Source organism: Dysidea avara, chromosome 3 (genome assembly GCF_963678975.1).
Source record: "Dysidea avara chromosome 3, odDysAvar1.4, whole genome shotgun sequence".
NCBI classification, from domain to species: Eukaryota; Metazoa; Porifera; class Demospongiae; order Dictyoceratida; family Dysideidae; genus Dysidea; species Dysidea avara.
In genome coordinates, this window is record NC_089274.1 from 33507222 (window position 1) to 33577050 (window position 69829).

The 69829-nt window shown below is 38.7% G+C and overlaps 4 protein-coding genes across 7 annotated transcripts; 3 read left to right on the forward strand and 1 right to left on the reverse strand.

Moving 5' to 3' along the window:
- Nucleotides 1-695: 695 nt before the first annotated feature.
- Nucleotides 696-28011, forward strand: LOC136250785 (BAR/IMD domain-containing adapter protein 2-like). The gene is made up of 16 exons (XM_066043072.1): nucleotides 696-831; nucleotides 16773-16845; nucleotides 16896-16985; nucleotides 18452-18513; nucleotides 20307-20378; nucleotides 20644-20688; nucleotides 20895-20987; nucleotides 21042-21107; nucleotides 21207-21293; nucleotides 23569-23661; nucleotides 24111-24186; nucleotides 24760-25036; nucleotides 25091-25154; nucleotides 26386-26456; nucleotides 26505-26561; nucleotides 27810-28011. The coding sequence occupies exons 1-16, from the start codon at nucleotides 772-774 to the stop codon at nucleotides 27862-27864; spliced, it is 1341 nt and encodes a 446-aa protein (XP_065899144.1). The 5' UTR covers nucleotides 696-771; the 3' UTR covers nucleotides 27865-28011.
- Nucleotides 28012-30302: 2291 nt separating this feature from the next.
- On the reverse strand, nucleotides 30303-45585 carry LOC136250783 (uncharacterized). Of its 2 annotated transcripts, XM_066043071.1 has the most exons (15): nucleotides 45552-45585; nucleotides 45427-45513; nucleotides 35901-36042; nucleotides 35805-35854; nucleotides 35648-35752; nucleotides 35453-35565; nucleotides 34765-34941; nucleotides 33152-33292; nucleotides 32978-33100; nucleotides 32738-32858; nucleotides 32444-32566; nucleotides 31778-31827; nucleotides 31666-31726; nucleotides 30743-30835; nucleotides 30303-30506 (listed from the first exon to the last, which is right to left on the reverse strand). In XM_066043071.1, exons 2-15 carry the CDS (start codon nucleotides 45485-45487, stop codon nucleotides 30406-30408), a joined length of 1461 nt encoding a protein of 486 aa, XP_065899143.1. In that variant the 5' UTR covers nucleotides 45488-45513; nucleotides 45552-45585; the 3' UTR covers nucleotides 30303-30405. The 2 variants fall into 2 exon arrangements, with proteins under 2 accessions (XP_065899143.1, XP_065899142.1); XM_066043070.1 differs by lacking the exon at nucleotides 45552-45585 and having other exon boundaries at nucleotides 45427-45534.
- LOC136250786 (PRKCA-binding protein-like) lies at nucleotides 45562-56090 on the forward strand. The gene is made up of 14 exons (XM_066043073.1): nucleotides 45562-45659; nucleotides 45725-45965; nucleotides 46054-46117; nucleotides 46182-46271; nucleotides 47018-47071; nucleotides 47129-47191; nucleotides 50600-50687; nucleotides 51757-51802; nucleotides 52253-52285; nucleotides 52334-52393; nucleotides 55277-55327; nucleotides 55527-55576; nucleotides 55629-55723; nucleotides 55773-56090. The coding sequence occupies exons 2-14, from the start codon at nucleotides 45738-45740 to the stop codon at nucleotides 55988-55990; spliced, it is 1140 nt and encodes a 379-aa protein (XP_065899145.1). The 5' UTR covers nucleotides 45562-45659; nucleotides 45725-45737; the 3' UTR covers nucleotides 55991-56090.
- Nucleotides 56091-59728: 3638 nt separating this feature from the next.
- LOC136250787 (uncharacterized) lies at nucleotides 59729-63603 on the forward strand. 3 transcript variants are annotated; one of them, XM_066043076.1, is made up of 3 exons: nucleotides 59729-59950; nucleotides 60026-60636; nucleotides 60688-61099. In XM_066043076.1, the coding sequence occupies exons 1-3, from the start codon at nucleotides 59892-59894 to the stop codon at nucleotides 60987-60989; spliced, it is 972 nt and encodes a 323-aa protein (XP_065899148.1). In that variant the 5' UTR covers nucleotides 59729-59891; the 3' UTR covers nucleotides 60990-61099. The 3 variants fall into 3 exon arrangements, 2 of the variants coding, with proteins under 2 accessions (XP_065899148.1, XP_065899147.1); XR_010698717.1 differs by having other exon boundaries at nucleotides 59729-59874; nucleotides 60026-63603; XM_066043075.1 differs by having other exon boundaries at nucleotides 60026-61098.
- The last annotated feature ends 6226 nt before the right edge of the window (nucleotides 63604-69829 follow it).

Genomic DNA, 69829 nt, shown 5'->3' on the forward strand with positions numbered 1-69829 from the left:
AGATCAGAGCAAATTAAGATTCGTTTAAAGGATAAACAGATCTCGAGTTTACTTACTGACGTCATCGGCGCCTCCTTTGCGGCCAATGTTATTCAATTAGCGTCCCCAGTGTCTGGGGACGGCTCAGAAGTAAACAGTTATTGGAGTTGCACCAGACCCTTTTTTTCCCCAGCCAATATACGGAAAAAAGCGGTCTGGCCACGCGAGACTAGTAGTTGTAGGGAGAATACTAACTATACGTTTATCTCCTCTGCTAAAATCAAAACTAAAAACTTTTCTCTGGGATCATTTTATAACTAACTTTGAAGATAACAACAATTGCTCATTGCACTATCTCTGTCCTTGCTCAAGATGCCACCAGTCACGTCCACCCACCTCAAATCTGAACTACTTGTAGAATCTGTATGTATGTGTGTATATAAGTAAGTAAGTAGGTAAATAAGTAATGTAATGTAATGTACTTTCGCGGCTGTTGGTACATGTTACCAACAGACCTTTGGTGTGTTTACACCATAAAGCAATAAATAAAATAAATAATAATAATCTATTGTAGCTAATATCAGCCGCAAATTACAACAGACCTACGAGAAGAGCTACGCGAAGAGCACGTCGAAGATCGTGCAAAAACAATTGGCGGGGCTGAGCTACAAACATAGTGCTGGCGCGGCCGGCTGCGCCCTTACATTTTTGGTCATCACGAGATCTCACGTGCATACAAATTTAGGGCGTAGCAACGAACTGATAAACGAATAAACGACTGACCCGTACAGGATGGATGCTAGCATGGAAACGTCAGAGCAAATTCACCGACTAGCCAACACTACTTTCAGAGTAAGTCTATTGTGTTTGACGTTTTTTTTTCTTTGTGTAAACCATTTTGGCGTGACGAGGATGTGTTTACCAGGTTTCATTGTACACTGCATTATTGTTTTTTAAAAAATGTAAATGTGGTTCGATTACGCACCTATGATCAGCCCTGCCGCTACCCAAATTCGCGGGACTTCGGTCGATGCACAGTGCGGGGCTATAGCTACATGCATCTTGGTGAGTGGTAGCTATCTACGTATTTACATAATGCACGGCTTATCAATATTATCCCCCACTGATATGCGAAGTGTTATTTTTGTATTCTTTATTCGTGGTGTAGCTACTAGCTATGTGTTGTCGTGTAATTGATGTGTTGTACTATTGTTTATGTATTAACTGTATTAATTTTGTAGTTGTAAATTTTGTTTTTGTAGCTACTTACTTTATGTAGCTACACTCTTGTATGGAAGAACGGCAATGCCAAGTATTGGAGTTTAAATAAAAATCAATCAATCAATCAATCCCCCTACCAGGCAACAGTGGGGGAAAGGTGGGGATTTGATCCAAAAACCAAATTCCCCACCTGTGGGGCATGACGAGTCATAAAATCCCCATCCGGGAGACAGGTTAGTCTTGTGGTAGGTGCATAGCTGGTAAAGCAAGCAAGTGCTACAAATTTTTGAACAATCAAATGCCCCACTAATGGGGTGATTTTTTATTTAAGGTCAAATTCCCCACTATTCCCCCATGTACGCCCGGGTGGGGATAGTAGGGCTTAATATTGGCAGGTGCATAAGTTCTACGTTAAATCCACCTTTGCATGGAACAATGCTGTTAGGAATCGGGAACAATGCGTTTATGAGTTTGTCATACATGCTACCTAGTCTGGCAGTGCCCACCCCTTCACACAGAAAGGAAGGTCTGGTCACTCTAGCATTACAGAGTTGTAACAATGGAATGTAATAAACAATGATGTCACAATAATGGCAGTGAGAATGGCATATCCAACAGCCACACAAAGTAAGTAGCTCATGAAATAGATTAACAAACGGCTGCTAACATAGCCAAAAACTCTTTCCACATGTATTTTCAGCATCTTTATGAGTACAGTACATCAGTTCCACCTACAAGGCCCTTTCACTTAGGTGACTACAAACAGCCTCATTCATACTGCATCTTCACAAAGCTTTGTGACAAACTCTTCCACGCATTACATAATTCTATAGTATCTATGGTAACTCCAAACTAAACATCACAAAATTTATGCATAGTAGTTGCCAACTGATTGGTGTTACCTGTTTTCTGTATCATGCTACAAATTTTGAATGCTAGAGAAACCAGATCCTTCCTCTTTGCAAAGGGGTGGGCCAGACAACATTCTACCCAGTCAGGTCAGAACAACTCCCATCCGCTGGACTAGATGGAACACAACACTTACATCTGATTTAGCTGCATATCTTGGCATATAAAACTGAAGTGTGTAACTGCAATGTTACACAGAAGTAGGTGAGATTGCGATTGATCTAGGTCATAATGCTAATAATAGGAGAGAGGCTTTAGCTATAGTAGTTAGCTGCAGTACTATACTTGTTGATAAACTTCTGCATTTGTCGCATGTACTTGTTTATATATGTACTAGCAAATCATTGAGAATATAATTCAACATAATTTTCCTTGCATATATCGTGGTTCTTAGGTATATTTATTACACATATATATTCATTCAACAGCCAGATGTTTCATCTTTTGCAATTGACCGTAATGCATTATAATTTCCAGATGTGCATATATTACTCATCACTTTGATGTAATGCATTGTATTACTCGCTACTGCAAAAGTAGTATTATTATTAATATTATTTGTAATGCACTACCCCCAAGTGTAGGAGCTAAAAAGTTTATTGCATTATATGCAGTGTACTCTAAGCAGAGTTGGGGTAGTTACTTCAGAAATGTAACTAGTTACTAGTTACACATTACTTTTATCCCATGTAACTTAGTTACAGTTACTTTTCAAAAGGTAACTAAGTACTCTAGTTACTAGTCACTTTTGTGGTATAAATTATGACTTGTTTTTAGCATTTGTAACATGAGATATGCATCATTAAGGGATGCAATACATATGTGCACTTAAAATAACAATTCTGTGGCTTTTTCAGGTCAGTTTTAATTGTTGCTACGTCTGTTACTCAAGCTGAATCATAGAGAACAGTACACAGAATCTGTCTACTTAATGTGGCTGTAGCATATATGGTACAAAAACTGAAGTGCTCTTGCTTTTAAAGCATAATTAATCAAGACACACGGTAGTGTGTCGTGCGGCCCAAGAGGCACGCAACACCCGTGAGTATATTGACAGGAACAACGAAAACGCAATTTTCACACCTCTAGCTCTGTGCTGCCTTGATGAAACAAGACTATTTTTGCTGTGGACACGCCTGCCAACTTCAGTACTCCACATTCCAAATTTGAGCGAAATTGCTTCAAGAGTTCCCGAGATATGCGACTTCAAAAATTGGCTTAGTTTCTTAGTTTTTTATTTTCTTATTATTTTTCTTCCTCTTTTCGCACACTTACAAAAACTGCTATAAAATGCGAATGTCATATCTGATTACCTTGAAATTTGGCACACAGAAGGGGGTATAAAGGCTCATCTCGGTACCAACTTTGCCTGAAATACGATAAACAGGCAAAGAGTTATTAGCGATTATTCACCAAAAATAATACCAATATGTTGTCACACCTACAGGGTAAACCGCTTATGGGAAGAAGCTCAAAATCAGTGGGTGAATAGGTTAACTATTGAACCTCAAACCGTTTGTAGTTTGAAAGAAATCGAGCTAAAAACCAGGAAGATACAACGAAAAAACCAACAGTGTGTAACATTTATGCAATCGAGATTAGCTAATAAAAAACGACTACTTGCCAGGCCTACCAGAAAAACTGCTTGGGGTAATGCTTTGAAAATTGCTGTACAGATGTAGTAATCATCTTAGAAAGGATCTTCAATGGTGTAGAAGAATCAGACGTAAAGCCACGGAGTTATAACATGAAATCCAACTTGGTGTAGCAAGTGCGAGATCGAGATACTCTAATAGAGCAGTCATCCTAATAGAGCAGTCACCCTGAGGAGGATTCAAGAGATCAGCTAGAAACAAGTAACCTGTATAGAGATCAGCTACAAACAATTCACCCTATAGAGAGATCAGCTAGAAGAAGTTACTTTATAGAGAGTTCAGCTACAAACAATTCACCCTGTACAGAGATCAGCTAGAAGAAGTTATCTAATCCAAAACAGCCAAGCTGTAAAAAAAGGGTGTGGCCCTCAAAAAGGCTATGGCGAAAAAAGATGTGAAATCCAAGGTGGCGGCCAAGAAATGGCTGTGATGGTAGGTTAATGGTAAAAATTTTATTAACGACAATTCAGGTGAATTTTGGTGCCACTTGGTCTTGGCACAAAATTCACCTAAATAAAAGTTTATTAAAATTTTTACCATTAACCTACCATCACAGCCATTTCTTGGCCACCACCTTGGATTTCACATCCTTTTTCACCATAGCCTATTTGAGGGCCGCACCCTTTTTTTACAGCTTGGCTGTTTTGGATTAAATTTCACTTCTTTTTGTATTCGTATACCCCAAAGCCTGCCATAGGCCAGCTTTGGGGCTTTTTTAACCTATCTTTTTTTTCTTTACCACAGGAAGAAGAAAAGATGAAGCAGTGTTAAATACTTTAAATATTTCTGATTTTATTAGTTAATGTACAAATTATATATATAATATTACAGAACTCTCTACATGATTGTTTCTTTGTAACTGAACTGGCTTCTTCTAGCTGATCTCTCTACAGGGTGATTTGTTTGTAGCTGAGCTCTCCACAAGGTAATTTCTTCTAGCTGATCTCTGTACAGGGTGAATTGTTTGTAGCTGAACTCTCTACAAGGTAACTTCTTCTAGCTGATGTCTCTACAGGGTGATTTGTTTGTAGCTGAACTCTCTACAGGTGATTTGTTTGCAGCTGAAGTCTCTACATGGTGGTTTCTTTGTAACTGAACTCTCTACAAGGTGACTTCTTCTAGCCGATTTCTCTACAGGGTGATTTGTTTGTAGCTGAACTCTCCACAAGGTAATTTCTTCTAGCTGATCTCTGTACAGGGTGAATTGTTTGTAGCTGAACTCTCTACAAGGTAACTTCTTCTAGCTGATGTCTCTACAGGGTGATTTGTGTTCGTTTTCGTTTCTAGAATTTAACAACTTTCTTACACGTGTATGATCAATCACTGACTTATTATCTCACGTGAGCATAAAACAACATTAAAAGTTCCTACGAATAAATAACTCACAAAATTATCTAACACTCCCGGCGGTTGGTGCACGGAAGTGAGCCAACTCAAAATTACAATAAAAAAAAACTCTACATGATAACAGGTGTACAAGGTAACTAATTGCTAGTGTTAAGTCTTCTTTGTTTCTCTCCCCTGATAGCAGCTGCTCGTCTTCGAGATTGTGTTGAACTGGGTGTAGAACCGTGTTGCTCCTCATCAGTAGTTGATACCGAACTATCATTGACTGCATCAAGATTAGTATTCAGCTCAACTGGAATGAGATGTTTGATACTGCGACGAAGAAATTGAGTCCTGTCAGAATTAACTGTCTTGACAATTGCTGCCCTGGTTGTGTCATCTACTCCTGTTAAAAGTTCAGTCACAATGCCTAATCTCCAAAACGCCCGCTTAGTTAATTCATCACGTAGTATGACTACATCATCAACTTCCACTGACTTCACTGCTGATGATCTTGAAGCAGTTGAATGAGCTTCTCGCAAACTTAACAAGTATTGGCGTCTCCATTGATTGGTGAAGTGTCTAAGAAGTGTTTGATGGCGTTTAGCACGTCTTGACAAGCTTTCCGAAGTACTGACAATCTCAAAGTGACTAATATTTGGAATGTTGGCAACCTTCCTCCCATATATCAAATGAGATGGTGACAGTGAGTAGTTGATGCCCTCTGAATCATCAAAGACATATGTGAGGGGTCTTGAGTTGACAACTGATTCAACTTCAACCAAGAGAGTACTTAGTTCGTCATGGGTGAGGGAGGCTCGACCAATACACTTCTTCAAACTACGTTTGACTGAACGGACCATCCGTTCCCAAAAACCTCCCCACCACGGTGCTCTTTCAACTATAAATTTCCAGGTTATATGGCTGGATGCAAGGTGCTTTATCACTTCAGGGGAGCGAATCAACTTCTGAATCTCCTTAGCAGCAGTCTTGAAAGTTTTGGCATTATCAGACCATATGGTTGATGGTAATCCCCTTCTTCCAACGAAGCGTCTGAAAGCTAATAAAAACGATTCAGCCGAAAGTAGCTCTGTAAGTTCAAGGTGGACCGCTCTCGTTGAGCAACAAGTGAATAAACATACATACACCTTGGTTTGATTGGAGGACTTATCTTTGATGTAGAGCGGACCCGCAAAGTCAATACCAATGTGGGTAAAAGGAGGGTCGTCGGACACCCTCTCTGCTGGTAAGTCAGGAGTTGTAGTGACACGATAAGGTAGTCCTTCGCATTTTAAGCATGTTACACATTTGCTAATAACTTGTTTCACAATTCGCTTACCCTTCAGAATCCAATAGTTCTCCCTCAGCAGTGTCAAGGTATCATTCACCCCACTGTGCCTTGATCTCTCATGGTATTGCTGAATCAACAAGGTAACAAACGGATGATTGTGGGGCAGTAGAATTGGATTCTTGGCATTTAAAGGCAATGTTGAATTATTCAATCTTCCTCTACACCTCAATATTCCACCATCGAGAAAGAGTGCAAATTGTTTAACAAGAGGAACACATTCACTTGGGCGGTCAGTAGCAAGATGCTTGATTTCTGCTGAAAAAGAGTCTCCTTGTATAGATTTTATCCAATAAGATTCTGACTCTGTTATCTCCTCAGCAGTAGGACTCAAACAACCACTAACTCTTGAAGAAGCATTGCTGCGGATTTGATTACGTAACAGTCTTGTAAACCGAAATACATAAGCAGTAGTGTTTAGCAACTTAAGCAGACTACTAAATCTTTCACAGTCAATCACATCATGTAGCCTAAACTGTGTACTCAAAACGACGAAGGAATGTGAAATGACAGGCACCTCCTTGATTAATTCCAGGTTAGCTTCTTCAACACTGCTAAGACTTGTGCTATTTGGCCACTTGGACTGTGGCTTACACAAAAATTCAGGCCCAATCCACCAATGCTGGCTATCACAAAGTTCAGAACCTTTTAATCCTCGTGATGGCATATCTGCCGGATTGACAGACCCAGGGCAATGATTCCATTCTTCTGAAAGTGAATGACGTCTAATCTCATTCACCCGGTGACTGACATATTGCTTCCAAGGTTTGTGGTTTCTGATCCAAAATAGCACCACTGTGGAGTCGGTCCAATAGTAACAGTTTAAACTAAGCAAGGAATCAAGTGACTTCTTCACAGTCAAGACCAATTTAGTAAGCATTAGTGCTCCAAGCAATTCTAGTCGGGGGATTGTTTGGTGCTTCACTGGAGCAACACGTGTCTTAGAAGAGACCAAAGTTGATGATACACTCCCATCATCATAAACTGTTCTGAAATAAACTACAGCCCCATATGCTTGAGACGACGCGTCACTAAAACCATGCAATTCAAACAAGATTGGTACACGGGAACTGTCAAAATAACACCTTGGCACTCTTATCTGACCAAGAGACTCGAACTCCTGAATCAATGACTTCCACTTATTAAGAATCTCCCCTTCTACTGGATCATCCCAATTGACATTCTCAGAACACAAATTTCTAAACAACAGTTTCAGCTTAACAACAAATGGACTGAGTAACCCTAAAGGGTCAAATATCTTGGCACTCACCCTAAGAACTGATCGTTTGGTCATTGGAAGACTATGGGCATAGCGTACCAACTCTGACAGGTCGACTAGAAGCTCATCTGATTTACTATCCCACAAGACACCCAAGAGCTTGTTGTGTGGCTGAGATTCAGTGGGGTTCATTAACCCTGTGTGGGACTGAGTATAAGTTTGCTCTTCTTCAGATACTGATGTCAGGGTACTACCATGGTTACCAGCATGGGCCTCTTCAGCTTGTCTTATTCGTTTTAGAAGGTCTGGTGAATTTGTTGTCCATTTTCGTAAGTTAAGTCCACCTTCACTCATAATTTGTTTAGCTCTGGTATAGATCTGAAAGGCCGAAGCCACACTATCAGAACCAGTAATAAGATCATCCACATATAGCCCTTTCTTTATCCCTTCAATTAACTGAGGTTCTATGCTACTGTACTTGTCGAGGTGATGAAGAATAACTGCACCTAACAATGCAGGGGATGGCCTTAAGCCAAACACTACTCGAGTGAAATGAAATTGACGTATGGGACTATCCAGCTTATAGGGATCCTGAAACCACAGAAATCTAAGTACATCACGATCCTTAGGTGCTACGCCTATCATAAGGAAGGCCTTCTCAATGTCAGCAGTAATGGCTATAGGATGGGCTCTAAATCGAAGAAGAACATCAAATAATTTTGGAATTAAGTTGGGACCAGTTCGAAGACACTCGTTAAGAGAAGGCTCAGACTCGTTGAGTTTGGCTGAACCGTCATAAACAATTCGAATTTTAGTAGTGGCTCTCTCCCGGCGGATAACAGCATGATGAGGTAAGTAATGTACCAACTCACCTCTCTTGTTAAGTGTGTACTTCTCAAACTGACCTGGAATTGGTGCATTGACTTGCTCAATTATGCCCTTCTGGAGTTGTTCTTCTATGATACGATTATACCCTGTGAGAAGGTCCGGATTTCTTAGTAGCTTGTGTTGAAGGTGTCTTAATCGATTAAGGCTCAAAGAAAAATGATTAGGGAGGTCACAATGTCCTTTCTTCCACGGTAGCGAAACTTCATAGTAATTCTCATGAAACTGTATGTGATTCGAAAATTCATTTGTCATTTCTTGCTCTGTGTCCACTATTCCGATTGACTCAGTGTCCCAAAACTTTCGTAGCATGTCTTGGACTGGATCCTGAACTTCAGGAATACTAGTTACGTTGGATGTAGCCAAGATCAAATGTGTACAGGTATCACCGGATACTTGAGTGGGGTTGATCGAGCCAGACAAAAGCCATCCAAGTGTGCTATGTATGGCCACGGGACCAGCACTTCCACGACGTACTTCTCCAGTTACAAACTTCCAGTAGAAATCGGAGCCAATCAACAATTCTATTGCTGCGGTATCTGGTCCTCCAGAGAAATCTGCTAGCTCCAAATCTGATAAGTGTGTATACTCTCCCACAGCTGTTACTGAAGGCAAGGTGGAACAAATGGTAGGATAACCTATGGCAGTTATCGAGTGGCATTCATGAACTCCAGGTTTAGACAAATCAATTCTGTACAGCTTGCAACTTTTAGCCTTAAAGTGTTCACCACCGAATGTATTAACTTGTAGTCTTTCAGTACTAACTGGCCTCAATTTCAGCCTGGAACAGAGTTGTTCTGTAACATAAGACCGCTGGCTCCCGCTATCAAAAAGAATTCGAACTCTGGAAGGAGATCCAGTGTCATGATTGTAAGCAACAGCTCTGGCGGTCTGTAGCAAAACAGTTTTAGCGTTCTTATTGCTACTGGTATTATTAGAGGTTGCAACACTACCATCGGTTGGTAGGGAGACAGGTGGTAAGGAAGAAGGGACAAAGGGCTCTACTTGTTGTGACAAAGAGTTACAAATCGACTGATGGTGTTTTTGATGACACAGCCTACATGTCTTGGTACTCAAACATTCCCTAGTCTTGTGATTTGCCTTGAGACAGTTAAAGCAACATCCTGTCTTGATAAGAAGGTCCTTACGCTCTTTCACATCACGGACTTTATCACAGGAAGCTGAGTAATGTAGTGCATTACAGTACACACATTTGATTGGACGATTTTGAGACACAAAGGCACCTGCAGTATGATTGTGTCTGTTTTGTGAATGATTTTTGGCAGCAGTCTGTGATGCTGACTTGAGCTTAGTGGTCTCGCTAGCCTCTCTGGCATCTACCTCCGTTTGTAAAACCTTCATCAAGTCCTTGATTTGCCATACATCTTCTTGGTTTTCCCGAGCTACCTTAAGCCTAACTTCACTTGGTAGCTTAGACATAATGATTGGGATCAACAAACTGCCATATTGATCAGAATTGACTTCAAGTGCCTCAAGACCTCTGATGTGTACTGTTATATGGTCATACAATGAACGCAAGCTATGTGGTCGATCATTATTACAGTCAGACAATTTGACAAGTTCCTCCATGTGGGCACAAATGATTTGTTGCTTCTTCCCAAATCTCTGTTTAAGCAAGTCTAAGGCCGTGTTATAATTATCTTCACTCAATTGCAAGCCCTTTACACATCGTAATGCGTTACCTTCTAAAAGACTATTCAAATAATTAAACTTGTCAATAGGAGCAAGTTGAGGGTTTTCATCAATGGCTGACTTAAAGGAGTCCCAAAAGGTAGTCCATTTAGTAACATCTCCATTGAACTTGGGCAAAGTGAGCTTCGGCAATCGAGGTTTTGAATGGGTCAATGGGTTAACGGGTGAAGCAACAGTTGTCTCAGATGAAGTGAAACTTGCACTACTGGTTACGACTATGAGTTCATCTATTTTAAGCTTACAACTAATCACCTTGGTTACAATGGCATCTGATTCCTCAATCTCAGTAACAATGACTGTAGGATCACAGCTAGCTAAAATTTCCTTGTTCAATTCTTCTAAAGTTTTGAGCTTTCCTTCCAACTGTTGCTTGATAGCATTAACTCTGTTTCTTCCTGGAGCGTCTAAAGGCCCTGTTGCGGCTGTTATTATCTCTTCTGCTTCACGGATAAGTTTCGTTACGACGCCGCGATCACCACCTCTAATAGCACGTGTTCTCTCGAGCACACGTGCAGATGCTTCGTCCTCTGACATGTCACACAATTCTCGAGTCTTCTTCGAATTCTACAAAAAACAACAACAACAACAATACTTTCAATCGAATCGTGCGCTTGCCTTCACGGGTACCGTTAAGAATGTTGCCACGATACCAGACGTTTTCGTTCGCGGTTAGAATTGAGATCAGAATCGGCTGTGAAGGCTGTTCAGTGAATGAAAGTGGGTTTGTTGGTTTTCTCTCAGTTTTTCTCCTCGTTGTTTCAATCTTCTGCTTCGTCGGACGGTGTGCCAGTTCGGTATGTCGTCGTCTCCGGACTAATATCAAGGTAGTTGTCTTCGATTCGTGCCTTCGGGCCCCACGTTGGGCGCCAGATGTTCGTTTTCGTTTCTAGAATTTAACAACTTTCTTACACGTGTATGATCAATCACTGACTTATTATCTCACGTGAGCATAAAACAACATTAAAAGTTCCTACGAATAAATAACTCACAAAATTATCTAACAATTTGTTTGTAGCTGAACTCTCTATAGGTGATTTGTTTGCAGCTGAACTCTCTACATTATAGTTTCTTTGTAGCTGAACTCTCTACAAGGTAACTTCTTCTAGCTGATGTCTCTACAAGGTCACTTGTTTGTAGTTGAACTCTCTACATAATGGTTTCTTTGTAGCTGAACTCTCTACATGGTAACTTCTTCTAACTGATGTCTCTACAGGGTCACTAGTTTGTAGCTGAACTCTCTACATGATGGTTTCTTTGTAACTGAACTCTCTACAAGGTGACTTCTTCTAGCTGATTTCTCTACAGGGTGATTTGTTTGTAGCTGAACTCTCCACAAGGTAATTTCTTTTAGCTGATCTCTGTACAGGGTGAATTGTTTGTAGTTGAACTCTCTACAAGGTAACTTCTTCTAGCTGATCTCTCTACATGGTCACTAGTTTGTAGCTGAACTCTCTACATGGTGGTTTCTTTGTAACTGAACTCTCTACAAGGTGACTTCTTCTAGCTGATCTTTCTACAGGGTGATTTGTTTGTAGTTGAACTCTCTACAGGTGATTTGTTTGCAGCTGGACTCTCTACATGGTGGTTTCTTTGTAACTGAACTCTCTACAAGGTGACTTCTTCTAGCTGATTTCCTCTACAGGGTGATTTGTTTGTAGCTGAACTCTCCTCAAGGTAATTTCTTCTAGCTGATCTCTGTACAGGGTGAATTGTTTGTAGCTGAACTCTCTACATGATAGTTTCTTAGTAGCTGAATTCTCTACAAGGTAACTTTTTCTAGCTGATGTCTCTACAGGGTGATTTGTTTGTAGCTGAATTCTCTACAGGGTGATTTGTTTGCAGCTGAACTCTCTACATGATAGTTTCTTTGTAGCTGAACTCTCTACAAGGTAACTTCTTCTAGCTGATGTCTCTACAGGGTCACTTGTTTGTAGTTGAACTCTCTACATAATAGTTTCTTTGTAGCTGAACTCTCTACATGGTAACTTTTTCTAGCTAATGTCTCTACAGGGTCACTGGTTGTAGCTGAACTCTCTACATGGTGGTTTCTTTGTAAATGAACTCTATACAAGGTGACTTCTTCTAGCTGATCTTTCTACAGGTGATTTGTTTGCAGCTGAACTCTCTACATGGTGGTTTCTTTGTAACTGAACTCTCTACAAGGTGACTTCTTCTAGCTGATCTCTCTATAGGGTGATTTGTTTGTAGCTGAACTCTCCACAAGGTAAATTCTTCTAGCTGACCTCTGTACAGGGTGAATTGTTTGTAACTGAACTCTCTACAGGGCGATTTGTTTGTAGCTGATCTCTATACGGGTTACTTGTTTCTAGTTGATCACTTGCATTCTTTTCAGGGTGACTGCTCTATTAGGATGACTGCTCTATTAGAGTATCTCGATCTCGCACTTTCTACACCAAGTTGGATTTCGTGTTATAACTCCGTGGCTTTAAGTCTGATTCTTCTACACCATTGAAGAGCCTTTCTAAGATGATTACTCCATCTGTACAGTGAATTTCAAAGCATTACCCCCAAGTGGTTTTTCTGGTAGGCATAGCAAGTAGTCGTTTTTTTATCTCAATTGCATAATAGTTACATACTGTTGGTTTTTTCGTTGTATCTTCCTGGTTTTTAGCTTGATTTCTTTCAAATCACAAAAGGTTTGAGGTTCAATAGTTAACCTATTCACCCACTGATTTTGAGCTTTTTCCCATAAGCGATTTACCCTGTAGATGTGACAACATATTGGTGTTATTTTTCGTGAATAATTGCTAATAACTCTTTGCCTGTTTATCGTATTCCAGGCAAAGTTGGTACCGATATGTGCCTTTATACCCCCTTCTGTGTACCAAATTTCAAGGCAATCGGATGTGGCGTTCACGTTTTATAGCAGTTTTTGTAAGTGTGCGAAAAAAGGAAGAAAAATAAGAAGGAAAAAAAAAACGAAGAAACTAAGCCAATTTTTGAAGTCGCATATCTCAGGAACGCTTGAAGCGATTTCGCTCAAATTTGGAATGTGGAGTACTGAAGTGGGAGGAAGTGTCCACAGCAAAAATCGTCTTGTTTCATCAAGGCAGCACAGAGTTACGGAGGTGCGAAAATTACGTTTTTGTTCTTCCTGTCAATATACTCATGGGTGTTGCGCGCCGGCTTCTTAGGCCGCACGACACACTACCGTGTGTCTTGATACCTTGTAGAGAGTTCAGCTACAAACAAATCACCCTGTAGAAAGATAAGTTAGAAGAAGTCACCTTGTAGAGAGTTCAGTTACAAAGAAACCACCATGTAGGGAGTTCACCTACAAACTAGTGACCCTGTAGAGACATCAGCTAGAAGAAGTTACCTTGTAGAGAGTTCAGCTGCAACCAAATCACCCTGTAGAGAGTTCAGCTACAAACAAATCACCCTGTAGAGAGATCAGCTAGAAGAAGTCACCTTATAGAGAGTTCAGTTACAAAGAAACCACCATGTAGGGAGTTCAGCTGCAAACTAGTGACCCTGTAGAGACATCAGCTAGAAGAAGTTACCTTGTAGAGAGTTCGGCTACAAAGAAACCATCGTGTAGAGACAAGTGACCCTGTAGAGACATCAGCTAGAAGAAGTTACCTTGTAGAGAGTTCAGTTACAAAGAAACCACCATGTAGAGAGTTCAGCTGCAAACAAATCACCTGTAGAGAGTTCAGCTACAAACAAATCACCCTGTAGAAAGATCAGCTAGAAGAAGTCACCTTGTAGAGAGTTCAGTTACAAAGAAACCACCATGTAGAGAGTTCAGCTGCAAAAAAAATCATCTGTAGAGAGTTCAGCTACGAAAAGATCATCCTGTAGAGAGTTCAGCTACAAGAAGTCACCTTGTAGAGAGTTCAGCTACAAAGAAACCACCATGTAGATAATTCAGTTGCAAACAAAGCACCCTGTAGAGAATTCAGCTACAAACACATCACCCTGTAGAAAGATCAGCTAGAAGAAGTTACCTTGTAGAGAGTTCAGCTACAAAGAAACCATTCTGTAAAGAGCTCAGCTGCAAACAAATCACCTGTACAGAATTCGGCTACAAACAAATCACCCTGTTGAGAGGTCAGCTAGAAGAAGTTACCTTGTAGATAGTTCAGCTACAAACAATTCATGCTGTAGAGAGATCAGCTAGAAGAAGTCACCTTGTAGAGTGTTCAATTACAAAGAAACCACCATGTAGAGACTTCTGTAACAAATATATGTATTATATATATAATTTGTACATTTAATGAGAAATATTTAAAGTGTTTAACATCTGCTTCATCTTCTTCTTCCTGTGGTAAAGAAAAAATTATACTGTAGGTTAAAAAGCCCCAAAACCGCCATAGTATACAAATACAAAAGGAAGTGAAATATAATCCAAAGCAGCCAAGCTGTAAAAAAAGAGTGCAGCCCTCAAAAAGGCTATGGTGAAAAAATGTGAAATCCAAGGTGGCGGCCAAGAAATGGCTGTGACGGTAGGTTAATGGTAAAAATTTTAATAACGACAATTCAGGTGAATTTTGTGAGTTTCACATCTTTTTTCACCATAGCTTTTTTGAGGCCGCACTCTTTTTTACAGCTTGGCTGTTTTGGATTAGATTATAGTTACAATGTAACTAATGTAACTATTGTAATTAGTTACTATTGTAACTTAGTTACTTTTCGGACAATTACTCCTAGTTACTAGTTACGTACAAAACAAGTAACTAGTTATATTACTAGTTACTTTAAAAGTAATCAGTTACGTAACTTAGTTACAAAACTAACGAGTTACCCCAACTCTGACTCTAAGTGTGACCAAAGGACATAGCTAGACGGTAAGACACATCTGAATGCTCTATTAGAGTAGGTGACTGCTTTATTAGAGTATTCAATCTTGCAGTGCTAAATTCTCATTTTCATTTTACTAAGGTAGCTGCCTCAATTTCCTCAATGGTAGTTACTACAGTGCACACTGCTTTGTATGAAAGAAGAATACGTGCCTCATAAATTAAACTTTGCATGGGAGGATCAAAATACCAAAGAGTGCTTTATATACTAGTTATAAAGCACCACAACAAGAATAAATTGTGGTCATTACAGTGTTTCCGTGGGTTGTATTGATTGTGTCATGTTCATACACAGTGTGCTTTATTGCCATACTAAGGAAAATAAAGCTCACTTCTATAGGAAAAGCATTTTGGTATGTTATGGAAAATAAAACACACCTTCCCCTTAGTATTGTATTCATTTAGGAGAAACTGTTTTGCATGTATGGAAAATAGTTAAAGCACCGCCATCAGCGCAATATGGAAAAATATAGCACAAGGGCATGGCGAGAGACTAGTACAGCACGAAGCAAAGCCGAGTGCTGTATCCGGCTAGAGACCACACCAGAGTGCTATTTTTCATATTGCATAAGTGTGGCGGTGCTTTAACTGGTTTAAAGTACTTTCTGGTTGTCTTTGTTTGGAGCATTCATTTTGTAGACTTGAACCATGTCAGTTTTCAGCCATCAAACAATCAGTAAGTATCTATATAGTACAAGTTTGGTGATCAAACAAACAGATAGCATCATTTTGGCTACTTCTGGCAATTTACAATGTTATGCACATGATCAACAGTGCTGTATTTTCCATATGCAGTGTTGTATGGAAATAATAGCACTTTTATTCATTTGATCTTTGCCCATGCAAGTGCTTTAACGTGCAATACATACAGTGCAGTGGCAGATCTAGAGGGGGTTTCAGGTTCGGGAAGTTTTCAATAACTGTGATCCCAGACTGAGAAGTGTAGCTACTGTATATATATAGTCCAGCTGGGGTGAATATCAATGGCCTATAGCTACATAGGCTTAAACTAGCTAGCAATGAATCAGTAAAAATCATTCCACAACATTGTACACAGTTGAATCTTACCAATCAAGGCCTTCGCAGAAAGTTTTGGAGCAAAACAGCACTTGAACTCATTGAAACAATAGAGGCACTTAACACGGTTAAACGTGGTAATGGCATTTTCAGTGGTTTCAAAGGCAAAAGTGTGAAGTTTGGCCAGTAGAAAAAGTCCCAATATAGTACACTATGTATACCTCCTGGTGATTTTATCACCCACAATAATCGCAAATAAATTTGAGGCACTCAGACCATTTTCAGAGGGGGCAACCCCCTGTATCCACCACTGCAGTGCATGCTGGTCTTGTAAGTTACACTGAAGTACTGTATGGTATACTGAAAGCAATTGCCTTGACTCATGGTCCAGGTATTTATTTCTTTAAAACAATTTTTTGTTCAGCCTCTAAATGAACATTGCAATTATACAAGACCAACACTTATATACAAGACATTCACATATTTCTTGGAATCAAAACCATTTGATTCTCCTTAATTCTAGGGTTGATAAACTTTGTAAATTACTTCAACATTTAAAAAGTGTTTGTGGAATGTACGCATGTACTGTATGCATACATGTACTCTTGAACAGTAAGGTTTCAGGAAGCATACCAATACTATAGTACAGTAATGTTGATACCTGTTTTTGATAACAGAACATAGAAGATATTTTACCTGAACTAAAGAATGTCATTGCTCTTGGAAAGTCTTATCAGAAGGCACTTCAAAGTAATCATTATACGTATGGGTAATGTGGTAATATGTGTGATGATGTTCAGATGCTTCTCTGGCTGCTTCTCAGTTTTATCATTTGGTTGGAGCTATTGGAGTCCGTATTTCTAGCTTACCTGGAGCAGTAAGGCAGTTAGGTAAATAGATAGATGTTATGTATGGTCCAATGCATACACTCCACAGTACAAATATATTCAGAAACATCTTGGCATGCACTAATTGAATATTGTATTTTGCAATTATAATAGTTGTTTTTTTTTAAATCATAATAAACAGAAAAAATCTACAACAAATTTAAAGCAGGGTTCCATTTAGGGGGGAGGGGGGACACTCACCCCCCTTGGCAAAATTCTTTTTCCCATCCTTAAATTTTTAAGCAATAGTTTAAATATAAGTGCCTCAGGATGCAATCTACGAGAGTCTAAAATGAAAGGAGTGGCATGCTATTTTCAAGTACCTGAGAATGCACCAGAAGCAATCTAAGAGAGACTAAAATCCAAAAATTTCTGGAGAGGCATGTCACTTTCTCAGGTACCAGCCAGAAGCAATTTTTGAGAATCTAAAATACAATGTTTACCTGGAGCGGCATGTTATTCTCAAGTACCTCAGAATGCACCAGTAGCAATTTAAAGAGAATTTAAATGCAAAATTTCTGGAGCGGTGTGTCACATTTTCAGTACCTGAGAATGCACCAGAAGTAATCTACAAGAGTCTAAATTGCCAAAATTTTCTGAAGTAGCATGTTATTCTCAGATACTGTAGCTACCTGAGAATGCTTAGAGAGACTGTGGTTGGGTCGAGGGTTGGGTAGTGAACAGCAATTCTCATTTCCTTACAGGGTGCTACAATGACTTGGAATCATTCTATTGTGATTGGTTATGTAAGCCAAACAGGCTTGTTTACTAAAAGTTCTCCTCAGTGAAACAATTGTGACAACATTACAAATTTTCACCAGTTAATATATAGAGCATGGCTAAAGTGGCTGTTAGCGATTCACACAGGGTAAAGTTTCAGAGAGCAGATCTTTTCGCTACTAAACAATCAATCATGTGAACTGTAGAGGAGATATAATTTATTACATCATGAACATATTTTATGGGATGTGGAAATAGTACTTGTATGACTTGGAATACTGTGACTGTCTCTTTAATGATTTACAAACCAGAAGAGATTGGACATTACTAAAACAAATCATGAAAAAATCTTTATAATGAGGAGAGTAATACGTCGATCTTAGTACAATTCAGTGAAACCATTTATAGAATACATATGTGACAAGTCTGGTGAAGTTGTATGAACCAAACTGTGACTTATTAATTTCACCCAGAACTCAAGTGCTTTTTACAAAGCAAAAGTACATCACCTTGAAGCACGATCTGAATAGCTAAAGAACCCCAGTTTTGTATTGTTGAGGGTCTCATGAAATATCAAATAAAATATTGCAATTAAGGGCAATATATAATTAGGCGGAGCTTAGAGTGCGTCCAACTTCCTCTGGATCTATACAGTTTTCCAAACGTTTTGTGGTACATATGTAATGATGTGTGTATATACTAGTTAGAAATGCATGCATGCCTGTAGTCTAATGATATTTTTTTTATAGGCAAGAGTTTCTATCAAATTAGTGTGGCACGGAGAGAGGTAGCACCAACAGAGAATTCATGGGTGAGTGAATGAATATGAAATATAGCTTGTATGCATGCACCATGCATCTTCTGTATTAACAATACTCCAATATTAAATTTTGTTGCCTGTTAATTCATGAACATTTAGAGTCTATATAATACAGTCAATCTTGTATTTGATGGTGTGTAAATGGCTCTATACCACTACATGTAATGTTTAGAGCTTAACCCTCTCATCACCACAACCGCTATATGGCGGTTTCAATATATAAACACCCATAGCATCACGTTCTAAACGTTCTGTAATTTCAGTCGAGTGTTTTAGTACTGTAGCTCCTGCACTTATCCTGTAGCGGCCATGCCCTTAAGTGAACGGGAACAGGAATAACCGGTCTCTCACGCACTATCGCGCGGTTAGATAATGCAATTGTGTACTTTCGGAATGTTGATAGCAAGCATTGTAGACGATTCTTCGAACTGATAATGGCACTACTAATGAAGAGAAACAGTAAGGAGAGAGATTATATAGGTTGGAGTGGCATGTTGCTACTTTTTCACTTAGTGACCTCGTGTCTGTATGTGCATGCGCACTTGCTCAAATGCTGGAAAACCATACTTGGTGATCATCGCTTCAACTGTAAACAGGTTAGCAATGTTTATTGTGTTATTCTAAACAGTCCTAGCTTGTAAAGTAGTGAAATTTCACGTTTGGTTTCACTTAGGCCAATTTTTGCACTTTAAAGTTATATAATGGCTTTGTGGTTGCCCTTGTGTGAACAGCAACTCAATAATCAAATTCCTTGTTCTATAGTGAGTAAATTGGTATATAGTTTTATAGGATTATATGGTATGGTGTGTAAGTTATAGCAGTTTAGAAGCAGTAGATTGGAGGCCTCTACAAATTTGGTGGTGAGGGGGTTATTAATTAATTAACCCTCTCACCACCAAATTTGTAGAGGCTCCAATCAACTGTTTCTATACTGCTAATAATCCTATAAAACCATACATCTTTTTACTCGCTATGAAACAAGGAATTCAATTATCAAGTTGATGTTTACACAAGAGCAACCACAAAGCCATTATATAACTTTAAGTGCAAAATCGATCTAAGTGAAATCAAACGTGAAATTCACAACTTTTCAGGCTAGCACTGCTTATAATAATGCAACAAACATCGCTAACCTGTTTACAGTTGAAGCGATTGTCTCTGAGCCTGGTTTGCTGGCATTCGATCAAGTGCTCATGTGCATACGGGCATGAGATGAGGTCTCTGTTTTGAGTCATACAAAAGTAGCAACACGCCACTCCAACCTATATAATCCCTCTCCTTACTGTTTCTATTCATTAGTAGTGCCATTATCACTTCAAAGAATCGTCTACAATGCTTGTTATTGACATTCCAAAAGTACATGATTGGATCATCTGATCATGTGATAGTGTGCAAGAGACCGGTTATCCTTGTTCCCATTCACTTAAGGGCGTGCCCACTACAGGATAAGTGCAAGGGCTACTAAAATGCTCAACTAAAGTTACAGGGCATTTATAATGTGATGCTATGGGTGTTTATATATCGAAACCACCATATGGCGACTGTGGCAGTGAGAGGGTTTAAGGTGGGACCACTTTGTATGGACAATTTGGCAGGAATGTAATTTTGTTTGATTTGTTTGAAAAGTTAATGATGATGCATGGGAGATTATACTTTGATCCATAGTATTATATCCATAAAATGGTACATGAATGTGCAGATAAAGTTACATACTACCATTTAAACAATCAACACAAGATATTTCATGGTAATAACATTGCACACATATACAATTGATTATGTAGGTTGACTCCCTGATGACTGATTTTCTTGGTCCACTGGAAATGAAGATTAGCAAGGAAGCAAAATCTTATGCCGTGAGTTTAGTGTAGTGTACTGAAAAAGTGGTCATAACTACCACCACTACATTCATGTTGTAGTGACTAACAAATATTCTGTACTGTCCTACAGTTTCATGTAGATAGTTAAATGACATAAGACCTATGTACATGTTATTTCCACCTGATGGCTTCTGAAACACACATGTCTTTGTGGTGTTCAATTATTTTGTATTCATAGGTAGCCATGTTAATGTAGTATACAATTAATGTATTGATTTACTGCATATATCATTTCATCTAGTCACAGCACAAGATGTACAAACATAATAATGCTCAACAACAACAGGTACAGTGATTAACATTGTTATACATATGTATGCATAACAGATACACTGTGTTTTGTGCTATATACAATACAACCCATCTAGCCACACTGCAAGTCATCTATCCACACCATTATTCATTTCATATTACAATTCACAGAGCAGTTAATTTGTAATGTGAAATAATATTATTGCTGTCTACAGCTTGTGATGTAATATTATTTCATAGGAAGTGGAGAAACAGGAGTCCAGTTTGAAGTCGTACAAGAAAAAAGAAAAGAAAAAAGGTGCAAAACAAGCACCAAGTGTTCAAGAGAGCAAGGTATTATGTGATGATGGATGTTAGCTACACACACATAGTAAAGTTTCTTAATAGTTGCAACAATCACATACTGAGAGTCTTCGAAAACTTCATAACATTAGAAAAGAAGGACTAAAGAAGGTGAGAAGAATAATTTAATGACAATTTATTTACATGTCTGGAGTATTGTTGACATTTCAGTGTATATGTGTTATGCATGCATATATGTTTAACTCGTAGGCACTATTAGAAGAACGTAAACTCTACTGCTTTACCTTGGACCATTTTTGCAATGTTTTTCATGCAGAATCAACATTTTATGCAAAGGTATTTTGGCTGTCTATAGATTAGCTATCATTGAAAACTGTATTAATTTTATACTACTATCATGCATTTACATGTAGGTATCATACAGTACGATAGTACTGTATGGTAGGGACCACAAAGGAGTAGGCATGGCCCATGAAATAATATCACCCAAAAACAGCCTCAATTTCCACTGATGACGATGAGGCAGTATTGGTTAGGTAAAACTAAACCAAAACAAGCTTTCAGATCGACCCAAAACGCTTTCAACAAGTTGCTACGGAATTTTAAAAATAATTTATTTAATGGAATTTTCTACTGAGTGACTGAGTAAGTAAGTAAGTAGCTGACTGACTGATTGACTGATGCCTTCAGACAAGCATAACTCGATAACAGCTAAGGCTATGGGCTTGATTTTTTCACTGTTCGACATCGCTTCGGCCCAACAGGTGCCTTTTGGCATACCGCAGTATGTACAATGCATTCTTCATGGACTTACCAGTGTCCTTCTTTGTCTCCCATTCATCTTTACTGACAGCGAAAAGTGTCAATTTGGCGACACGTGATGGCTTCTCTTCGTAACGGAAATCGTCCGTATTTTTCATAGTGGCTATTTTGATAGCAGAGGTGCTTTTGAAACAGTTCTTGATTTGTACTGCTGTGTAACGGGTTGAACATAGCTGACAATGAAGCGTAATGGATACTTCACTTTTCAGATGATAATTGATATAACTGGGGCGCGCGGCACCATTTCTTTCAGTATGCGTGGATTGTAGAGGTGCTTTTTGAACAGTTCTTGTTTTGAAATGCTGCGTAACGGGTTGAACATAGCTGACAACGAAGCATAATGGATACTTCACTATTCAGACACGATGATTGGGGTGCGCGGCGCAATTTCAGATGCGGTATGCGTGGGTTCACCAGTCATAATAATAGAGGGATTGCACACGTGATGCATTATGACGTATTTTCGTAAAATGCTTAACAACCGTTGCTTGTCAGACATTTGCGAGGTACACGAGTGAAGGCTACAGCCATTCTCAATGATTCAGTGTAGAATGGAACACGTTCACTAGGTTAGTCACTTAGGATAGCCGTCGTCAAAATTGTACAAAGTGTTATGTTCACGACTAATCGACGAAAAATTGATATTACACTTGTCCAACTTAGTGCTAGTATTTTATGTTTGTTTCTAACCTTATCGACAGAGATTCTCTTATTTGGTAAAGCGTGGTGACCAAGCAAGTGTATTCACCCCATTGCATTCCATTGAAAAGTAAACCTCACAAATGTCAGACTAGCAACAGTTGTTAAGCATTTTTATAATTCGTGCCACAATACTTTTCGTGTGCAAACCCTCTATTATTTACAAAAAAAAGTTAACAAACAAGTACACAGAAAAATTTGGAATTTTCAACTAGAGTAGGGACCATAACACATCAATAAAAAGTACTGAAACAAGCTGGAGTAGTGCACGATATTATATCCCTACTGTGCATTTCCATTATGGTATCTTGAGCACAGTAGGGATATAACACTTCTTATTGTTTTACTGTGATTTAATATCGTGCGCTAATCCAGCTTGTTTCAGTACTTTTTATCGATGTGTTATGGTCCCTACTCTAGTTGAAAATTCCAAATTTTTCTGTGTACTTGTGTAATATGCACATTTAATTTGGTGTTGTACTTGTGTACAAACCACTTTATCATCTATCCTTGAAGTATCATGTCAGGAGTTTATATTTACAGACATATGCATGTACACATCACATATTGGGAGTTATCTGTAGAAGAAAAATGAAATACTTTTGGCTGTTATGATTCACTGTCATGATTCACCACTACTTTGAGAACAGCTTGACCTTTGATTGAATGATTAAGCTCACGACAATCAGCACAATGCCGTTCCTCCTTGTTGGAGTGGTTTAAAAAGAAAACATCCATACACTTATCATAAAGCACAATAATAGCAATATGCCTCTCACATAATAAGAAATGGCTTTATGCACTGCCCCAAAAGTCAGTTGAAGCTTTCTTCAAGGGTTAACAGTTTAGTGTGTCTCCTACATTTGGTTCCTTTATCCATACTCACATGAAGCATGTATGGTAGTCTATCAGTATAGCCTGCATATATGGACATCTTAAACTATTGCTAATTAGGTATACGTATACACTATTGTCTGGTGTACCTGTTAACAAAATCATGATCAGACTTTTTCTAAAGCTAAAATAACATGACTCACTCAGCAAATACCTGACTAGTTCGCATTTCCCCTTATGTATGTGTATATTACAGTGTCATGAAGCAATTACTAAAAGAATTCCTGACTGGCTTGCATCCTGCTCTGAGCCAAATGAATTACCAGATGAAAGTGCTATTTTACTAGAGGTATGTATGTATTGTTTTGAGAAAAATATTATCCATGCAGAGGCTGTCACTATCGAAATTGATTAGCACTAACATCATTGCAGCCATTTCTTGACCACCACCTTTGACTTTTGAAAGGCAGCACTTTTTTCACACCATAGTTGTTTTATGTGGATTCCACTATACTTTGTATTATACACTAAAGCCAGCCATAGACCAGCTTGTTTTTACCTATATTATAATTGTATTATTTGAATTATGTATTAACAATTTTCTTAGGTTGTATGAGAGTGCACATTTTTGGTTTCTCATTACAACACACACAAACTGTTTTATAACTTTTGTTTGTAGAACTATCAGATCGTATACTTAAGCAAGAACTTTACAGTGTGCGTGTGTGTGTGCGTGTGCGTGCGTGCGTGCGTGCGTGCACCAATATCACTATACCCTGTATATGTGGCTTAATGCAGGATCCGCTGTCACCCAAAGCCCTGAGGAGTCCTAACAAACATTCTGGCACGGATGAACAGGATACTGGTAACCCAGGTATATAATAATAATACATGTATTCGTGTACTTGTATGATGTGCAGTAGATAGTAAAACAAAACTTTGGTCTGGAGTAATACAAAGTGAGAGTCATTATCCAAACTAACATACAGTAAGGATAGGTGTTCATACAGGGGGTGTATATCTGAAAAGTACATAAAATCAAGTAGCCATTCATTTTTCATTTATAAAGAACTTTGTTTAAATACTCTAAAAATAGGGCATGCACCTGTTGACAAAATACTTTATTTATTTATTATTATTACTGGGCAGGCAGTGTTTACTGATTATTCCCAGGAACAATCATTATTGTTCTGAAAAGTGACTCTCCACTATACAGAAAACCTGTTAGAGCAAACGTATGTTATTAAAAGTATCTACACATTTTTACAGAAACCACAACACTGATAATATGCACAATTTACTGAGGCCAATGCCTCAAATTTTCTCTTTTTGTCCTGTTGATAGTTAGATCTTTATAGAGTAGTAGGCAAAATTCAAGGAAAGCCATTGCAAATTTGTGTTTCTAAAGTATCATTGTATTTAGGTTAGCTTAAAGCTTTCTTTACAGGCAGCAGCAGTGCAAAACAGCAGAGAAGAGTGTTTGTGTTCAGTGCCTCACAGATTGGTGTGCCGACAGCTTCATCAAACAGCAACTCTACAAATGTAGTAGTACCAAAGTCAACTACTCAGAGCAACGAATTCAAACCTCAGCCTGCACATCAGCCACAGACTACCACAGAAAATGTCCTCAGTTCTATACCTGGGGTTAACCCCACACCTGGAGCTAATCCTATACAATCCTCTGTTCAGAATCAAACACATACCAGTAGAACCAGGAGACCAAGGTTTGTGAGATAAAAGCTACATTTTACATTGATAGAATTTATTGCTTTATATAGTTGTCGCGTTAGAGGATTGTATGAGTATGCTCCTCAAACTGGTGGACAACTTGAAATACATTCAGTAAGTTGGTTTGATTGTACCATATAGTGAGGCATTATAGTGGCTTTAAAATCACTGTGTATATACTGCATTGCTTGCTATAGTTGGTAATTTGTAATGTGTGGGGTAAAAACATAATCATACAGTATGGTAGTACTACTGTACATCAGGAACTGGGCTTTTCCAGCCAAAAATATAACTCTAAAACAAGCCTTCATGACAGCTTGGCAGCTTGGCAGCATTGATTAGGCACAGCCAAGCCCAAAAATGTCTTCAGATCAACCTTCCAAAGAGTTTCTATGGAATTTTCAGAATTTTATGGTAAATAATTAACTAACAAACTGATGCCTCCAGCCAAGCAAGCATAATTTAACAATGGCTATAGCTAAAGGCTTGATTTCTTTACTGTTCGACGTTGCTTCATCTCAAGATGTGCCTTTTCGGTCAACTGCAGTATGTACAATACATGCATTGTGGACTTGCCTTTGTCCTCCTTTGTGTTCCAGTTCTTTTCGCCGACAACACAAGTTGTCGATTTGCCATAGCATGATGCGGCTTCCCTGTGGCTGTGTTGGCTATTATGCTCATTGCCCGTATTTTCCATAGTGACTGGATTGATTGCAGAGATTATTCACGTACTGTTCTTTGTTTGTAATGCATGCTGTGTAACGGACAGAGCATAGCTGAAAACAAAGCGTAATGGCCACCTCTCTTTCTGTTACATAATTGATTGTTGGGACACAAGTTCTGATGCAAAATGACTTTTATGGTATTCCTGATGCCATTCTTTCTTTTAATGTGGTATGCGCTGGTCATAATTAAAAAGTAAATAAACAAGTACATGTAGAAGAAAAAATTAGGAATATTAGGGATCAAAGGAAAAAAGTAGTGAAACAAGGGAATAGCTAAAAAGTGGTGAAACAAGGAAAGTTGCCTATACCCGCAGATATACTATTGGACATTTAATCTCTAATTCGGTTGTAGACTGAAGTTTAGGGATTTAATGTCTACTAGTATATCTGTAACCTTTCTTGTTTCACCACTTTTTAGCTATTCCCTTGTTTCACTACTACTTTTTTTCCTTTGATCCCTAATCCAACTTAAAATTCCAAATTCTACTTGTATATTATGTATGCACTTGACACTTTGAACTTACATGTATAACATTACTTTTATATAAAGGTACACATTTACGTACGGTTAAGTACTGCAATACTGTCCATTACATACACACACACACACACACCAATAGGGAGACGTGATTGATGCTATTAATGATCCCAAAGATGGCTGGCAGTATGGAGAGAATCACAATACTGGACAGTATGTAATAATGTCATTTTGGTTGTGAATTAAATGGCATTATAACAGGAAGGGATGGTTTCCTTGTCAGTATGTAGAGCAGGTGTGGCCAGCACCTGAGAATCAGTAAGTTAACATGTACTGTGTAACAACTGTTTTACTAATCTGAAAAAGATACTGATCAAAGTATAATGAAGTATAATTAACAGACAACACAAACCCCTTGCTGTGGATTCAAGTTATTGTTGTGTTTCCTATATAAACATTATGGTAATATGCTGATGCATAACGCATCAACAATACATCTAAAGGACTCCACAGGTTGTTATGTAAGGCCAACATTTATTGATTCTTTGCTTACTTACCATCACCTGCTGTATCCCACAACATTGCTAATAAATATGAAGTATTTCTGCCACATGTTTAAAGTCAGATTGAGATATTTGAAATAGAGAAGTCAAGTCCATAATTTTCACTTCTTCTAGCCATATTTAAGTCAATGGGGTTGTAAATAATTCCAATTGTAAATAATAACCACCAGTTGGTTCTTCAGGTGACAGAAATAAGGAATTAATTTTGGCTTAATGAATCATCTTTAGTATTAATTGCTTGATAATCAATAGAGATGATTGGAAATAACATGTTGAAAAGAAACAGAAATACCATGGCCATAAAATTAACACTTAGCTCAGGGTACAGTGATGTGCTGTGGGTAAAGCTTGTTGTGGCCTTTAGTGAAGACCTCATTGAGGCATTGTGGGTACCTGCCGATTAGGTGCGTGAAGCATCAAGCATAATGATGGGGAGAATAATTGTGTTGTGCTATAATCCATGAAAATGTATGCCACAAATAAAGATTGATATACTCTTATAGAACAGTCACTAAACTTACCAGGTATATATAAGCTGTATGAACACGTGCTGTGTGAACACGTGCTGTGTGAACACGTATTCCTGCATGTTAACCATTGTATGCAGTCCCATACTATTTCTCACAAAGGTTATGAGTCTTATGACGGTCTAGACTTGCATGAGAATTCCTGCACTGGTTTGTAGTTCTTGTCAAATCTTTTACAGTGCAGGGGTCAACTGTAACGAGTTCATTCTATAACTACAGCCTAGACATATACAACTGTTATCCCTCATTTAGGCTCCTACAGCACCATACAGTAATAGTGTAATATGGTTACTATTAAATGCTGTGTTTATACATGAGCAGTAGTGATACCCAGTATACCTTCATTGATAATTCTACTGATGTGACAAATTAATTATAATGTAGCACTATAGTACTGTTTCATTTATTGGACATACAGACAAACACTTATCAGTTGGATAGTGACTATATACATTACTATATTGTACTCCTTGTAGCAGAAAAAGTGCAAAGCCAAGTCAACCTCAAATACCGACACCAGATTATGACTAACTCCAACATACAACTGTACGTATGTTTGTAGATTTCGCACTTTAGTTTGACACTGTGTACTGTGAATTCTATAATACTATTTTTGTTGTGTTTTTCTTTTTAACTGTACATCTACTGATAAAAAAATTTCAGCATGAGTTAACTTCAGGTACATGTATCAATCAAATCAAACAAACACCACCAGTGGGTAGCTACATTACCATACTATTGGTTTGACCCTCAGCATTACTCAACCTGGTTTTAACAGCCATCTTTTCTGAGTGGTATGGCAAGGATGGTGATTTTTGGCCTTGGTAAGGACCTGAAGAATTAGTGGTGCATTGGTGGATGGCCTGTTGCAGTTGGCCAAAATTAATGTTTTCTGTGTTGATTCTACTGCATATCAGCCTCTAAAGGACCCAGTACAGCCCAGTAACCTGGAGTCTGGACTTCAATCATCCATTTTGATCTCTATCTCTCACCCACACCACTTTCCTACCATTTTTGAGCACTTGTGTCACTCATCCAATTCATCAGATTTTTTATTATGTGGGAAACTGTACAAGCAGCTACAAGTGCTGGGAAAGTGCAATAAAGTGATGCATCTCTGGCAAGTTATAATGGCTCATCTGATGTGTGATTTGAATCAGTTTTCACAAGTTACTTTGTTCAGAGGTATAATAAATGGGGCTGGGCCTACTGGACCAAAAGCCTTGTGAGATACTTTCTTTATTGAAAGGATTTAAATTATATAGCACTGTGTCTATGGTATCCACATAATTATTACAGTTAGCAGTATATCCTTTAACTAAGTCTTTACAGGATAGGACCAAATAACAACTTGTAAACTTTCATTCACAATTTTTCTACAAGTTAAAGGAATGTAAATACACATGTATATGCTCTGCTTCTGTGGTTATATGTAACATAGCTAAAGTTCTGGCCATATGTTGAACATGAGTGTGATGCCATGATGTACATTAAAGTTGTATGTGTACTGAGTGTGTACCAAGTATCTAAACAATCATACAGTATGGTCGTACTGTATAATAGGGATCATTGAGGTTTGCACTTTCTCACAAAAACCTATTGACCAGAAACCAGCATTGCAATACGTTTTTGGTGCCGGTCAAGTCCAAAGGTACGTGAGTACAACCCAAAACCTTCTGAATGGTTGCTACAAAATTTTCTACTAGTAGAACTTGCTAGTGACAGAGTATCTGCAGACAAGCATAACTCAATAACGGCTAAGTACAGGCTTGATTTTTCACTGTTAGACATTACTTCAGCCTGACAGGTGCCTTTTGGCATACCACAGTACGTACAATGCATACATCATGGACTTCCTTTATCCCCCATTTCTTTTCACTGTCAATGCAAAGGGTTTGTGGGAATTGTTTATATTTTTTGTGGTGACTGGATTCATTGCAGAGCTGGTCTTCATTTGTAAAGCTGTGTATCGAGCCAAGCACAGCTGAAAACAAAGCGCAACTGTCACTTCACTTTTCAGTAATTAATAATTTATAGTTGGGGAACATTTAGACAATAACATTATGTCTGGTGCCATTCTTTCTTTTGATGCGGTATGTGCAAGTTCACTAGTCATAATTATGTTACAGACAGTGTTGGGCAAGTTACTTTGTAAAAGTAACTAGTTACATATTACTTGCAACTGAACTATTTAGTTACAGTTACATATTACCCCTAAAATAAAGTAACTATAATAATATTACATATTATATTACTTTGTGTCCACAGCCTTAAACTGTCACGTGTGAAACTACCACCTTATCACGTGACATGATTTCGTTGTTGGGCAATGTGCAAATCTTGGTTATAAGTAAGAAGCTGGTGAATAAGCTTCATTCAGTAGGCTTCATTACTTTGTTGTGGCTAGGCATTACTCAGTGGATTACTAACGAGATTAGTAACTTCGTTACTTGTAGTAATAATATTATGTAATATTAGACTAGTTACAGTAACTATATTACTTAGGTAACGCGTTACATTTGTAAGTAAAGTAATTTGAGTTATATTACCTGTTTTTATAGCATATTTCGTTATATTACTTAGGTACCACAAAAGTAGTAATATTACGTAACGCGTTACTCCCAACACTGGTTACAGATCATAGAAATAAAAAGTAAGAAAACAAGGGAGGTCACTACACCTGTAGATATACTCATGGACATTTAATCCCTAATTCAGTCATGGGTTTAGGGAAAGTACGTACTTAGCTTACATTCTTCATGATGCTATGTACTTTGGACCCTAATCAAACTTTAAATTCCCTATTTTCCTAGTACCTGTTAAGGTATAATTATATAAGAAGCTTTTTTCAATGAACTTTTCAGCACAAGCACACCCTCCCTCAAAATATTTTTCCAGTGCTTCTAAAAGTAATTCTTTGAAACAACCCACTAAATATTTATTGTACAACTTGTTGAGAGTAGCTATGGTATGGTATTATACATTGTTAAAATAAATTAAAAATCAATTACAAAACACGAATAAAATTAACATTTGCAATTAAATATTCATTGCACATGCTCAATAATTAGATTATTTCTTACTAACACTACTGATGTCTGCTACATCCATAAATGTTCGTAGCTGTTGTCTGATGTGATTGAATGTTGTTCTCATTCCTAATTTCAACAATCCTACAAATACCAGATTAGCAGAAAGAATGTTATACATGTTCCAAGAATAGAACTATGCAAAATTCAATACCTGTTGTAGTGTGGGTATGCGTATACAGAAAGATGTACAATGACATTTATATTTACAATTATATATCTCAAATCTAGAAGTCCAGCACATGAACATAATTTACTAGCCACTTGATTCACACTAACTTTTATCCAAAGATACAGCACATATTACCCACTGTACTTACCTGAATTGTATGCACCTTTCATCATCTGATGGAGGCCACTTTTCAATGCTACCTGTACTATTATACATGCCTTAGTGAATATGGTACCATCATCTGTAGAGAATTGTAGGGATAAATAGAGGAAGCATGCACATGTGGTATAGCTTGAGGGAAACTTGATGTATTCATGAACTTAGCATGTGAAGAACTAATGGTTAATACACTTACCTTGCATACTTACATACGTACTAGAGGTGCACCGATAATTGGATCGGTTATCGGCTATATCAGCCTTGTTTTTGCATATCGGTAATGCATCGGTAACGCATCGGTAACATGTGTAAACAAGCAGCAGATATACATAAACATCTATTTATGGGCACTTGTACTCTAGTAATATGCTAGCAGTGCATGTTTATGTAATGTCGGCTGTTGATTTCAGTCCCACTCTGTCACTTACTAACTGAATTTAGAATGCAAACTGTTAGAGAAAATGTCCATGCTACCATATTGGGTCGGCTTTGTTGTTTATCGGTTTAATAATATTATTATTTATATTGGTTATGGGAATATCAGCTAAAGGTCATATCGGTGCACCTCCATTATGTACTAGCAGTTTTGCCATTTAATATGTGGGTGCGGGTAAGTCACCAGATATACCCCACGAACTTACCCGTATGAGACTTATTATTCGTATGTATGTTTTTCATGTTATTAATTTTAATAATGTATTAAACAAGAAACAAAAGGAATTGAAAATGGACCTGCACTTACCAAGCACCTGTAACATGATGGAAACATGTCATCCCTGTACATGCTGGGTTGTACATGCTGGGTTAACCCAAGATGTTTACACTAGAGGACAACCGTACAAAACTTTGAGGATAACCGGATTACTATTAGTGCCATCAAGTTGCCCTCAAGCTGTACCATAGCACATATACCTGGTCCAGGGTGTGCAGATAATATAAATCCTGAAGGGTTGACGTGTATTTTAATAGCATCCTGTACCAGTAATAATATAATAATCATGTACACTAAGAGAGCACTACATACCTTCTCCACAGGAGGTGCATCAGGATGGTCCACTGATACCATCACAAAACCTGTGTGACAAATTTAAAAAGCTATCCAATGTATTTTTACAGTCATGACAATCTAAGCTTCAACTAATGATCTGATTTTTCACCAGCACTATCAATCCTATGGTCTCATTTAAGGGAAGCTGTTCAAACTTGTGAAATACTCTAATAGAACGCACACTCACTCTAATTGACCAGCCACTTTCAAGGGTACACATAAACAACCTATGGTCATTACACATGCATATGTATCTACTCTACAGTTTGGGGTGGTAGTATTGATAAACATACGATGCTATTTAGAATAGCTGAGATTTATTTTTGCAATCAAAAGAATCTAATTCTAATTAAGTATTTGTATACCATGTAAATATCTAGTGTTGAAACTCTATACTTGAGAGAGGAATTTTAAAAGACCTGTAGCTTTATCGCGTCTTGAGCTTTGCATTTGACCATGCGCACTCATCAGCCATGGTTCATCACAATAAAATGTGTATGTGCTTAATAGACATATGCGCTAAACAACCCAATTCTACGGCATAGTATTTAAAAGAGGAATTTCTACATGACTACATTGTTCACCATGCCACTTGTTTCAGTACAATTCGTCTAACTTTTATTATAGAGTCACTGTACATACCTGATTTATGATCAGCAGTTATAAATTCTGGAATCCACACCTTCATGGCTACAACTTCTCGGTGAGATATTCTTGGAAGTGGAAGTGAAAACCGATTTTGTATGATCTCGCCTTGTGGGCTATCTGGAAAGACACAACCTTACATAACACTGTAACTTGACAATAGCACAGAAGGCAAATACGTGTGCAACATGTGTGTCAAAACTCTAACAGAACACACATTTGTTTGGTTAAGATTGCTCACTACAGTATATAAAGGCTATTACATTTTCCACAATTTAACCTTAGACACACCTGAATAATGTTGAAGAAAATTTTCATTTCTAAACATGTAATCCAGCTTTCCACCTGGTTTTGTACTCAGTTGCAGAAACTGGTACACCACACTGGGAGTAGCAGGTAACACTCCTTCAACCTGCAAATAAGACAAGACACTGCATATACTCCAACATCTTTTACTCATATGACAAAAGAAAATGCCAACATCAGCAAATAGAAAATTTCTGACCCACTTAATTACAACAATGACATTACCTTTATCACAGCATGTCTATTTCGATTTCTCCCAAATTTACATCTGGCAATGACCACATCGCCCTTTCTGTCTATCTTACTCCATGTAGCAGTTGAGGCTACTACACACAATTCATTCCACCTCTATGGACAGTAATAAACATTACCACTTATCCCATACCAATTATACTGTACCTGCAGTCTCCATGTAGGGTCTGCATAGCACTTTAGCATGTCTTCTGGTTTCATTGATGATAGAGCACTTAGAGAATTGCTTCTAGGAGTTGGAATTATTAAGTCAAATTCTTCTTCATCATCCTCTGTCTCCACATTAGACTGTACACGGTACAATAACACATGTTAAACATTACATCAATACAGCATGCAGTCGTACTAGCCATTCCTACAAATAATAATCAGAATGTAAAATTTGGTAGTTAAAATTTAATATTGATGACGTTACCCTTGTATTGCTTCGTGTAAGTATGCGTGTGCATGTGTGTTTGTGTTGAGCTGTGTTGTACGTGTTACTATGCATGTGTGTGTACGTGTTGTGTATGTGTATGTGTACGTGTTGTGTGTGCTTTGATGCCTTGTTCGCTCATAATTTTGTTACAAAACTAGAATATTAAAAATTATTAATTTTAAAATGAAGTAGGGATCCAAGCGATAAAAAGTAGTGAAACAAGAGATGAATGATGGTATTACAGCATAGCTCAGCAGGAAATTAGTTTGTTTGGCTTTTTTGCTATGGCATACAGCTATACATGTGTGACTGTTCTATTAGGGTGACTGCTGTATTAGAGTATCTCAAATCAACCAGGGGGTGTGCTACTATTTCATATTTTCGTTGTGCTAGCATTATGAAATACAGCTAGGCCAATAATAACGTGGTATGTCACCGTGATAGACTGTTAAGAGTCGGTGCTCGATCATTATTAATCAACAAAGATCACACTAACTAATTAATAGGCATGACATTCAACCTATCGTGAAGTTACAGGTAAGCACTTAAATAAGTTTGTGGCATCTAAATATGCTGCTCAAGGAAAGCGTTGTTAGGGAAAATTAATGCCTCAATATGGTTTCATTGCAACAACAACAAGACAATGAACCTGATTGAAGATAAAAGGAAAGACAAGGTGCAGAGGGCACAAACTCGTCGGAACCCCAAAAGGCACATCCCACTGGTAAGTTTGTTATTGTAGCGTAAAATGGTGGCCATGTGCTGCTTCATTTGGTCTCTAGGCTTGCAACTGTAGGCAGGCAGGCAGGCAGGCAGGCAGGCAGGCAGGCAGGCAGGCAGGCAGGCAGGCAGGCAGGCAGGCAGGCAGGCAGGCAGGCAGGCAGGCAGGCAGGCAGGCAGGCAGGCAGGCAGGCAGGCAGGCAGGCAGGCAGGCAGGCAGGCAGGCAGGCAGGCAGGCAGGCAGGCAGGCAGGCAGGCAGGCAGGCAGGCAGGCAGGCAGGCAGGCAGGCAGGCAGTCAGTCTAAAATAGCAATTTAAAAAAAAATTCTATATCTGGTCGCCTATTAGTGTTTTCTTGTTTTTAATGCAGTATTTGATGTCAGATGAACTCTGTAAAGGTGATTTTCATTGTGTAAGATGTCACTAGGACGATTTTTGAAGGCGGCATTTTAGGCGGTGTGCGTCATTTTTGGGGGGATCTCTACTTGAATGGTACCACCGTACCGTTTGATAGTAAACAAACAAGTACAAGTAAAAATTTAATTGTACTTGATTATTTAGTGAGAGTGAGTATTGTGTGGGAATGCACATGTACAGCATGTACATGTCTCTTTCTTCTTACCTCTAACTCATCGTCTGATATACTCTCTTCGGTGTTCAAGTCAGACAAGTGCAGTTTAATGTCAGGGTTTTGATCTAGCCAACCGTCATCCTTCTCCATACCACTACCATCTAATGATGTGTCTGAATCACCAGCTGATCTGAGCAGTCTGTCTGAACTCCTCTCACTCCCAGACTTCTGTGAAAAAGCCAAACACATACGTACGTAGGCAACAGAACACACCCATGAAATTTGTTCCTGATTCATAAACCTGATGGCTGAGGACTATAGACCTGACACCAGCCATTCAAGAGATATTCAGGTTAGATACAAAAGCATATTGGTTGCCAATACAAATCTTTTCCATACATAGCTTGTAGAGCACTTTAGCAACAATAATCATGGATTGAAAGTTAGCATAAATGTTTTGGAGAGTATAACAGCCCACTGTATTACAGGGTAACCTCCACACACTCTGTAACCTGTTTACTGGACAAACACCAGATAATTGGTACCTGCTGATAACTGGTAACAAATTGTATGCTATGTGCAGAGTGTCTCACATTTGCATGCACAGCAATAACCATTGGTGGACAGAAAGTCATCTTACTGTTTTAGTTATGCTAATAATACCCACTGATTCCATCTTTAGCTTTCATGTGTTGTAAATAATTTTCTTACTGCACTGAAAATACAGTTGATAGTTTACCTTCATCCGGTATGATACTGAGGCAGATCTCATCCGATGTTCTGCCTTGCCTGGGACTCCCTGTATTGCTGCATCGATAGCTGTCATCCATTCACACATCTCATCTGAAGTGGCTGCAATTTCATACAATATGCATCATACACAGTGTACATGTGTGTGAGACTGATTATGTTACTAAGTGTGTATATTGCTCACAGCAACTGATGATATATGTTCTTGTGGCTCCATCATCAATGATTGGTCCGACAGTAAAACAATTTGGATGAGGCTTAGTCGAGTCTTCTATTTCACATACACAATCTGTGTACAACAAATACTATTTGTATACATCATATTATCAATATGTACATACATGTAACATCTAATTTGACAGCTCCAACTGGTTGTTTGTCAGATATTCCCCTGGAGCAGGAGTAAGTCACGACATTCATAAAAGACAGATATGAACCTGTAGTATTGTAGGTGAGCACTCTTGTCACTAGTTTGAACTAGTCTAAACCATCGTTTTTTCCAGTTTGTTTTACCAAGAAAATGAGTTCCACTTTCCTTGGTACACCATCCTTCATGTAGTATTGCATGTACACCAATAGCTGGAGATACATATGAAACACAATTATTAGATAATCACAAGTGACATACTGTACGTATATATTCAAAATAATAAAAGCATCAAACAAAAATGTAGTCGTACTTTGATACACACAAACACATACACAGAACAGACACTAGAATGCTTTATTCATATGCCAAAAACTCAGGAAAACATCACAAACAGTTTTGCAGCATCGGATAAAAACAAAAATAAGGAAATTTGTATAATTGTCCAGCATGTACTACTTCCAACAGAATTATGGTAACAACAATCTATCGTACAAGTACACAAAAAATTGGAATTTTTAACTAGAGTAAGGACCTAGCACATCAATAAAAAGTACTGAAACAAGTTGGAGTAGTGCATGATATTAAATCACAGTTAGACGATAAGAATTGTTATATCCCTACTGTGCATTTCCATTATGGTATCTTGAGCATGGTAGACTTCTTATTGTTTTACTGTGACTCAACATCATGCACTACTAGTACTCCAGCTTGTTTCAGTACTTTGTTAACTTTTTTTGTAAAATAAAATTATTATGACTGGTGAACCTATGCATACTGCATTAAAAAAAAAAAATGGCGCTGCACGTCCCAGCTACCAATTATCGTCTGAAAAGTGATCAAGTATCCAATACACTTTGTTGTCAGCTATGTTCAACCCATTACACAGCATTACAAATCAAGAACTGTTTGAGAAGCATCTCTGTAATCAAAGTAGCCACTATGAAAAATACAGATGATTTCCATTGAAGGGAAGCCATCACGTGCTACCGCCATATCAACACCTTTCGCTGTCAGCCAAGATGAAGGGACACAAAGGAGGACACTGGTAAGTCCATGAAGAATGCATTGTATGTACTGTGATGTGGGTTCAGCTACCCACAATCAATTACCTCAGTCCGTGGCCTCGATAATTGTCAAGTATTGATTGACAGACAATTATGCTATTGTAATTTAATATTATTTAGCTGTATGATATATGCGCATGCGTGTTTTCTAATACTTTAAGACAGATGAAACCGCAACTACACGTGGCACTGAAACTGTAGTCGCTGTAATCCGCCACTATACTTCACATTGGTGCTGTGACGAAACACTAGTGATGGAGCGCCTTAATCTCAAACGCCGAGGGATCAAGGCCAGTACAACGAAGTTGCTCGCGAAAGTGGAAGACATGCTTTCTACCGATCTCGAAGGCGTCAGTACCCAATCTGTCTCCGAAGGGAAGAAGCTATTGGCTGAAACAACGCTCACCCAACTTAAGGCGAAGAAAGAACAGATTGTGGAGTTGGACATCGCCATTGCGGACAAGATCGAAGGTGAACTAGAGTTCGAGGAGGAAATCACCAATGCTGACACCTATCAGATGACGTTAGAAGAACGTCTAGCGTATCTGGCAGAGTTCATTCGCAAGGCTGGCCTGCCGCCACCTGAATCCCAGCGTCCTCCTCCACTGTGCCACTCCCGATCTCGTCCCCACCCATCCAACTCCTGTCAGCGACAAGCAGCCAGGATGATTCAGCCAATCCCTATGTAGCATCAGCGCGACCTACACACGTGAGTACAAACATACATCAACTAAGTAACACAGGTAGAGTTCCCCAAGCTGTCACTCGACTCCCAAAACAATCTCTGCCAACATTTAGCGGTGACCCACTCGAATGGCGAATGTTTTAGGATTCGTTTGATGCAGCGATTAATGCAAATGAAGGTCTTAGTGGGGTACAAAAGTTTAATTACTTGCGTACACAAGTGCAAGGGGATGCTGCTCGTGTCATCGCCGGGTTCCCACTCACAGATGCTAATTATACCCATTCGGTTGATCTGCTCAAGGCTCGATATGGTCAACCTTACAAAATCATCAAGGCTCACATGGATGCTTTACTAAACCTTTGGAAACCATCTAACTCCCTAGCTAGCTTACAGGCCTTCTATGATACCCTAGAACAGCATATGAGAGCTTTGTCATCATTAGGCAAGACTTCAGAGTCTTATGGCACCATGTTGACACCTTCAGTGTTAAACAAGCTCCCAGTTGAAATAAAGAAACACATGGCTCGTGACCATCATGATTCTGAATGGTCTATTGATGATGTTATGAGTGGCTTACTTTTAAGGAAATTCAGATCCTTGACATGAGTCAGCAACACAGTGGAAGACCCAGCATGCATGACAGCACCCCACCCCCCACTGCCTCATTTAACACTCGCATTGACAAATTTCCCCATCCCCGAGACAGTCAGCAGAAAAAGCTTCCAGAATGTCCATTCTGTAAGAGAAGCCATAAAGCAAACAATTGTGATGTGGTGGTTGACCCTAAGCAAAGGCTGGCTATAGTGAAACAGGACAACTTGTGTTTTAATTGTCTTGCACAACACAAGGCATCCCAATGTAACTCACGATTCACATGTAGGGAGTGCAAGAAGCGTCACCATACTAGTCTTTGTCGATGCTTTCCTGCTGACAGTAAACCCCCACCAACCAGTACTCAATCCACACCTATAACGCAGCCTCCCGCAACAGAACAAACTTCAGGCCTTACCACATTGGCTTCTAATCCCCTGACTGCCCTCTACACAAGTGTCTGCTTGTTGAAAACGGCTATCGCAGAAGTGTCATCATACACCACCACTGCTGAAGGCCACATTTTGTTTGATGAAGGGGCACAGCGTTCCTTCATCACACAACAGCTGGCTGATGAGCTTCATCTATTACCAACTAGCCATGAGACCATTTCAGTGTCTTCATTTGGAGCACAAGTTTCCCCATCCAGAACCCTTGCAGTAGCTACTATGTTTGTACATGCCCTAAATGGCACTCGTATACAGATTTCTGTTCTGATTGTCCCACAACTTGCTGCACCAATCCGAAACTCAGTACGCACTCACTTACATGCTATTCCTCATTTACAGAATCTTCCACTGGCTCACCCGGTAACTGGAGATGAGAACTTTGACATCTCTGTTCTTATTGGGGCAGACTATTACTGGCATTTCATACAAGACCACACAGTCCGGGGCAATGGACCAACTGCCGTTCAGTCAAAGCTTGGCTACCTTCTGTCTGGCCCACTCCAGTTGCCGCAGCCTGTGGCAATGACTAGCCTTCATGTTGCAATTTTCCATTGTACTAGTTACCCTATAGGTGAGAATCCATGTTTCTGGAATTCAGAGTCCAGCGATACTGCCAAGGGACACCTGAATGACAACTTTCTTCAACTGTACATGAAGACACACATTAGGGTGCGGTCAGATGGAGCCTACAGCTTACGTTTTCCATGGAAGGAAAATCATCCCCCTCTGCCCTCTAATTTTTCAGTGTGCTCTAGACGAACCCGATCCATGGCTCACAGACTGGCTAAATCATCAGAACTGTTGACACAGTATGGTACCATCATCGCTGAGCAAGAACGGAAGGGCTTCATTGAACAAGTGGCTGATGCTGATTGTAGCAACAGCGTACACTACATCCCACACCATCCGGTAAGGAAGGAGTCAGCCACTACCCCAATAAGAATAGTGTATGACTGTAGCTGTAAGCAGTCCTGTGATTCCCCTAGTTTAAATGATTGTCTCCATGCAGGTCCCCCCTTCCTTAACGATCTCAGCGCTATCCTTTTGTGGTTCCGACAACACCCCTTTGCCTTCTCAGCAGACATTGAGAAAGCATTTCTCCATGTATTCCTAGATGAGACTGACCGGGATTACACGAGATTTCTATGGCTGTCGGATCCCAACAATGCTAGTAGCTCCTTTGTTACTTACCGATTCAGAGTGGTGTTGTTTGGAGCCACCAGTTCCCCGTTTATGCTCAATGCCACCCTGAAATTCCATCTAACACAGAATGCTAATACCACATCCAAGGACTTGCTCCACAACTTGTATGTGGACAACTTGGTGTCTGGATGCGAAAGTGAGGAAGCTGCCATTGAGTACTTCACTGAATCTCGATCAGCATTAAGCAGTGCTGGTTTCAATTTGCGTTCATGGGCATCAAACTGCTCACTCCTCCAGACTACCACATTGCGACATAAGGTTGCTGAACACAACAACCCGGTGAAGGTGCTTGGTATGCTCTGGAATACTCAGACAGATTCAATCCATCTATCGCCATGTACAGGCACTAGCAATTCACCTGCTCTCACCAAACGAGAAGTCTTACGATGGTCCTCGACTATCTTTGATCCACTTGGCTTGATAACACCAGTCACGATTTCTGCCAAACTATTTCTTCAACAACTGTGGCAGGAGCACATTGGCTGGGACATCAGATTGAATGACAATCTTTGTGCCAGATGGATGGAAATTGCAGATAACATCAGAGGTGCCACAACACTATCATTTCGCCGTCAGTATGCTGCATCACTATCAACAACTCAGAGCATGCCCACTTACCTTCATGTGTTCGCGGATGCCAGTCTTAAGGCTTATGGAGCTGTAGCATACATTCAACAGGGCCAAAACCTACCCTCACTAGTTATGTCAAAAACAAGGGCAGCTCCACTGAAGCAACTAACCTTGCCAAGGCTTGAGTTGAAGGCTGCTGTGCTTGCAGCTAAACTTAGCTCCCTTGTCAAGGCAGCCTTGAACCTTGAATGTGCTGTGCAGCTTTGGTCGGATAGTCAGATTGTCCTACATTGGATATCCAGCCATAAGCCACTACAACCATTTGTAAATCACAGGGTTGAAGAGATCCGTGTAGTATCCACCAACTGGAAGTACTGCCTCTCAGCAGACAACCCAGCTGATCTCCTAACTAGAGGCATTACCGCTGAGCAACTCAAGTCTTCACATCTCTGGGTACATGGCCCAACATGGCTGCCTACACAGTCTGTCTGGCCAGCCTGGGACCCTACAGAGGTTCTGCTCACTTGCTTAGAACTAGGATGTATTGACCATGTGTACAGTGACCAAACTAGGCCTCATAAGAATCTACCGGCTTCAGTGGCAAGAATCATTGACATCAACAACTTCAGCACTCTATCCAAGCTGCTAGCAGTCACTGCGTACACTCTAAGGTTCATTAACAATGCCATGTACACATCCCCCAACACAGCCATGCATTTGTCACCAGCAGAACTTTCACTAGCTAGTGTGAAGTAGATCTATGCTGTTCAACACGAACATTTCTCAGAAGAAATCCAGAACTTACAGTCACAGCCCTCGCGACTTTCACTGGTGCGACAGCTGAGACTGTTCTTAGACAAGGACATGTTACTTAGGTGTGGTGGGCGAATACACAATGCCCCGTTGTCTGAACAAGCAAGATTCTCGTACCTTCTGCCATCAAAACACCACTTCACTAACCTAGTGATACTGCAGGCACACACACAACTACACCACAGTGGTGTCAATGCAACCTTAACATTGATACGCCAACGCTACTGGATACCCTCAGGCAGGCAACGTGTACGATCACTGCTTCACAAGTGTGTCATCTGCAAGAGAGCTGCAGGTAAACCTTATGCTACTCCAGATCCCCCACCACTTGTCAAGGACCGGGTGAATGCCTCACGCCCCTTTGAGGTTACTGGTGTGGATTTTACAGGTGCTCTGTATGTCCGCAGCAACACTGGAGAGCAGAAGGTTTATATTTGCCTTTTCACCTGTGCGGTATCCAGAGCAATACATCTTGAAATTGTGTGTGATTTAACCTTGCAGTGTTTTTTAGAAGGCATTCCGCAGATTTGTCAGCCGGAGATCACTACCTCGATTGATGCTCTCAGATAATGCGTCCACGTACCAAGCCGCGGCGGAGGAGCTGCAGAAGCTACTCACATCTGCAGCATTAGCAGAAGATCTAGCCAGAAGAGGAATTAAGTGGCACTTCATCCCAAAGAGAGCTCCATGGTTTGGAGGATTTTGGGAACGGCTTATAGGACTCACTAAGTCAACGTTGAAGAAGGTACTGGGTCGAACTCATGCTACCTTAGAGAGCCTCCAGACCATGGTAGTTGAAGTGGAAGCCATTCTTAACAGCCGTCCCCTTACATATGTATCATCTGATACTGATGACATTGAACCAATTACACCCTCTCATCTGTTACATGGCAGACCAATTGTTTCTCTGCCACACTATGTTGTCCAGGATGATGAACTGAATGACCCAACTTATGGTGAGACTACAGACATAAGAGGAAGTGCGAAAGCCCAGGCCTTACTACTGTCACACTTTTGGAGCAGGTGGAAGATGGAATACTTGACAGCCTTGCGCGAGTTTCATCGAACAACAGGATCCAATACACAGACAGTGAAGGTGGGAGACATTGTTCTTATTCATGGTGATACCCCCAGAGTGCAGTGGAAGCTGGCTATAATAGAATATGTAAATAAAGGAGCTGACGGACTCATTCGTTCAGCCACTGTGAGAACACCTACTGGGAGAACGAATCGGCCAATAGCCAAGTTGTATCCCTTGGAAGTTACAGCAGCAGAGCTACCTACTTCACATCATATCACTGAAGAGAAATCCACAACACCAACCCCACAACCTCAGCAGGTAGAACACCTCGCCAGGCCGCCTTACAGGGACGTCAGAAGGTGCAACAATGGACTCACTCCTTACTTGCCCCCCTGGAGGATGTCAAGTATTGATTGACAGACAATTATGCTATTGTAATTTAATATTATTTAGCTGTATGATATATGCGCATGCGTGTTTTCTAATACTTTAAGACAGATGAAACCGCAACTACACGTGGCACTGAAACTGTAGTCGCTGTAATCCGCCACTATACTTCACAATAATTTTGTGGGTAGCCTCGCCCCTCAGGAGGCATAGCAGATCAGTGAACTAGATAACAATGTGGAAAGTGATTGTGGGTTTACATTTCGTGCAGATAAGTTATACTCAACTCGCAATAAATCAATCTATCTACTAGTATACATACGCTCACCATTTTCCAAGTCAGTTAGAGACCACCCACTCAGATCTTCATGGCTTTAAAACCCTCAGCTTCACCTCGAGTTTTTAAAATTATGAAGATCATCATGGTAGGTCTCTAACTACATAACATAGAGATACATGTACGTATTTAGGAAAAATTTAATTTAAGTAATTAATTAATTACCACTTCGAAGCCTAAATTAATTTTGAATATGAAATGATGTGTAAGTGTGTAATGTAGGCAGAGCATCAGGCTTCTATTACTGCACAACAGGATATTCTTATACAGTACATGAAATAAAATTTTATTTCAAGCACTACAAGAACATGTAAACAGTTTTACACAACACTAAAGAGTACTTTTGATACGAAGCGATGAACAGCAGGCATCCCATCTTCACCAGAACTTGACAGCATTTTAAATGATACGAGCGTCCATTTAAAAATCATGTGATCTATTGTATACCACTTAATTCAGTAGTGCACGAGGATTCTAATGGCACTTGTCATAGCATTAAGTATGGTGAAGATATGCCTTGATTAGTGAACCAGTGTATAGCCATGGAAAACATTCGATGAAGAAAGCTCTTTTCTAAGTGGTGTGATGAATGGCATTTTACTTCGATGCTTGGTACCATTTTATTGGGAAGTTCATGGTAAGTAACGTGGTGGCTATGGGATCTTTCTGTCGTTAATACCCGAGAAGTAATTTGAGTTTGTATAGAGGCATACATCAAAGCCTACATATAGGCTTACTGGAATCAAAGGGTTACATGTGTTTTATACAAACACTGTGGACTGAGGATAGAACTTCAGCATCTGAGGCAGTTATTTACTGTTACAGCTCCGTCACTCAGTTGAAGACCTGCGATGTAGCACAGCTTGTAGCTATCACCCAACCAGTTGGAAGTTGAAGAAAGAAGGAATTAGAACCTGCAGTCCCACACACCAACAACTTAAATGCACCAATTGTCACCCTTTACAACGAATACTGCCCACTGAGCTGCCAGTTACTACTACCCTTTCCATTTTTATTACAGCCCCCTAAGAGTTTCCTTTCATACATTTCTACTAGCCACTCCACAAAGCTTCCTAACCCAGGTCTCTCTCAAAATGCCTTTTCACAGCTCGTAGCATGAACAACAACAGTCTTACAGTTACGATCGAACATCTCATTCACACTAACCCAGATTACTTTCAATTCCAGGTTAACAAACTTGAAGCCCTTGTTCACACTACATGCAATGGCGGATCTAGGATGGGGCATTTGGGGCAAATTCCCCCCCTTCAAGAAATTGCATACAAGATCGAGATACTCTAATAGAGCAGTCAATTACTCTAATAAAGCAGTCACAATGTTCATGAGGCAGTGTAGCTTACCTATGAAGCTATAAATAGGATTTTATTTTACATAACAGACGTGATATATTTGGTAAAGGATAACTAGTTATTATTGTTGTGACTTTTTTTTTTTGGTCTTCAACTGTTTTTCAGCAAGGTGCCCCCCTCTTTCCAAACTCTGGATCCGCCCCTGACATGTACTTGTGAACTGGATATTCAAGCTAGAACAAGTATACAATATAATTATACTAAACTTTTCTTAGTTTATATGCTAAATAAAACTGAAACAAAATTGCAGTGAAGCCTAGGTACAGTGTTGTAGATGCTTTTCTTGTCAAGAATATTAGGTTGAGAGTCTACCGGAAGCACACCATATGTTTTGTGGTATGTATTAGCCAATAATTTAGAGTGTAGTATGTAGAATATACTCATTGTGTGGACAACAACAGCAAATTATTATTGTTAACCAGCCCAGAATGTGTCTACATTGCAATTGTATCCTAACTGTGCCTGTCCACCTCTTCTTGTCGTGTCAGTGTGAAATGTAAGGTCATGATCACGTGAAAGAGTGATAGAGTACTACCTCAAAGGGGTGTCACGTAGGGACGTGCTGTAGGTAGATCTGCAACTGCAGTCAGAGTCTTGACCGGCTGAAAGTTTGCTTTAACCTGTGACTTACAGCCTTTTTCAATCTTTGACCAGTGACTTAGTGACGATATTTTAGTGCTTTTTGATTGTGGGTTAGAAATTTTCCCCCTGACTGTTGACTTGACACAAATTTGGTGACTTTGACCTTTGACTTAGACCATGGTCACAGATCTACCTACAGTGAGTGTTGGTATGTCACCCCCTTACTTGTACCTCTAGCTGTTGAGCTCTAGATCTAAACAACTTGTTATGTGCACTCTCAAATCCTCACAGCATACATCACGTGGCTTATACACATGGGGAAAATTAATGGACAGGTGTACCAGCCCTAGTATAGGCACATGCCTTTTGTGTATCCCTTTAAACAATTTGATAATAATAATAATAACTGAGTGCATAGACTGGGGTTTATAAATCTATGCTGAGTGTGACCTTAAATTGTCAATACCAATCGAGGATACCAATAAAATAAATAGAATCAATAATACAAACAAGACCCTTACGTTCTTTAGTAGAACTTCGACGCCTTATCACTGAGGAACCTCTGCTGAACCCAGTTGCCATAATGAGACGCACACCAAGTCGCCTACATACACTGTAAAGCACTAATACAATACAATACAATACAATACACGTCACAATTCACAAAGGTGTGGCTTAGCACTAATTAACGCACACCATGTTGCTGGATGTTCACAACATAGTTCACAACCGTGACAAACCATAAGTCTTCTATGTGAGTTGACCTTATTTACGCGTATCATGTTACTGTAATTGTAAATTCCATTCCTGCATTTCTAGTGGCTAAACACCAATGGCACACAAAGTGACCTTGGTTAAGGGCCAGGACAACGTAATAGGGATCAGTATTGGAGGGGGAGCACCGTGGTGTCCAGTACTCTATGTTGTACAAGTGTTCCACAGGACACCTGCTGCTGTAGATGGCAGCCTCCAGCCCGGAGATGAATTGATCAGCATCAATGATGTCATCCTTAAAAAGCGTACACGCAAAGAGGTTGCGAATATGATTCAAGAAATACAAGTTTGTAACATGTTGTGAGTATGTATGTGTGTGCATATGTAATTTCAGAGTATACCAAATATCAATGTATTGAATTATGTACTTGTAGGGTCCAGTTACTATTGCTTATAACAGAATTGTTCCTGTAAAGGAAAAGAAGTCATTAGACATCAGTAAGAGCTAAGGCATGCAGTATTTCATAGCTCTGATTATATCACAATTTTTTTTTTATTACAGCTATCAAGAAACTGAAGCATAAGTTGGTAGAGAAACTGGATGAAGAGACAGCTGATAGTTTGGGAATAAGTAGAGCAATTCTTATACATGGTAAGGATGTACGTATAGCTAGTAGTAAGATACCATGAAAATGGATTTTGCCTATGTGATCATTATTACTTTGCTGTGAAAACTGGTTGTTTTTGCAAAATTCTATTTTGTTGTTAATATACATGTAAGCTGCGTAAAAATACGTGTGCTACAAAATTTTACTGACATTTTAATTGCATTGTTACACACTGAACAAAGCTCCAATCAATAAAACCTACACTCCATCGGATTCACCTTTTCATGGAGGGTAGGAAAATCTTTGTTTCATGTTCATACAGCAAAAGTCACATGAGTTATGGGCGTTTATTGTGATGCAGTAGAAATAAAGTTTACCGTTGTCATTTCTTTGTTGGAATGGCCTTCTTCTTTGTCTACATGTAGGAATACAGAGAAAGCTCTTTCTTTACCTTTGATGGATTTGTCAGTTCATGGTGAACAGATTTAGCCAATTCCCATCTTCGTAGTTGTTTTAGTCATGATTAAATAAATGCCTGTAATTTATTTGTGGTATTGTTGCTGTACAAATTAAGCGGTTCCAACTGTCTATCACTTTAACTCCAAGACTTTTCATCACAAAAGACTAACTTTCATTGTCCACTCCTTTGTTACTACAGATAACAGAGAAACAATAAAATGGAATTCAAGGGATATGTGAAAATGACCAGTTTTTGCTCAGCCGGTCCTATATGTATACATCACTTTTCCATATTCCTTTGGTATGCATAGTCTTGTTCTTGCTTGTTCAGACACTATTGCAAAGAAAGTGGAGCAAATGGATCATAATGAAGCAGTTGTAAAGGGTAAGCTCAAGCTGTTTTTGTGATAGTTTTGTTTCATATTTGTCTGTTGTGATTCAGAATTGCTAACTCATTCAAAACATCTTCTAGAAGGCTATAAGCATCTCGTTCAATCTTATGAGGGTAAGGAGATTGATGTGCAATTGTCTAATTGAACTGACTGAAACAGTTTATAGACCAAATTACTAATGCCTACAATAGTGTAATTTTGTCATGTGGATTGGTATATAGTTGAGAGGCAACACCATGATGCAGCTATACTATAAGTACACTGAGGAGCATTGGGACAAAAACATAGAGTGCATACTAACTTGATAATGCAGTAATTAATGAGTGTTAGTCATGTGGTCTGAAAAGCAAACACATACACATGTTAAAGTAATTTTCATGTATCGTATAGTATGATAGCATTGTACAGTAGGGATCATGGAGGTTTGGGCTTTCTTGCCCAAAAATATTACCCAAAAACCTTTCCTTCACAGCAACTTGGCAGTGTAAGCTAGGCATTACCAAACCCAAAAATATCTTCAGGGCGACCACAAACCCTTTCATCTAATTTCTATAAAATTTCATATAACTGAATTTTCTATTAACTGACTGCCTGCCTGCCTGACTGACTAACCAATGCGTCCAGCATAACTAGAATACTATAGATAAGGCTGCAGGCTTGATTCGACATCACTTTGGCCTGAGATGTACCTTTTCAACTGCTTTGTATCCCACTTCCTTCTCTACTACCACGTAGGTAATGATTCGGTAATTCAGTGCTTTACTTTCTGTAGTGTGACTGGACTGATTGCAGAGCTGATTCTACTTGATTTGTGTTGCTGCATAACTGGTGAGAGGTTGAAGTGGAACAGCCACTTCGCGTTGTCAGTAACTGATAGTTGGGACACGTTCACTTGTAATTTCTGTAGTGACTGCAGAGGCGCATAGCTGACAGTGGAGTGGGACGGCCACTTCACGTTTCGATAATTGGAGTGCACGTTCAGTTATGCAATTAATTTTTATAACATGTATGATGCCATTCATTCCTTTGATGTGGTGTGTGATGGCTCACCAGTAATGAATTATGCCATTACAAAAAAATTAATGAAAAAGTGTAAGGAAAAATTAGAAAATTTACATTTGAGTAGGATCATAGAAATAAAAACTAATGAAATAAGCCAGGAGGTCATCTACACTTGCAGCTATGTATACTACCCTTGGCATTTAATCCCTACTCCTAGTCTTGCTATACTATTGACAGGCTGTATAATGACTGAAGTAGGAATTAAATGTTAAGTAGTATAACTGCAGGTGTAGATGACATCCTAGCTTGCTTCATCTCTTTTCATTTCTATGATCCTACTCAAATCTAATTTGTAGTTTCATGTTCACTGGTCAAAATGTTTATTTCTATGATGCCAACTAAAAATAGAAATTCAGCTCCATCATACAGCACAGTAGTACTGTATCATAGCAATCATGGAGTGTTGGGCTTTCTTGTCCAAAAATATTACCCACTAACCAGCCACACTTCACATGCACTATGAAGCGATAGCAAAAAAAAATCAAACGGTATAGTGGTACCGTTTAAGTAGGGATCGCCCCAAATATTTTGCACACCGTCCAAAATCCCACCTTCAAAAATCATCCTAGAGACATTTTACATGTTGAAAATCACCTTTACAGAATAGTACTAGTCCATATAATGCATAATACAGGATTAAATATAACAAAACGCTTACAGGTCCAACGAAACCATATTGAGGCATTTATTTTCCATATCAACACTTTCTTTCAGCAGCACATTTAGATGCCACAGAATTATTTCAGAGCTGGATTTCAGAAGCACTTCAGTCCCAGTGCTACTATAAGAGGTATACTAGCTAGATATCTGCAACTTCACGATTGGGATCCCGTTTGTGATACGTTTGCAACCACACCTATCAAATAAATATCTAGCTATTTACTTAACAGTAAACAAGATCACCTCACTCCTTATTGGTCTAGCCAGCTGCACACCCCTTGGTTGACTTGAGATATACAACAGTCACTCTAATACAACAGTCATGTATGATAGAACAGTTACAAGTTACATTGTTCTGGTAGACATAGCTATTTTTATAAGAAAAAGAAGCAAGTACAATGTAAAATCAGTATATTACATTATTGTTCTAAAGGAGACAGGTGCCCCTCAGCAACAGCAAGGTTGACAGCTGGAGGCACACAGGGATGCTCGGATCTAGAACTCAATCCCCTGATACAAATTATTGAAGAGCGTAGTAAGGAAAATCCCAAACTACAGTGAAGCCAGCCCATAACCACGGAATATGGGGAACTCCACTTCTCACTGAGCAAATGGGAAAGATGTTTATAAGTGATGGTATCTGCCTTCCCCATACCTACATACAAGTGGACTAAAGCAAGTTACATTGTAGCTAGCTGTACCACAACAAAAAACTAAACAATCTAGTATTTTAAAAATTGTTGATTTAAAAATGAAGTAGGGATCTTTGCAATAAAAAGTAGTGAAACAAGAGATGAATGATGGTGTTACAGCATAGCTCAGTGGGAAAGTCCCTACTTTAGCACATTAGCTATTATTATTTTGTTCAATGCCAAAGTAGGGACTTCTCACTGAGCTATGCTGTAACACCATCATTCATCTCTTGTTTTACTACTTTGTATTGCATAGATCTCTACTTCATTTTTTAATTAGCGATTTTTAAAAATACTATTTTTATTACACGTAGTCATACTACTTGTTGAAAGTAATAGATCGTACAACCAACGATTGTATTGTAATCATTGATGACCACTGTTACTGTTGAAGTGAAAGTTGTGACTGCCACACATTGCCATCATCGTAAGTCTAATTACTCCATAACGGCAGCGTTTCTCCAATCGTGAATTATACCATTGCAAACAACAAACTAAATAGAACTAAAAATGTATCGAGCCTGTTGAGCCCCTTCGTCTACTTTTTGTACAGGGTCTATTCAGCTCACGTAAAATACTTTCTGATTCAGTACTTGAGCAACATTGTTACACATTCACGTGGTCTTGTCCTCCCCCCCTCCCTGAGGTATAACTAAGCCTGTAAATATCTTCAAGGTGATCCCAAATCCTTCCAACAAGTTTCTATGAAATTTTTATTTGATTATGTTTTCTGCTAACTGACTGACTGAATGATGCCTCCAGCCAAGTTGAACTTGACTATGGATAATGTTACAGGTTTGATTTCTTCACTATATATCACTTTGGCCCAAGACATGTCTTTTGTCAAACTGCAGCAGCTTTGATGCATGCATTGTACTTTGTCCTCCTTTGAGTCTCATTTCTTTCTCCACTACCACATACGTCACGTGATGATTGGCGGTAATGCATTGCACTACTTTAGTACTGTATTTTCCATAGTATTACTGGTTTTACTGAGTTTCTCGTGCTGTTCTTCATTTGTAATTGCTTTTTATTTCTACTCAAATGTAAAATTACTTACAATTTGTTTGTATAGATGTGAGCAAGCACATGGTAATTTTTTTACAGACATGTTCCAGATATTTTCAACTATTGGTGTACATGAGAGACAGCAAAGTGCCAGTTTAGCATTTTCTAACTTTGGAGCAGCACATCGGTGTGTAATTACATGTTTGTTGTATTGTGTGTTTGTGTTGTAAGGCAACATAGCCAAGTGGCTATATTATCGGTCTGGTAATCGAAAGGTTCCAGGTTTGATGTTTGGTTATGTCAATTTGGTGTTGTTGTTTCCTTGAACTAGAAACTTTACTCACATTGCTCCAGTCTACCCAGCTGTATATTGGGGACCTGGTGGCCTGGTGTCATCTGGGGAAGCAGCCCACCCAGCTGTAACATCAATGGGTACCTGGTGTTTACTGAGGAAGCCAGTGCCCAACTGTCCTTGTCTCGTTTAGGTGAAACTTTGGGTTCTGCAACCTCTCTCCATGAGACCTCCTATGGGTTACTAGCCCTGGTCAAGGAGGATTTGTCTGCACAAGGCTCAAGTGCCTAAGTGGTGCATAGGCATCCCAGTGCTGGTTCACTGGGCAGCGATACAGATGTAGCTGTGTTTTGCATGGCTGCCGTAGGCTTTTATGTGTGTGTGTGTGTGTGTGTGTGTGTGTGTGTGTGTGTGTGTGTGTGTGTGTGTGTGTGTTTGTGTGTGACGCATGCATGCGTGCGTGTGTGTGTAGATGTGTGTGCATGTGTGCGTGCATGTGCACGTGTGTGACATGTAGTGAGCTTACCAGCTTACAAGTCTACCCTATAGTGTAGCTGTAAAAATTCTGGGGAACTACACTCACACAGAACCTATATAATGAGGCAAACATACGTACGTCTACATATGGTGTGTACAGTATGTAGTAAAGAGGTCTATTATACAGCAATGTATCAATACAGTTTATGAGTGCTGCTGCAATACATCTTGTGAATACAAAGCAGTTAATTTTGTTTGAGTGTTCTAGTTGGTACTATAATAATCAGTTTTCAATAGGCAACCAGCTGTGCAGTGGTGGAGGATGTTACCTCACCAGGGTAAACTGTACGATGTAGAAATCTCTTGAAGTAGGGGGTCTGGGGGCAAGGCATTAATTTTAGCTTTTATGATGTCTGAAAGTTCGCCAGAATTAACTTATGTATAAGTGTGAAGCATTACAGATGGGTATTCACTATTATTATTATAGCACTATGCATGAAGAGGGAATAAAGATGATACAGAAGATTGAACCTGTAAGTAACCCTGAAACTGTCATGCATGTAGAATCAAGTAGTGATGCTTCAATTTATACACGCATGACAGCTTGGTTTTGCCATCACTATTAGAGGGTTTGTGTATAGTAGGGGCCATTAAAAAGTTTACACTCTGTTTGGTTTTAGCAATAGTTAAAATGATAGTGAAACACGTCACAAAAATACATTTTAACAAAACACTTGCATAATTTGTCATATACAATATGAACTATTTTTATCTCTCACAATTGTTAAAACAATAGTTTTAACAATTTGTATTTTTAAAACAATACGTAGTTTTAACGATTCGTGATGCATGACGTGTGTGTGTCTTACTTGGCTTTGCTAAAAGGATAGTTGCAATTGTATTTCTATAACAATTTGTACAGTTAAAACCAAACAGAGTGTAAACTTTTTTATGGTATGTGACAATGATGTGTATATTTACAGATTATAAAAGATCTTTCGGTGTTCTTGGAAAAGGTATGTATACATTTGCATAGTTGAAATGTGTATGCTGGCTATCTGTAGGCAGTGCCAGATACAAGATTAACCATCAAAAAGTATTCTGATGCAAAATTTGAGTATTTAGTAAGTTACTATTGGTCATTATCAGCTACAGATGTATTTGACGTGTGTTTGTGTATCACTTTGAATTGTGTACATGACAATAAGGTTCACACTGTACATAGGTATCAGTAGACAAATATTTAGCATTCCAAGCTAGACTTGTTGCATTTCTTACATTTGTTGGATAGACTTACTGGATTGCAGCTATATGTAGCTATCTGCTAGCTATACATCCACCTAGAATTGACCCTATACCTGTGTTTCAATTATAAATATAATGCTTTATTGAAATATCAAAATTATCACAAATAATTGATAGGTTTGAAAATTGAAAAAAAGATATTTTGCATCTGACGTTTGATCACATTACCTTCTGGGAAAAAAAGTCTATCTACAATCATATTATGCCAGCTAATTGAAATATAATCTACTTATATTCTGGTGTAGCTCAAGGTTAATATACCACACAATAGCTTATAAGTTGCATGGGAAGGGTACAGAAGGTGGCATCTAAGTGCTCTTGGCGTCTGAACATCAATATTTTTAGACAGTGGCTTTCCAAGGTCACTGCAGCCACACAACGTAACCAAATCCTTTTATATTTTATGCATGGAGGTTATAGTCATAGGTCTTCATAATAGTGATTGAGTCTTGCTACTCTTCTAGAAATATCACATCTGAAAGCACGTGGTGGTAAGAATACATGAGGTGCTGAGAATACATGAGGTGCTGAGAATACATGAGGTGCTGAGAATACATGAGGTGCTGAGAATACATGAGGTGCTCTACTTTTCTTTTCCTGCTTCTTCTTTTTGCATACTTTGCAAAAAATGTATAAAGCACAAATGATTCATCTGATCAATCTGAAATGTGGTACACTTAAAGAGGCTATAAATGTGAATCCCACTACCAAACTTTATGCGAATCTGATGAACTTATTGTTCATATAAAAAGATTGAACTTCTGTCACACCTACAGTACAGGGCAAACCGCTTCATGAAATGACTTTTATTTTGTTTTTAACCCAGACCACCCTTGCCTATCACCCCCACCACCAAAGAGCAGGTAGCCGAAAAAAAAGGGAAGGGAACATCTAGCTGTCCCTAGGACCACCAATATGGCCCATCTCTGGGGTAGCATCATTGATGTGTTCCCCGGATGCACAGTGTGGCAGATCAAAATAAAGATAATGAAAAAGTGCAGTGAATCCATACCAGAGTGCTACTGTATGTCATTGAGCTGTGGTGGGAAAGAAAATCAACCAAACGGCAATAAAATGTCAGTGCTTTCTTCCCCATGCCACCAGTTGTGGCAAACACCCGAGGGGTAAAAGAAGATACTGTAGTTCCACCTCCCAGACACTTCTCCATATTCTTCTCTTCTTTTGTAATTGGTTTATGAATAAATTAATAATTATGTAGGAGTGCCTTTTGGTGGTTTGGAAGCAATTGAGATATAAAGACCATGGAGATATAATGCAAAACCAATCATGTGTAACAATTGCATGATCAAGTTTTGTGAATAAAAAAATTCATTAGCTGTCACGCCTACCAGGCAAATCGCTTAAGATATTATTGGTGTGTAAATGGATGGAAAGTCCTTTCAGTGGTATAGAATCAGATTAAAAGCCGCTGATTTGTATTGTGAAAAACTAAATACATGCAGCAAGTGTGTGATCAAGATACTGTAATAGTACAGTCACTTTATTAGAGCATTCAGCTATGTTTATAAGATACTCTATTTGATTCAACTATGTAACAAGACACCCTCTAGTGAGTTTATGGATGCAACAAGTCATCCTGTAGTGAGTTTAGCTATAAATATTTCACCCTGTAGAGATCTCAACCATGCAGCAAGTAATCTTGTAGAGAGTTCAGCTACAGTGTCTTGTTATATAGCTGAAGGGTGACTTGTGATGTAGTGAACTCTCCACAGGGTGAATTGTTTCTAGCTGATCTCTCTGCAGGGTGATTTGTTTGTAGTAGTGAGTTCACCTACGTAACAGGCCACCATCTAGAGAGTTCACCACTTAACAAGTCAACCTGTAGAGAGTTTTCATCTACAAACAAGTCACCCTGTCAAGAGTTCAGCTATGTTACAAATCACCCAGTAGAAAGCTCAGCGATAAGGCATTCACCCAGTGGTAGTTACAGGTCACCCAGTAGAAAGTTCAGCTATGTTGCAAGTCACCCAATAAAGAGTTCAGCTACATAAGAACTCACCCAGTAGAGAGTTAAGCTATGTAATAATATAGAGAGTTCAACTGCAAACAAGTCACTCTGCCATGAATTCAGCTATGTTGCAAGTCACCTATTATAGTGGAGGGTTCAGTAACATAAAAAGTCACCCTATAGAGAGTTAGACTGCACTAGAAGTCACCATGTCTTGTGCCATGTAGACACCCAGTAGACTACAAATAAGTCACCCTCTTGGGATTTTACAAGTCACTCAGCTATGCTCCAAGTCACTCTGTACAGAAGAGTTCGGCTACATAGACTTTTCTCTTCTTCCTGTAGGAAAAAAAAGGGAAAGTAAAATGTAATTACAAAAAATGTGATATTTATACCAAAACAGCCAAGCTGAAAAGGATGTGACCCCCTAAAGGCCAGGGTGAAAAGTTGTGAAATCAAAGATAGTGGCCAAGAAATGACTGTAACAGTAGGTAGGTTTATGGCAAAACTTTTAGTAATGACACTTGAGGTGAATTCAGTGCCCAATCCTAGGAGGCAACAAAAATTCAGCTGAATTGTTGTTGTTAATTTTTTTTACCATCACAACCACTTCTTAGCTGCCTTTGATTTCACAACCTGAACTTTTTGGGGCTTCATCTTTTTTTACAGCTTAGCTGTTTTGGTATACATTTTATTAACCCATTAGCCTACCCTGTGTCATATATTTTGGTAGGCATATTGTTTAAAAGTTAAAGAAATGGATGATGCAGAGATAGATGCCGTTGTAAGTCACACATGATACATCTCTGTAGTGGAACTCTATATATGTACAAAAGAGTGTTTGCATACTACTGAACTGTATTGGCTGTGCATAGATAGCAATGGCACCATATTTGAGGGTACATTTTTTTCTGTAATTTTGACCATATTTTCTGACCCCAGTATGCATATAATATTATCAGTTCTAATTGTTATGTTTGTAGCATCATGGACAAATATTAGTTCGAGTTGTTGAAGGAAATGCAGAATACAGGTAGCGATTGACAAAGTAACACAGATTTTAGTGGTATATTAATGTCATGCAGAGAATTACTAACATCACGTCACAAAGCCAAAATCCACTATTCTAAGATGAGGTCAGACTCACTGATAAAGTTACAGTTGCTGGACAACAAGAGGGGTGGGTACTAGTTATTATAGGTACTTATACCATCATTGTCTTTATGTAGTCCAAGACTTAGTGTTTCACCTGGAAAGAATGATATCCGCTTTCCATGTATTCATAAAGCAATGCCACAAGACACTACAGCAAGGTGCTATTGCACCCATACAACCTGAACTGATTGGAGTAGGGGGGGATAGAAGTGACAAATTAGACACTCCATTAATTAAATTAGATGAGCAAAAAGTTGATGAGGATTTGGTTAATCTTAATAGTGATGATTAGTTTTACATGATTACACTGCTATAATATTGCTATAATTATACTGATGTATTGTACTTTTTAAATTTTTTTACAATATAATCTCATTGCTTAAAACAAGCAACATAAGTACAATAATGTGTGTGTACAGTACATAAGTGTCGTTAATGGCAGCAGTGTTGGAGACATTTCAACACAGAGCACCATCTTGTGACATGGCCCTGTAGTAGTAAATTGGCAAGTAGAGTGTCCCATATTGTTGAAATTGCACCATGCCAACTTCTGTGGAAACTATCCAAAGATTTGAATGTAATAGGATTGTTCAGTCTCAGTGCCTGGGCAGGATCTGATAAACCGGTTAGACGGGATGATCTCCTAGTGATGGTTGTAACAAATTGAGGAAGAAACGACTGTAAATTACCACGACCCAACAAACGACACATGAGACCAATTGCTGCAGCATTCCAGTGTGATTCCAGGGATGGAAAGGTACAGTACAATGACAGATATCGGCAGCTCGACACTGAAGAGCATCCAAACGCTCCAGGTGACTTCCGGCAGAACCAAAATGAAGAAGATGGCCATAGTCCAAACAGGAACGAACAAAGGATTTGTATGTCATAGATAAACGATATAGTTGAGCTAACCACTGTTTTGTCTTGGAAACAATCATGTCCACATGAGGCCCCAAGTAAAAGAGGGATATCATAAACCCAAGGATCCTACTATTCTATTTAGTGTGACCAAAAGTGAGCAAGTAACAGCATGCAGTACATCACAAGTTAATCTCACAGGGAAGGATCTACAGAGAAGACATACGTAAACCCATGTAAAAACAATAATGAAATACTCCAACAGAGCAATCAAGTATGTCTAAAGCAATGATATAAACATATAGGTATTTATCAAGAACATTGTTTGGAAATGATGTAGAGTGTTAAATCAGGTTCAGGGTTTTCATTCATTAAGATTGGGAAATATTTGACAGTAAGAATATTTCATGGTTTCCTCAACTAACTAAAATAAATTACGTGGAATATTTACACTCAATATTTTCTACTTGCAAAATATTGTTTGGTGGCTTGTTATAAAGTTTGTGGTCATATAACACAGGTCAAAACTAGTGCACCAGTTTGAATGCTGAGGAATGAGTATGCTGTTGGAGAAAAGGATTGGCCTACAGGGCCCTCTCCGCCAGAATTAGTTTGCATGTCATTGTACTAGCTCCGAATAAAGAGGCTGAGTCAACCTAGCTTAGACACAGCTACAGGGATCCATTACAATTACATGTTCATTGTACAACAGGTACATTGTCATACAGTCGTACCTTGATCAACTTCATTGTATCTTCTGTACTGCATTGTACACACAGGCATGTAGTGACAGCGGTGCTAGCTGCTAATCCCAAGATACACCATAGATGTTAATAGCTCTATACATGTTTTAATCAGTTGTTGTTCAGAAAAATTCTCTGGTAAAACATTTTTGTAGCTTAAGCTGCCCGCAAAAATATAACACATCAAATATATTTTACAACTAAATTTTCTTGAACAAAAATTTCTTGAATTACGGTATGTAACTCATTTCACTGTTCATCATCTATACTGCAAGTGTAGCCAATCTCTGTAAGCTACATGTGTGCTTATATGTAGACAGTGGCATAAGCTTACAAATACCAAGGACAAGATACCCATAAAGAGAGTTTTTATTACATCCATAGTAGACAAAAACATGCAATGTTTGCTGTCATGATTTAACAACTAGGGAACACAGTAGCTATATAAGCAGTACAGTTGTGATAGTAACTTAATATGGTATTCTAGTGTTGATATACAGGCATTAATATGAAAACTAAATAACTAGGAAGTGTTGATATTTACAGACTTCAATTGTAAACCTTAAGCATTTACATAACTAATTTTAGTTTTGTCGCATGACATAAAAGAAAGATGTATCCTGTAGTGGAATTTTGTGGTTAGGCTGTAACAACATAATTAGTCGGCTTCTGTGATGTCGCCTTCACTGACTAATAGTGCTAACTGATATGATTTAATCCATAAACAGCCATTTATACAACTTCTGTAACTTGAAGACGGGTTGTTGAGACACAACAAGACAGCTTTCTTGAGAGAGGCACATCTAACATCTAAAGAGACTAAGTATGCTCTATACAGTAGTACAAAAACATTTCAGCTTTAGTTTACAAAATGTAGTTTTGAACAGAAACCAATGGGAACTGCGAGTTGTAATTTGTAATATTGCACTCGGAAAAGTGAAGGAAGTAATTAATACTAGTTATAACTATTGCAAACAGTCAGGTTCTCTTCACATTAAAACTATATACACAGAATAAAAGTCAGTGACCTGATCATGATATGGCATAACTTGACCTTGTTCTGTAACATGAACAAATATGGCAAAGTTACTTGCTATTTATGTTTTGTTAGTAGGCAGACTAGAAATACTTACACTTGAAAAGAATGAATGAGGCACTTTCATTTACCATGGTGTGTGTGTGCACTCTATATGTGAAGTCCTGTATCAAACATTTTATCATGCACTTGGCACATCTGATCAATACAACACAAGAACTGAATAAAGATACCAAGCTAAGTGATGATAGCACTTGTGTCCTAGTTAGGCTACTCAAGTTAGAATGACTCAAGCCCACTGTCTTAGCTGTTACCACATGCACTGTAGTAGATAGGAACACAACTGATAGCAATGATTTAGTTATGTAACTGCAATGGAAAATAATGCAAAACAGACAGGAAATGATAAAGCTGTATTTGTGGACATTACTGCATTTTCATATTTCGTGTGTACAGGTACAATTCTATTCAGTGAAACAGAAAGTTCTTAGCTTCATTTACCAGATTAAGCACATGTAGGGATGCTGTACATGAGATCATGCATACATTGGAATGCTACAGTGTACATGTGCAATTCTACTGAAACAGTGAGTTCTTAGAACTGGTACCTTCATTTGAGTTATAGAGATATAATAAACATTGCCTAAGCACATGCAGGGATGCTGTACATGAGATCATGCATACATTGGAATGCTACAGTGTACATGTGCAATTCTACTGAAACAGTGAGTTCTTAGAACTGGCCCATACCTTCAATTATAGTACATTATACCAGCTAGATTAAACACATGATAGGTGAGGGGTGACAAGTTGTTTACACACTATTATGATGTCATTATAATTAGTCACAGCATATATAATTTCACTAATTTCTGCCACAACACTCACTATTTTTGTGTAGTGACATTTACTACCAATTTTGTAGTGACCGTCACTACACTTTTGTATACAGTGACCCTCACTACATAGTAGTGAATGTCACTATATGGTAGTGAAGGTCACTACAAAATTAGTAGTGAACATCACTACACAATAATAGTGAGTATATATTGTGGCAGACATTAGTAGTGACCTTCACTAGTTCGTTTTTACTGTGCTGTATTAAAATTACACAGAGTACAATGCACAGTGTTGGGAGTAACGCGTTACATAAGTAACGCGTTATGTAATATTACTTTTGTGGTAACTAAGTAATACGCTATAAAAACGGGTGCTGGTCACTGTAAAGCGCTAATAATAAAATAATAATAATAATATAACTGAAGTACTTTAATACAAATGTAACGCGTTACCTAAGCAATATAGTTACTGTAACGAGTCTAATATTACGTAATATTATTACGTAACATAGATCGTATATTCTTGGGTACGAAGAATATACGATCTATGTTATCATAGATCGTATATTCTTCGTACCCGGGATTGGAATCTACCAGCTTTTCACACTTTACTCCGCACCCCGACCACAACTCGGACCACGAAGCAGCCTTACTAGTTTCTTACCACAATCGATTGTATCTTAGTGCACGTGTGGAGGTAAGACTCGAGTTTCTATGGCACGTTCTGTGGCGTTTGGCCCCTTTACCAGTTCGTGTGTACAGGAGCCGACACAGTACGTCCACATTTGTGTTTTGCACTGTATCTAGAGCTGTGTGTAATTGTTATTTTTTTGTTATTATTATTTTAGTAACCCCTTGATTGCTGCCAGTCACAGTGAAGTGCACAATGCTATTTCCAATATTATGAAAGACCCATTATTTTCCATACCAACTGCTGAAGCACGGGAATGTCTTGAAGCTGCGAGGTGTCTGGTGGTGTTTTTTGTTCAGCCAATTGAGCCTGCCAAAGGCTTTTGTCGGTGGTTAGTCACTTCCTTGATGGCAATTGTGGACAAGAGCAAGCATGCTACTACCAGAGTAGACAAAGAAAAGTTGTGGATTGGATATCATCAGCTTACAAGCTCACTCCCATTCAATGACAAATGGAAGCGTTTTTTAATGCAAGTTAAGGTGCAGGCCACACCTCTTTTGTACCAACATATTACGGATCAAGTTTTTGAATCTATCATAAAGAGATCTTTCACCGTACCAGTCACAGAGCCGACTGATGATGATAATGCAAGTGAGCTCACTCACCAAGATGAAAATGTTATACGTTATGTTGGTGGATACGTCATACATCACCTGAAGAAGGACCGCAATAATGCCACCCTTGTTCCCATACTTGAGAAGTTAGTTGACAAGCAGGGGCAATCTGGATTTGACCCTACACGAATGTGGATCAATGTTCTTAACCGAGGTGGGCTTACAAGGATTACTGATCTAGCATATCAATGTTTTTGTGACATAGAAATGGCTACTAGAAAATACCTTCGAGCTGACAAAACTAGAGATATGAATGAAACATTTAAGAAGAAGATCGCAACTTCTATTTTAAGTGATGAGGACCTACTGTTTGACTGGCAATTGGCTGTGGGATTGGTTGACCAAAGTAAATCTGACAAATGCCTAACTAAGATCATTGACAAATGGATCGTGATCCGCGGATTCTCTTTCGCTAAGTCAATGATGGAGATGTACAAACAGTCATCAAAAAAGGGAACAGACAAATCTAAACCTTTGCGAAGTAAACTTTTTACAGATGAGATGTAAATTTTAATGTAATTCAATAATGAGATGTAAATTTTAATGTAATTCAATAATGTGTTGAAAATGAAAGCAACCATGAAATATTTACAACAATAATAATTTTTTAAAGTAAAGTGTTCTGCATGTACAGTGTATTTAATCAGAATAATGACGGCGTCTTTTCTTTAAGGGTTTGTTTAAGTCTACCATTTCCAAATCATATGCCTTCCTCTTTGTTCCCCGACAATTTCCAGTAATCGTGTCAACTTTAATAGAATCGATCACTCTTAGTGACTGTGTGTTGCACAAGAACTCATGAACTTTTGGATTGTCATTTGTTCTACCCTTTTGACGCTGACACCCGAAGAACTTCTCCAAGGCATCTTGACTTAGCTTCTCACTTAAAAAGCAAGTTACACCAGGAATAGAAAAAAGGAATGGTATCAATTCCAATAGAGAGTGCACTACAAATACAACAAATAAAAAAAATTCATCAATATTTAGCCCATACCTGTAATTCTAATTCCATTAAGTGTAACATCACTTAGCATCATTTGCCGTCTCTCAGCTGCATCAAACGGTCCCCTTCTTTTATCAACGCTCTTCTTCCAGTGATTTAAATAACCAAGAATTTCCTTAAGAAACTAAAATATATCATTTGCATGTTAGTGTTTTACTAGAGGTATTGCTTTACCTTCATTCTAAAATCTCCAGGCCCCCTGATGGGATCTTGAAAAGGCTTTCTGTTGTGTTTCCCTTGACAAAACGACGAGACGTTCAACATGTCAAATAACTTATCCATTTTGTCAATGAAATAAGCTGTTTCGTAAGCATCCTCATTACCCGAGAAGTACAATGCCTTAGCAACTGACTCACTGAGTACCTGTTCAAACAAATAGTGTATTTAAGTAATGTTCATTTAGGAAATGTATACATTTGCAAAACTTTTACATTGATTATACATCACAAGACAATTTGTACTGGTAAAATTCATGTTATTTTCTATATGCGATTTCCCTTTGTGTTAAATGCTTATTAAGCACATATTAATTTCAAGAAAGTCAAGCATTATTATAGTATGTAGACTCACCTGTGCTGCTAAATCAACTCTCATCTTAGAAAAGTTGGTGAGGTATATGTGTTCGTACTTGATTTTTGGTACCAATGACAAGCCAGGTGTGGTAGTGATAGCCCCTGTATTCCTCTTATATAAATCCACAATCAAATTCCAGTCAATCTTGTGACCGCAACACTACATATAGCAAACAATGCATGTAATAAAATAAACATAACAACCTTGTATAAAGCACATACCCACAGCTTTCCTCTAGCAAAGCAATTTCGAATGGTTTTGATGAGATGTGGCGGATCTGAAATAAAAAATATTTCCCGCCGCTCTGAAGTGTAGACATTAACTGTCTTGTAAGAAAGGGCACTGTCAGAATTATGCATCGAAAACATTTTTCGATTATCAGAAGCCCCATCACACGTAACAGTAACCACAGTCAAGCCAAGCATTGTCAACCGTCTGATAGCCTCACGAACCAGAGGAAAGATGTCAGCACCCTTTGTACTGACAGCAGGGAATTGGACATAAGGAAACTTCATGCTTGTAAACAAGCCCCGAATCATAAACACAAGCATGCACTTGCTCAGTGGTCTAGGGGTGGCACCAGTTTTGTCAAAATGATCCTCATATTCTGATAACAAGTTGTTCACTTCACCAAGATCTGAATAACCAACTAAATTGCCAGTGTGCTTGTCGAAATACAAACCTTCTTTAATATGCATCTCGTCCAACACCAAGCCGACATATTTAGCTAGGTGCTTTGGTCTTTGCTGAGCAACAACATCCAGCAGCTCTAAATCTGTTTCAACAGAAAAGCCAGGCTTTGAGGATGACGCGTGTCGATAGTCTCTTAGTGTTCTGTCTGAAGGTAACTTGAGGACCCCAGAGTTTCGCAACGTTGAATAACACCCACTAGATTTGTGATGTAAGTAAAGACACCACCTTATTACAGCTGGGTGCCACCTCATGCCTTTTGCACCTTTGACTGATGCAGCCTTCAACTGCTGCTCCCAGAAAATTGATGAGAAACTTTCTCCAGAATTTTCTTTCGTGTTTGGCTGAGCATTTGCTATAGTCAATAGCCCTCTGTGGGTTGTGGAGTCCACATCAACAGAATCTTTCTCTATCATTTTATCCAACTTTGACTGCAACTCAGATACTTTGTGTTTGCTCACACGATAAGCAGAATGCACATTACGCATTCTGAGATGTTTCTCAGATGTACTCAAATTCTTATATGTAGTGTGGCTATCGACATAACATTTTCTCTGCTTGTCTCCTTCTGTCTGTCGCAAAAGTCTGCTTAGTCCACTTCGTAGAATATTGTCACGAAAATTTCTGCAGTGAGTGCATCGGTTTGATGGTGATGATGGGGAAATTTTCCACAGACAGCGAACGTGTCGTATCGTCTTCTGGTAAGAATCATAATATGCTACCACGTGGTTACCTATCAAAAAAATCAACTGTATACATAAATACATACTGCATGTATGTACCTGTTGCATCCCTGAAAACCCCTTCGTGCTTGTTGACCAGTGGTAAAAATTTCTCGTCAGCATTCCCTTCACACATAATATACGGCATCTCTTGCTGGCTTGTACCAACTGCTATTGTTGTACTGGTGGTAGCTACAGAATCTGACTGACCTCCACCTGTGCTTTCAATAATGTCAACAGGTTCTGTTTGAGTGGAAGCTTCAGCTGTGAACACACCACTGGTAGATGACTCAAGTTCAGTTGCACAAATGTCTACAAGATCTGTCTGAGTGGATACTTCAGTTGTCAATGTACCACCATTCACAGTATGTTCAGCATCACTCAATAAAGCTGTGCAGGTGGCTTTTTCATTAAGATTACCAAAAGACATCTCCACCCTACTTGTACTAGTATTCTGTTTTGTTCTGCTGCCATCATCAAGATCATCCGTGGCCAAAGGTATTTCAACATCATCGGCACTCCCTGTTTGATCATTTGGGGGCAAATCAACAGTGCTTGTGGCTGTGTTCCGGTCTATACTGCTTTCAGCAATAACATCGTCATTCACCAAAGGTGCCGGAACGCTACTTCCAATGGAAGGCTGTATAGAACTTACAGACTCATAAGTGGTACCTGCAGGTATAGCAACTGGACTTTCTACTAGTTTAGCTTTCTTCCTGGGAGGCAACTCAACAGTGCTTGTGGCTGTATTCCAGTCTCTGCTGGTTTCATCGACATTGTCATCCAAAGGTGTCAGAACGCTACTTCCAGTTTCATCAATACAGCCAGCAGAAGGCTGTGTAGCTAATACGGACTCCTTAGTAGTACCTGCAGGTATAGCAGCTGGATTCTTTGATGGCTTAGTTGATGGTTTAGCCTTCTTCCTGGAATAATTCTTCCGCTGCACAAGATGAAACCTACGACCCATCTTCTTGAGCTCCAGGAATAAACATTTCTGTTTAAAAGCAAAAAAAAAGCATTAAAGTATATAAATCAGGCTGTGCACTAAAATACTGTTTATAAAAATCTTTGTAAAGCACAACACAATTGCAGTAAAGGGTACACAAACCACATGCTGTAAAACTACAAAATAGAGACCTAAAACAAGAATTCGGCATGTTTCGGTCTTTTTAATGGTACAGGGACGCACAACAATGTAAGATACACTAGCGGATATATTTTCATGATTCTACATGCCTCTAATGGCGAGCATTGGGTACACACTCTATTCCAAAAAAAGAAGCACTCATGACTCTTTCGCCACGGCGAAAATCCGACTTTTAAAGTATAGTAATATCATTATGAACACATTTCAACTCGATAACAACGACATATTACCGTAAAGATCACTGTAAGACAGCTCAAACTCCATGAAGAAATGGCATGGTTCCGCGACTAAATGGCGCCATACGTATATTCACGGATATTAATCGTGACACTTTGGTTAGCACGTTAAGGTGTTAAACACAACCGGGGTGAGGATTGTGCTACGCAAGCTATTGAAGTTTCCAATCCCGGGTACGAAGAATATACGATCTATGTTATTACTACAAGTAACGAAGTTACTAATCTCGTTAGTTATCCTCTGAGTAACACCTAGCCACAACGAAGTAACGAAGCCTACTGAATGAAGCTTATTCACTAGCTTCTTACTTATAAACCAAGATTTGCACATTGTCCAACGACGCAATCATGTCACGTGATAAAGCGGTAGTTTCACACGTGACAGCTTAAGGCTGTGGACACAGTAATATAATATGTAATATTATTATATTTTATGAGTAATATGTAACTGTAACTATATAGTTCAGTTGCAAGTAATATGTAATATGTAACTAGTTACTTTCACAAAGTAACTTGCCCAACACTGACAATGTCAATGCACATGCACAAACAACGCAACAATACACCCACACGTGTACACCCCACACTCACACTCACACATGCACACACACACACACACACCACCCACCCCTTCACACACACAACACAATTTGCTGTTGTAATAGGCACACCACATGCACTTAAAATGATTTTTATATGCATGTGGGCAAACTATGCAATGCCTATAGTGTACATCAAGCCACTAAATGGATTTTGAATGACTATCATGTGTCATACAGGTCTCGTCTGATGAGTCTACAGCTGTTACTATTAATGTATGTTTACAAAATAAATGACATTATCTTCTTCATACAATCTTACCAACATCCATCAATGTGTTTTAACATTGCTGAGTATATTCAATTCAGTACCTCTAACACAAGACTCAGTTCGTCTCAAAAAATGATCCACCATAAATGTTCATCTAATATCGCACAGAATTTTTACTTTCACCGCCTACCACGTCTATGGAACTCTCTGCCAAGAATAGATTTATCTTTTCCTATTTACACTATCAAGCGTAAACTCTATAATTACATGTGGGAACACTTTATCCAAAATTTTGATGATACTAATGTGTGTTCTTTTCATTACAACTGCCCTTGTTGCCACTGTGTCACAGCAGAACTTATCTAATTATTTTATTTTTGTATTTCCCCCTTTCCTTAGTTTGAGTCCCTGGCAGCACTTTCCAGTGGCTCTCAGTACCTTTATTTGTACTGTCAAACATTAAAAATGAACTATTACTATGGTTCATGATACTGGTGCACTGAAGCTTTATCCTGTTGACAAGTAAACTTAACATGGGAATTACTCTGGGGGAATCATACTTGAAATTAATGTAACTCAAACATTTAGTACATTTATTATTTATTAAGGCTTTACAGCGCAAGTGCTGAAGGTCTGTAGGACGCCTGGTCCTACAACCTGTTGAAAGTTGTTACATAAAGTGTGCTTGAAAAGGCAGAGAAAGGAGAAAAAAATAATTTATCCATGACTGAACCTGGGCAGCCTTGAACCTGCAGCCATCTAATTAACGCTCGACATCAAGACAAGAACTTGCATACAAAACTAAATATTGAAATAATAGGTTGTCTATAGGAGAAAAGTACACTTTTATGGCCATTTCAGGATCTGGTGGATGAAAATAAGCAGCTGTTAGCATTGTATATAGTGTTTGATCAAATCGCCACTTTTGTCATCTACACAAACAGAGGAACATATATGTAGAAAGGGGCATGTTATAATCCATTTACCATTTATAAGCACATATCCATGAAGAGGCAGGCATAGGTATATCAGTACTCCTATACCGTCTATATAGCTGAACCGTATCTGTCTACAAATGTAGCCAATAGCTCTATACATCTTACTTGAAATAAATAATTTACTTGGTATCATGCCACTGCCTAAAATGTAAGTATGTATAACTTTTAGTAATTCTTGGAAATGAGAACAGATGTGAAGAAACTTAGTACTAGACAGTTAAGTAACTCAGATGAAAAGTATCATTAAAGTCTAAAACTCAAATTCCAACTTTAGCACCAATGTTATGGAGCTGCTGAGTATTATTTTTTTTGTTTCTTAATAATACCTGATAGTTGATTTATTTTAGTGGACAAATAGCACAGCTTGTGTGCCCAGGAAAAAGACAAGATTACAGCAAGATTTAGTATATGTACATGCACGTACAATTATAATAATTATTGATTAAAAATAACCGTAAATGTGTCATAGTCAGTGGTATGTGGGAGGAATGTTGGTAAACTGTTCCATTCATTGATCATTCTTGAAAACAAGGTATGATGTGGTTTTAACTGGTGGAAGTATGAAATGGTAATGGCGTGTTTCTCTTACAGCAGGTAGGTAATAAGATTGGATTGATAGGGATTTTGATTTAGAGCAGTTTAATTTAATCTGTAAAATATCTTTATAAATCATATTGCTTTTCTGCATTGACAAAGAGTTGTAGGGATATGCAACAGTTATGAGTAGTTCAGTTATATGAGCCTATTGGTATACAAAGGACCATGTTTATTTTGTATAGCACAAGTGCTGAAGATCACACAACCAGTTTAAAGACTGGATGATATACTATGTGTGAAAAGGTGTAAAGCTATTTCAATTACAAATATTCCTAGCAAGCTAAGTGTACCCTTGGGATAGTTTTTTTTGCAAGGGGGACTGGGCAATGTTTGAGTATCTTTCATATAGTATTAGCAGTTAGCATACATAGTATTGTATAGTGTTAGTAAAGTCAGTCTGGTGACATGCTTTCCCAAGGAATATTTGAAATTTACACACTTCATGAGATTGCAATTTGAAATAGTGAAATTATGAAGGTGTCAATGATATAATTATATCGGTACTCTGAGATAGTAGTGGCAAACTCTTGGATTCTGAATCTCACAGTACTGCTAATGGGCTTGCAGCAAACTGAAGAGCTAGAGTCAACCAATTGCTGAATGATTATACAGTGGACCATTAAGTAATATATTTTTGTACACTTATTGATAGGAGATAAAAGGTATGTCCCCTTAAGTTGTCATTCAGTAAGTGCATCTCAAGACTACCACAATTACAGCCTCATTAGTGGGTTGGAAACCAAATTTCAACAGATAAGAAAATTATGGACTTTGGTTGTGCATTGATATTACTATCAAGTTAATTATTTTGTTATGACTGAGCAAAACAGAAGTAATGTGTACTTCAACAAGTTAGCCACCCAACTTATATGGTCATGCAACTGCATATACTTGTAGCATAATATTTTGTATTTGTGTTGTTACTGCAATAGTAATAATGTACTCTACCATAGTGTTGTGATGTAAATGCATGTCTATAATCTACTTTCTCAAACAAAAAATTATTGAATAGTTATAAAAACAACTATTTTGTGAGCGTAACAATTAAGACTCCTAGTGGTCACTAAACTGAAGCTGGAACATAACCCCTATAAGAAAAAAGAACACCACCAAGAATCCCTGGTGTACATGATGCCTGCATGGGCCTAAGTCACCACAAATATTATGGGAAATTTTCTGAATTCCCCCAATGGATCAACATTATTCTCACAACAAAATACAGGTTTCTCAAGGGCAAACTCTTGAGGAGAAACAATAACCAAGTTGTATATTATACTTATTGGAGAAGTGGTACACATTTGTGCATGGAGATGAAACTTCCTATAGTTCCAGCAATATTATTTGCTTTGCTGTAAAAAAAAAACATTTGTCCAAACTCACATTATGTAATGCATTAGCACCTTACCAATGCTGCCAGCTGGGATGGAGAGAGCAATTGCTGTCACCCCAGTAGTATTTTTACATTAATCAAGATACTTAACTGGCTATCCAAGGCTGTGCACGATGCATTAACAGGTCCAGAATGCTATATACATGAACTTACAGTACATCATCCAAATTGATTCAAAGTATGTAAACCTTGATGTGACAAACGTTTTGAAGCTTTCTCAATGAATTAACAAAGAATAATATGACAATAAGTTCATGAATTTGTGACATGTTAATATCTTAGCTAACTACATACATTAAGTAATGTTTTTACAATGATTTGGTCATCAATATAGCACGTATTTGATGATCTCCAATAAAATGCCAACAATCTCGTTGTGTAACCTGATAGCCATTAGCTTTGTAGAACCCCTCAGCATTTAAGGAAGATTCTAACCTTACACTTTTGTATCCTTTAACCTTAGCTTTGTTCTCTAAATAACACAACAGTAATTTTCCTATACCCTTTCGTGATGTGCGTGGGGATACATACAAGGAACACACTGCAGCAGTTGTATCAGAGAATGGCTCCAAACGTCCACATGCCACAACTTCATTTTCTAACACAACCACTTGCATCGTTTCATGGTCTATGAATGACTCATACATGGATGGATGCAGCCTAGCAATCCAGGGGATGATATCTTCTTCACTATAATCGCTGCTGCATAAGTCACGAACAGAGTCAATTATTACTTTGTGGATAGACTCAGTGTCTAGAGTAGTTGCAGTACGAATTGTGCACACTTTGTTGAACAACTATATTGGGAGTAGTAAAGAACAATGTAAATGGTTGTTTTATCATACATTACGGTAGTACTGTGTATTAAGGGTAATGAGGATTGCACTTTCTTACAAAATATTCAGCAGAAACCAGCCCCACAATACGTTCATGGTGCTTTAGCAGTATTGGTTAGGTATATTCACCAACAGTGCCTTCAGAGTAGCTTATTATGGCTAGTTAAAATTTAGTGGAATTTTCTACTGACTGAGTAACTATACCACCAGTAATAGGAGAGTAAATGTATCTGGACTGAGAAGGAGTCTGGTAATCCTCATGATAACTTCACCATACCAGTTAGTGGGCTATATTCCAGGAAACTTTTTGCAAACCATGTAGCATATTATTTCAAATGTCTGTTA

Excerpts from the sequence above, each read along its gene's own strand:
- LOC136250783 (XM_066043071.1), bottom strand. The coding sequence starts at position 45,487 with ATGGCAACTGGGTTCAGCAGAGGTTCCTCAGTGATAAGGCGTCGAAGT. Across the intron at positions 32,567-32,737 it reads TTTTCTTCAACATTATTCAG|ATAGCCCACAAGGCGAGATC; the intron begins GTGTGTCTAAGG and ends GTGTCTTTCCAG. Across the intron at positions 30,507-30,742 it reads GAAAGGTGCATACAATTCAG|GATTGTTGAAATTAGGAATG; the intron begins GTAAGTACAGTG and ends TGGTATTTGTAG.
- LOC136250786 (XM_066043073.1), top strand. The coding sequence starts at position 45,738 with ATGGCACACAAAGTGACCTTGGTTAAGGGCCAGGACAACGTAATAGGG. Across the intron at positions 46,118-46,181 it reads AAAGAAGTCATTAGACATCA|CTATCAAGAAACTGAAGCAT; the intron begins GTAAGAGCTAAG and ends TTTTTATTACAG. Across the intron at positions 46,272-47,017 it reads TAGAGCAATTCTTATACATG|ACACTATTGCAAAGAAAGTG; the intron begins GTAAGGATGTAC and ends TTGCTTGTTCAG.
- LOC136250785 (XM_066043072.1), top strand. The coding sequence starts at position 772 with ATGGATGCTAGCATGGAAACGTCAGAGCAAATTCACCGACTAGCCAAC. Across the intron at positions 20,379-20,643 it reads AGGAAGCAAAATCTTATGCC|TCACAGCACAAGATGTACAA; the intron begins GTGAGTTTAGTG and ends CATTTCATCTAG. Across the intron at positions 24,187-24,759 it reads ACAGGATACTGGTAACCCAG|GCAGCAGCAGTGCAAAACAG; the intron begins GTATATAATAAT and ends CTTTCTTTACAG.
- LOC136250787 (XM_066043075.1), top strand. The coding sequence starts at position 59,892 with ATGGCACGTTCTGTGGCGTTTGGCCCCTTTACCAGTTCGTGTGTACAG. Across the intron at positions 59,951-60,025 it reads TGTGTACAGGAGCCGACACA|TAACCCCTTGATTGCTGCCA; the intron begins GTACGTCCACAT and ends TTATTATTTTAG.